Here is a 72,089-nt window from a genome sequence, read left to right on the forward strand (position 1 = left end):
CCGCGGTTGCAACCAGTAGCTGCGAGACGGAAACCATGAATAGAGGGACTGAGCTTCAGTTTTGGATTGTCTGTGGCTCAAAAGCAAGCCAGTGGCAAAACAAAAGCAGGGAAGTCTCATTGCCATCGCTATTGAGCAAAAACGGCGTCCATGCTTGCTGAACAGCGGTGGTGTAGCGGCGGTTTCTGGTGGTGCCAACCCGTGTTTTAGACTTCCTTGACGCATTTTGAGGCTCTGAAAATGCATCGAAATGCTAAAGATTGAGTTTACTGCATATCACTAAGTATCTGAGCCTGTACTTGCATTGTAAAGTTTCGTTGAAGCGGGAGATCAAAGAAAGTGTTCGTTGTGGCGAAAATGCTTATCCATCGACTCCTATACACTGCTGATGGGGAGAGAGAAAGAAGTAAACGTTTATTTTGAAACAGTGTCTCGAGCGATGCCCGGTGTCACCCTGAGGTGGGAGGGCTCCTAAGTCCAGGAACCCTCTGGCTTCTTCTGCCCTCTTGACTCTGGCGACGAGTTGTTGTTGGTCTTCCAGGTCCTCGAGGTCAAGCTTCACCTCCCATGTTTCGGTTAGGTCTTCGTTCGTCCATCCTGCTTCATTATCAGGCGTGTGTTGTAGCAGATTACGTCTGGCAATATACTGGCATGCAAGAACGAAGTGTGCCAGGGTGTCCGGTACGAATGTTTCGTTGTAGCGGAAATTTCGTTGAAGCAGCATTCGTTGTAGCGGAGTTCGACTGTACTGCCCCTTTAGACAGAACGAAACAATCCAGCTGCGGCAGATGGCGATGGATGTCAACATCACGAGCAAAGTGGGGTTGAACGTAGAAGAGAAGTGGCCCAGTGTACTGAAAATGTTACTTGAAAAGATATGAGAATGGGCTTGTTGGTGGTGCTACATTGTGAAAATGTGAGACCTACATAAATACACGGACAAAGAGAGATGACAGAACGATGCGCTGACTTTGAACAGTAGTTAGTGTGCCTTTAGACAGAAGGAAACAGCCCGGGCGGCGCAGACCATAAATGACTGTCAATCTTATGAGCGAAGTGGGGTTGAACGTAGAACAAGAGTGGCCCAATGTAACTTGACGGGATGAAAGATCGGCCTTGTTGGTGGTGATACATCATGCATATGTGTGGGGCACGAAAACAGACACAGACTAAGAAGGGCAACGGGACAATGAACTGACTTCAAACAATAGTCTGTTCGTGTTAAGACAGAACGAAACAACCCGGTACGGCAAAAGACGACTGTCAACGTAACAAGCGAAGTAGGGATGAACGTAGAATAGAAGTGGCCCAGTGTACTATGTATAGTGACTTGAGAGGCCTGTTGGTGGTGATACATCATGAAAATGTGTAGCGCACAAAAATTACAACAGGATGATGCGTTGAGCTCGAACGTGTGCCACATGTTTTCCTGATGTATGGCCATTAACAAGACCACTTTTAAATTTAGTTAAGCTACATTTCTAGCACACATGGCCGCTCCTGTTCTACGCTCAACCTCACTTCCCTCGATAAATTGACAGCCATCGCCATCAGCAACGCCTGGATTCCTTCTGTCTAAAAGCGCACCAACTACTGTTTGTGGTGAGCACATCGTCCCGTCTTTTTTCTTAGTCTGTGCCTTTTCTGTGTGCTACAAGTTTTCATGTTACTTTTTATGCTTATAAAAGTTGGGCGTTCGAAACTGATGTTGGTTTCTGCCATAGTATTGCCGTGTACTAATAAATAACCGTTACTTATCGAACGAGTCTGCACAGTTTGTGGTTGGATTTATTCAACCGACTGCAATGCGTGTGCTTATTTTTTTTATGCCTTCAACAGTTGGTGCCAACAGAATAGCATATGTTGATTACACTTTTGTGCATGATGTTGCTTTCAGCTTTGCAGTTCTCTTCGTCCTTGAAGTTGTAGCTGCATGCTTGCTAAAGCGTAACACAGTAACAAATCTTAAGAATTGATGACGCACAGCTCTATTTTTTTCAACTATTCCTTTTGGGGATGCTTTAATTTTCATGAGAAATTTGAATACTTATTACAAGCCATGGCAGTATAACCATACACCAAGAGTGCTAAATTATTGCTTCAAGCATTTGGTGGCAACCTTGCAAGCGACCCCTTGTAAAGGGTCGGCCATGACGGCACTAGGCTTACTCAAAAGATATCACACTACAGCTGTTAGAAAAAGCTTGCATGCTGCTTGGGCATGAACACTAGACGACGTCGCACAGATTTTTCAAGCAAGAGTATTGAATAAAATTCAGCACTACTAAATATTTTTCCAATTCGCAGCTGCTTGTTTGTCATGTTTTGGAGACCTACAGCTTCTCAAAATTGTCATTTTGTTTATAGTGTAGTACTGCTTATAACACAGATAATTGTGCTTCCGGCAAATAACACTATAAGAGCGTCTATGCTGCAATGGTTATTCAGTGAAAAAGTTTATATGGTTTTCTTGCAAATAATGTAACCTATCTGTAATGAGAACAGGTATTATTAAGAGTTTTTCTCTATCATGAGAACGAGCCAGTATGCCGCTGCACCTGATCCACTAGATGCAATCAATGCATTATGTTGCATCTATGATGCCACAGGCACCCAATTATTCACAATACTTTTCTAAAATGGTCATGCTTGCTAAACCAAAATACTTGTGATAACACGCCCAAGTTTGCATGTAAGGCTTCCTGGAAGTAAAACTGCAATAAATTATCTTTGGTCGGCTCCTTTACACTTCCACATATGAACAGAACTCAAATATACTACAAATTGCTGGCAGCTCTATAAGAAAGTAGTACAGCAAAACTTACCCAACAAACCTGTACAATTACCGAGGTGACAAAGCTACAGTCATTGTCGCGGCAGCCACAAATATTTTGTAACCTCTGAACAGCAGCACAACTTGGGGCCACTAACACCACCAGTGACCAAGTCGACACTAACAAGCTAGGGGAAGCTCCGCGCTTACTACCCTTAATTGTTCCAGCAACCACGGTTGAATCTCACCCAGTATTTCAGCACTTATGACAGGGCGATGCTAAACCGTTCAGGCACTCACACTGCAGAGCGTGAAGTCCCCTCTAAGGATCGTCCCTTTCATTCTCCTTGAGGAAACAGCAGCACAGTACACCGGTAACGTACTCCTGGCCAAGGTTTTCATCTTCCCAGAGAGCTTGGGGGTCCTTGGTCTCCACTGAAGAGCACTGCAGCTTCTGGCTTTCCGCTTGAAGTCGACCAGCACAAGGTCATAGATGAGTTGTTAGAATGGTAAATAATAATATACAAACTCATTAGGCAGAATAAAGTACTCTAACTTTCCAGAGACACATTTAGGCACCCTTTTTTAAATGTTATGGCCTTTCATTTGCAACCTCTATTTGAGTTTTTTTGTGTGTGTGAGGCTGAACTTGACTTTTAGGGTGCTGTTTCACTATGTGAGTGCACGTTAAAACAGCTCATCCATCACAACTGCAAACACACAGGGAAGCAACATTAGCTGGATGCTTTGGACAGCTTCTTTAATGAAATGGCTTATGTGGACCTGGACAGTGTTACTATACTGAAAAGTTTGCAAAGATGCACTAGCCAGAACGTGCCAGTACATCCTGGTGCAAATAAGAAGACTGCATTTGGTTGTGCATGCTTTTCATAATTTGGGTGGGATTATATTCTCAAATTGCGTTTAAAGCTCCAAAAACAGCGTGACATGAAGCCTAACAAAAAAGTCTTGGTGCTGTGTGATTGAGTCATTTTGTTTGCTGTACATGAAATTACAATTTTCTGTGCACGATAATTGATGCTCAATATTGCTCTGTATTATATTATTACCTATCCCCACTCTATTTTGTGCTTTTTACAACATAAAGAAGCTCATGCTGACAAGCAACTTTGCCTTTATGACTAGTGCAACTTATCAAGATGCAACACATGTCTCCAGAATGCACGCATGTGTACTAAACTGCAGTGCCCAAACAGATTATGCTGCATTTTTCCCAGAGCAGCAACAGATTGGAATGGCCTTTCCCACACCATTGCAGCCATTACTAATCCATCAAACTTCTTGGACAAAGTAACAAACTTTCTTACCGAGTGAAGTCACCTGGCTACACTGTATACTCAACCCTTATGTAATACCCCCTTGAGGGGTCTTCAAGGAAATAAAGTGATGTGATGTACCGCTGTTGTGCTCACTGCCTACACATTGCAGCCCTAAAATTATGAAAGCGTTTCACTGTGGAGTCAGTGTTATTTTCCGTGATTGGACACTGATCAGTTGACTTTCTATTGAACTAAAACAAGGACAACCACAAAAATGGTTGTCAGTGCCTTTAATTGTTTATAGCTTTGAAGCATGTAAATATATTAAAATGAGGGTCCTATATAACACAATGCGGTCTGCTTGATTAATAAAAGTGGGGACCCATGCCACAAAACACACACACAGCTCGAGAGAAATATTTCAAGTGAACCTAGTGTAGTGTTGAACATGCTTGGCGATTTCTGCCTTTAAGCCTTACTCATTGCCTATTTTCCATTCCACTAAGACCTGTGACTTCCAACCCACGTAATGCTGCATGAAAAGGCAATAGAACACTGCCTAGTTCAAAGCTAACAAAGTGCATTCACATCATGTAGGCATTCTTCATGGACGAGGCAGAGTGACTGATTGTGCAAAACATTTCATACTTGCATGCACTCCAAGTGCCAACACTGATGCATTTTGCCTGCTTCAGATTATGAGGCATCATTTGTAAAAAAAACAATATAAAATCTAGAAGTCATATGGGATGACAGGTGGCGTGCACCCCTTCTGCACACACACGCACGCACACACGCACACACACACACACACTTAAGAAAATGAACTGACTCACACAGTCACGACGAATGAGATTCAGTGTTTCAGAGAAACAAGTAGGCTGACAAAGGTAGGGTAAGCTACTGATGCTTTTTTTGACCACCTATTGATGAGATGAGTTAAAAAGGCTGAAGCTACTTGTTCGCACGTAGTAAATAGGCCACGATGTTTTGTTGGAATGAAAGAAAAATGTGTCCATCTACTTTGACCATGCTTTTGGAGCCATGTAATTGTACACAGCCTGTAATATTAGGTATATTTTTTGTGCATTATTCAAGCACATTACATACTGCATTCATGTCTGCCATAGCATGTTTTAGAAACACATTAGCTCATACCTGCCAAGCTCAAGGAATCTAAATTTGGGAGCTCCGGAAAAAGGGAACAGGGGAGGAGGGAAGTATTCACCTTGTTTTCACTCGTTCATCCCTCGTAGTAGTGCGTAATATGTCTTATGCTTTGACCTGCAAGGTGGTGCCGGTGGGAGATTTCTCCTGTGCGTTGTTGAACAATAAAAAATTTGCAGCAGGCGCGTTAACTAAAAGCCGAATTCTCCTGTCTCTCATTCCACATTAGCAGCCATTGGCATGTACATTGAGCACTATCCGACAAGAAAGGGTTGCTACGTTATACTTCTGGGCATAACCTCCTTGGTTTTAGAAAGGTTTAGCGAGCGTTGGGCCGCAGTGCCATGAATACAGTGAACTAGTATATACTATGAACTTGAGGTGGTTAAAGGTGGGTAGTAGATAGGAAGCGCAAGCCGTAAGGAAGTGTGCGTGTGCCACCTCTTGTTTAGTCCTTGGAATGTCTGCTGGATGGCGGTGCTTCTATATACGAAATATATGATGAAATTATGAGAGATTGTGGTACTTGAAGTGTTGACTAGATGGACGAACGGACACACAGACAGATGCATGGATGGAGACACGGATGGCTGCACGAACGGATGAAAGCATGGACGAATGCACGGATGCACAAACAGATGAACGCACGGACGGTCACATGGACGGACGAAAGCAAGAATGAATGGACGAACGGATGCTTCACCCCACTCTTCATCATTCACCCCGCGAAATGCTGCCATGTTTTTTCTTTTTCTGTTTGCAAAAAAAAGAAACCCTCCCGAAATGAGGGAGTGGGGTCCCAAGCAGCCCCATAAGCGTAAACGTTTAAAGAAACGCAGGCAGTGTCTCCATGTGCAGCACAATATTGGTGGTACAGACTCAAGGGTGGGCGAAAATTTACGGACACCTCAAATTTTATAGAATGAAATAACTAACAAAATCGGTTCTCAAACCACGATACGCCCACAAAATACCTATTTGCAAATGCGGATATGGCGCCACTGGCTTCCGTAAAAGTGCATTTCAAAGCGCACGCCATCGCATCGGAGCGACCACTTTTTCCCGCACGGTGGTTGCGAAAAACACCAGTTCCACTTTCAATATACATGATCTGGCCGTGAACCCTCCTTTGAAATATGTCGTTTGTTATCTATAATCGCATTGGCTCAATTTTGTCCGCAGCTTTTGCGGAAAGCAGCGTCGCTTTGACTGGGTGAGCATTGGATGTGCGTGCATTTTTGGAGTTCTGTCAGTTACGTCATTACCATGCATAATCGTTTCAAGAACAACCACGTTCTGAAAGTGGTTATCGTTTGGTGTGCTGGAAGCAGCAAACTCCTGCATATTCCAGCTATAACTCAATGGTTTCGGTATGAAAGTTATGGTTACCCGTCGCATTTCGGTAAATTGTCCGAAACATGCAAATTTTTGCCCCTTCGACATAGTGGGATTCGAAGGAGTACGTCACGAATTCGTAGCAGCCTTTTTCGCATCACCGAGATATTACTCTACACCACATAAATGGCTTCGAAATTGGTTCAGATGGATAGCATGTTCGATTTTAGTAAAGTTTATGAAATACCACATAGAAATCTTGTTTCCAGGAGATTTTTCGGACAAATGTACAACCGTGCAAAATGGTCAAAATCCTGAAATATCCCGGGTAATCCGAGAAACTTGGCAGATAAGTTAGCTGTACAGCCAACAAAGGTTTAAGAGCATTTATATTTCATCTAAAATCAACTTATAACACCGGGTAGGCAAAGCATTAGACTAAAAGAAATAGGCATATACAATAGCTACACCAAAACTGTTCTAAACGTTTTTTCAGCAATACAGGGCAAAGTGACATCAGTTTGTTTGAAAAACCCCTCTCAATATAACATGCAAATAAGACACATGCACGGACTACTTTACACTGCTTGTAATGTTGTGACCACCGGATGACGTCGACCCACCTCTCAGAAACATCAAACACGCAAAGAGCAACAACTCAGCTTGCTCCTGTTGTAATGAAAGCGAAAGATTCATGATGAATCTGTTGTCTTTCATTATGACAAATTCATTTTGAATGGTTTAGTTACAGACGTATGAGCAGTTCAGTATACTTTACAAAGGTTTGGGATTGCTGGTATTGGACCACCAAACTGAGTTCATTTTTTTTAATTGTTGATATGTATACTCTGTCCCAAAAGCTCGTGGCAGCAAGGTGGGAAGTAGGAGGTGTTGGCAAGCTATGTTCTTGCCGCCCAGCAAAGCATAAAATTGTAAGTATTTGCTTAAAGGGTTGCTAACGCCCCCCCCCCCCCTTGGTAGTTTCTTTAACATTTCAAGTAAACACATGCTTCGGGTTCAGAATCTCATAATCCCAATCAAAAATGTCAAAAGCTACAGTACTACAAGCAGCAGGCGCCCTGAAAGTTCCTAGAAACAATCCCTTCTCCTGTCCGGGACTCCTGACTTGTTCAGCCTCGTACTATTCATCGTAATGTCCACATTTTCACCTGCCCATCACCTACAATACCTGTTTGTCCGCTCACCACACTCTACCTCCTCGCACGAGAAGGATGCATACTTGGCCAGGAGGAGAGACAAGCTGACGAACAAAGTATAGACGGAAAGAGCGAAACCAGCAAAGCCTCTTTTGTACCACCAAACGCATTAAAAAATCTGATGATTACATATGCGCACAACTGCGCTGCAACACGACTAAACGTCGCCCTTTGGGTGGTTTATGGGCCATTTTAAGAGGCAAGCTTGAGACATTTGCATTTGTTTACCACATGATATGTCGCAATGATATGCGACATGTTATTGCTGTTTCAAATGTAGATCATGTGCCTTTATTGTATATGTAACCACCGACAACCATCGTTACGAAGCAGCACGGCACATTCCATGCAGCCAGGACTGCCCCCTTTGATCCGAAGTCATGCTTGCTACTAGACCAGTATCATCGCAGCCAAAAATAAAGGGTGAAGTCAGTTATAGCCATGAGCCGCTTTACACTGAGAACAAAGCATCAGGTGTGTTTTGTCATAATTGAGATAAGTTGTTTGTTTATTCACACTTGTAAGGCTTCGTTTCCAAGAATTTGGAGTTAAAGAAACAATGCAAAGTAGTCACAAGTCACATTGCTGCTGAAACATCGCCATACAAATATAAAGCAAATAAAACTTCAAATTTAAGAATGACAAGCCACACAGTGCACGACGATGTGATTGATTTGCGAAGGAAAGCACTTGCTTCAAGCATTGCCGCCATGTTTTAGTCTTCTCTGCATTGCAACCAGCTTGCTTAACTCACCCAACATGAGTGCAGAGATGCCATGAAAAGACCGAGTAGATGAATTCATCTTCAGGGCTTTCCGCCTCTCTTACTGGCAAAGCAGCTCTGCAGCCTCCACACTGCTGCAACCAATTGAAGAGATGAGCATAGTTGGCCTAATATTTAGTAGTCACTGACATACATGCAAACACACAAGCATTTTATAGGGAGGTTGCACCAACAGTGGTTGCAAAATTGGCGGCCGAATTGCTGCCACAAATAGTTGAACTGACAATGGAGAAAGCGCGTGTTGAAGGAAAGGTTAGAGTGGAAAAAAAAGTGGTGGCACCATTGTCAAGATGCCGAAGGTACACCCTGCAAGCATGAAAAGACACAGAAACCATCACAGCAATGTCAATGTGGATGGCTCTCGTCCATGGACATAGGTCAGCAAAACTCACTCATGAGTTGACTCATTTGAACTCAAATTGAGCCTTGAGTTTGATTAGACTCATATGCAGCCTTGAGGCTTGAGAGTCTTAAATATTTCAACACAGGATGCTTTTCTTTTTGTACTATGATGGCAGTATCCCACGTTCTAAAACTAAGAAATCATTCGGACTGGAGCCTGGCCAAAGCACAGCAAACTTACTGGAAGAAGTTGATTACAATTCCCAATACAATGTTGATAGAACCCTACGACAGCTTGAAAAAGAAGCAAGGCAAGGAAAGCGACATGCTTCAAAGCTCAAAAAAAAAACTTTTGCACAGATTACCAAGCTTGAAGCAACTAAATGAAATAGTTCACTGGTTTTTTTGTCAAAAAGTACTCTTACGCCTATTTCTTGAACTTTAAACTTTATTCTCCTAAAGCTATGTGTTTTACTACTTAGGTACCATTATTTGCCATGTATTTCAAAATAACCAGTTGATTTTTTTCTATTCAGCCTAACTGCATAAAATATTTTGCCAAAACTGAAACTAGGCAATTGACAGTTTAAATGCTACAAATTTTGATAAAATGATTTAAATGCAAGTTAACCCAGAATGTAGAATCTTGTGGTAAAAAAATTGACGAAGAAAAAGTAAGCTTAATAAGGTGTTTAAATCTGGTGTAGCTGAGAGAGTGCAAATTGTGGAAGAAAATCATTACTGTACTATGGAGATAATATTATCAGTTTTTTAGAAATATCCATGGGGTGAATAGATCTCAACCTGTGCAGCGTCTTGTAGATGTAGCAACTTATTTACTTTGGGCAACTAGTACTGCCCACACCTGCGCAGTGGAGTAGCTATATATGCTTCCTACGAGACAAAAGATATCATACAGTAACTCGACCCTGCAGTGCACCATCATTGTAGAAGCAAGCGCCTCTGCCGAGCACACTTTCTCAATTGCCACGTTGACTGGCTATGACAAAAGTATGGCTAGCTTCAACACCATCGTTTGTGTAATCTCCCTTTAGGCAACCAGTATTTAAAAGAAATAGAACTCAAACAACAATGAATGTTGGTCTCATGATATATGGTGTTTTTTGGCGCAAGGGCCATTTGTTGGCCAAAGAGCGCCATTTCATCTTACTAAAAATATGGACAATGATTGTGATAAGCGGCTGTATAAGGGCCATAAAATTCCTCGCGATAAGGCGGGTAAGAACATACAAGTAATAAAATGATGACCATGCCGTGAAAGATGTGTGTGGTGTGAATGATGACAAAAGTTGGTGATAATAAAGACGATGGTGGATATGTATGGCATTAGCACAAGTGCCTCACTCGTTCATACCCTTGCGTCCAAGGGCCGTGAGGCAAGTGCTTTCTTGTGTAACCTCCGCAGCAAAAACCTCTCTACAGAGGTCGTGCTACTGAATGCCCGGGTATATGATATGAAAATTATGAATTTCTTTTAAAAACGCTAACAATGATTTATGACTAAAAAGCTGTTCCCTACCGACGAACATTGCAGGATGTAAAGGTATATGCTGTCGGTAGGGTAATGGAAAATGTCGTTTGCTTAGAGTTTCTAAGTGTTTGCACTGGATTAACATGTGAAGGACTGTCAATGCTTCACCACATCTGTCACACAATGGTGGATCGCCACCAGACAAAAGATATCTGTGTGTCGTGTATGTGTGTCCTATCCTGAGTCTCGTTAGTATTAGCTCTGTATGACGCGATTTCGATACGGGCAGCCAATGACCAAGGTGTGGCTTAATAACGTGTAGTTTGTTTTGTGTGTGTGTATCCCACTTGCTCTGCCAGTATACCCTGAGGTTTCGTTTGAGAGACGGCTTAAGATCAAGCGCCGGGATTGATATGGGTGTAGGGGCAGTGCTTTTGTGGACGAATGCAGCGAGCTGATCCGCCCTCACGTTGCCTTGAATCTCACGGTGCCCTGGCACCCAGCACACTACAAGATGTTGGTTGAGTGTGTATAGTGTGCATAAAATGGAGTAAAGTGAAACGAGGGCAGGGTTTTTTTGTTTTTTAAGACTGTGCAGAGCCGTTACCACACTGAGGGAGTCTGCAAAAATTACTGCTTTTTGTATTTGTAATTTTTTGATGTGTTTAGCTGCCACAAGTATCGCGTAAGCTTCCGCTGTGAAGATACTTGTGCCTGGATGTAGAGGGCCAGCATCCAAAAAGGAAGGGCCAACAGCAGCGTAGGACACAGAGGAGTTAGACTTAGAGGCATTTGTGAAGAACTCAGGACGTGTGTATTTGTGTTGAAGTTCAAAGAAGTATGTTCCAATATGGGCAATAGGCGCATGTTTAGTAATTTCGAGGAAAGACACATCGCAATCTATAGTCTGTAACTGCCACGGTGGAAGGTATGCTACAGGAGCCATTAAATTGTGTTTGAGTGACACTCCAGTGTCCTCAGCTAGACCCTTCAGGCGAACTGAGAAGGGCTGCCTCATTGAAGGCCTGTTTTGAAACAGAATGTAGCTCGACAAATCATTAATAGTAGAGTATGAGGGGTGCCTCTTGTCTGCTTTCACCTTAAGAAAATATACAAAGGACATGTAAGTTCTTTGCAGATGAAGTGACCACTCATTTGACTCAACGTGAAGGCTTTCGACGGGGCTGGTGCGAAAAGCACCCATAGAAAGGCGGATGCCTAAATGGTGCACGGGATCCAGCATCTTCAAAGCGCTTTGAGTCGCAGACTGATAAACAATGGCTCCATATTCTAAGTGGGTGCGAATGAGGCTTCTATACAGATTCAAAAGGCATTTCCTGTCACTACCCCACGTAGTACGTGACAACACTTTTATAACATTCATGGCTTTTAAACATTTTGTTTTCAAATACTTTATGTGTGGTACGAAGGTCAACTTGTTGTCCAAGATTAAGCCTAGAAATTTATGCTCCGCATTCACAGACAGATGTTGGCCGTTCAGTTCAATGTCGGGTTCTGAGTGCATGCCTCTCTTTCAGGAGAACAAGACACACGTGCTTTTTCCTGGGTTCAGCCGGAATTCGTTTTCCTCTGCCCATTTGGAGACCTTGTTTAAACCTAACTAAACCTGCCACTCACACATTGCTAGGTTGCATGACTTAAGGCCAAGCTGGACTTCATCGAAAGATGTGGAATAGAACATGTTGCGGGGGATAGACAGGTGCAAGGAATTCATTTTAATAATAAAAAGGGTACAACTAAGTACACCACCTTGCGGTACTCCCGTTTCTTGCACAAATGTTTGCGAGAGAATACTGCCCACACGGACACGGAATTTCTGATTGGACAAGTAACTCTCGATTATGGAAAGCATTCTACCGCGCACACCCAGGTGAGACAAGACTCTTAATATGCCAAAACGCCATGTTGTGTCGTAGGCCTTCTCGATATCGAGAAACACTGAGAGGAAGTATTGTTTGTGGATGAAAGCGTCTCGGATCTGTGCCTCGATACGCACCAGATGGTCGGTGGTGAATCTACCCTCCCGAAACCCACGCTGAAATGGGTCGAGCAGATTGTGTGTTTCAAGAAAATGTAAAAGTCGGCGGTTTATCACTTTTTCAAAAAGTTTGCAAAGGCAGCTGGTTAGTGCAATGGGCCTATAACTTGAAACTAAGGAATGGTCCTTGCCCTGTTTCAAAATTGGGATAACAATAGCCTCTTTCCAGGAAGCAGGGATGGTGCCTAATAGCCAGATAGCATTGTATAGAGAGAGTAAAGTTTTTCGCGTTTCAAGCGTCAGGTTTTTCAACATTTCATTTGTGACACGGTCGTAGCCTGGAGCGGAATCATTGCAAGAGTTTAGTGATGTTTGTAGCTCAGCTAAGTTGAAAGGTTGGTTGTATTCCTCGTAATTTGTGCACTTGGATTCTAGTTTCTGCTTTTCTATCTTTGCTTTGTGTCTTTGGAAAGCTTCAGTGTAGTGTGACGAGCTAGACACCTGCTCGTAGTGTGCACCGAGGAAGTTCGCTTGATCTTCCAGGCTATCACCCTGTGTGTTTACGAGTGGGAGTGAGTGTACTTGTCGTCCTGCTACCCTACGAACCATGTTCCAGACTTCAGCCTCTTGTGTATATGAATTTATTCCTGACAAAAACTTGTACCAGCTTTCTTTTCTGGCCTGCCGACGCATTCTCCTGCCTCGAGATTTTATTTTCTTAAAGCTCTCAAGGTTTTCCGCTGTCGGCGAGTTCCGCAGCAACCTCAATGCCCTGTTCTGTTCCTTTCGCGCATTCTGACACTCAGTGTTCCACCACGGATCGTGTCGTTTGCCGGGCAGTCCAGATGTTTGTGGAATGCACTTGGTTGCTGCGTCAGTAAGAAAAGCCGTGAAGTACTGCACAGCTTCATCTAGGCCTAACCCGCATATGTCAGTCCAATTTAGGTGAGTAAGCTTTTGAAATTGTTCCCAGTTGGCTTTGTTTACCAGCCATTTGGAAACATGTGGAGGACATTCATTTATTATTAGTGTACTAGAAACTAAAGGAAAATGGTCACTTCCGTATGTATTATTTATGACTTTCCACTGAAGTAATGGTACAAGTGAAGGAGATGCGATACTGAGGTCTATGGAAGACTAAGTTTTGTTGGCAAGGTTATAGTATGTTGCCTCTTTCCTATTCAACAGACAAGCACCCGAATAAATGAGGAATTGTTCAATGAGATGACCTCGGGCATCACAGCGAGAGTCACCCCACAGACCATTATGTGCGTTCAGGTTCCCAAGGACCAGATAAGGTTCAGGTAGTTCGTCTATTAAAGACTGCAACGGAAGTTTTTCGAGACGGTGGTGCGGAGGTATGTACAAAGAGCAGACAGTGACAAGTTTGTTTAGAATAACTGCTCGGACAGCCACCGCCTCGAGGGAAGTTTGAAGGGGTAATTGTTTGCATGCTATGCTTTGACTTACTATAACCGCTACACCACCGGATGGTAGCATGGCATCATCTCTATCCTTTCGGAAGATTATGTAGTTACGTAAAAAGTTTGTGTTAGTTCGTTTTAAGTGTCTCTTGTACACACAGCACTCTTGGATTGTGTTCATGGAGGAGTTCTTGTAAGTCATCGAGGTTTCAAAGAAGGCCTCGGATGTTCCACTGTATTATTTCTGTCTGCATATTTAAACAAGAAAGATGCTGCTGTGTGTACAAAGAGCATCCTGTGTTGGAGTGAGCTCGTTAATTCAGGTGAAAGGACGGTCGTCCGGCCCCGTTATTACTTTTTTTTATTTTTTTGGCGCGCTCCAAAGAGGTGCGCCGCTCTTTTGGTACCAAGGGTACCGTTGTATCCATTGCCTCCTCAGAGGCACTGGTTGCCCGCACATGCGAGCTGGTGGTTCGGGTTTTAGGCCTCGCCTGGTGAGGAGAGGCCTTGAGACCAGAGGACCCTGGAGTCTCCGGCCTCGATTCGCTAGGAGGCGGAGTAGACTAAACTACTGCCGCCTTGGGGGCAGGTGCCACAGCAGTCGGCTTGCTCTGCACTGGCCGAAGGAGTGACGAGGGCTGGTGCGGCGTTGCCCCCTGACGCACCGCATCAGCATATGTAGCGCCATAAAATGGCGACACTCTTCGTCTTGCTTCCTTGAATGTGATATTTTCTTTATTTTCAATGTGATGATTTCCTTTTATTTTTTCTAAAATGAGCAAGACCGTGAGTATGCGGCATGATTTCCGCTACAGTTCACACAGTGTGATGGTTCTTCGCAATTGTCAGAATTGTGGCCTGACACTCCACATTGTGCACAAGTTTCGTGACCACGACAGCTTTGTGAGCCGTGGCCATAATTCTGGCATTTAAAACAACGACGTGGGTTAGATATGTATGGTCTGATCGACGTCTTAGTGTACCCTGTTTGAATACTTTCTGGCAGATTACTGGAAGCGAACGTGAGTATTAAGTGTTTTGTTGGTGTTAGCTTGTTGTCTCTTCTAATGGTGATCCTTTGTACATTGGTCGAATTCTGACTCTTCCACCCCTCCAGAAGTTCCTCTTCAGTCAAGCCGAGCAAACCAGCATCAGATACTACTCCACGGCTTGTGTTCATGGATCTGTGTGGCGTTACAGTTATGGGAGTGTCACCAAAAGTTGAAAGATTCTGTAGCTTTGCAAACTGTTCTTTTTCGCGAACTTCAAGGAGGAGGTCTCCGCTGGCCATTTTGGTAACTTTGTACCCGGCTCCTAGAGTTTCTGTGAGACATCTGGCTACTACAAAGGGGGATACAGTTCTGGCTTGCTTGCTGCTTATCTCACTATGTATAACATGAAAATGGGGGAAGTTTTCAGTTGATCGGTTGAAAAATCCTAAGTTTTCGGTGCGTACGCGCTTTAAGGCGGTACGATCACTTAATAATGGAAATGCTCTATGCATGCCAGTTTAATTTTCTTCAGAAGCGTTGGCGGCCACCCACCACGGAGCCCAACGAGGGGACGCTACAAGTTTTTCGGGTGCTAAAACCTGCAGACGCCAGCCGTACAATGCTACTATAACCCAATGCGCCTAGACCAAGGTAGGCTATTTGCACAGGGTTAATTCTAGCCGCCAGGAAGATTGGAAGTAAGCAGAAGAGAGGAAAAGACAGGACAGATAAAAAGTAAGAGATAAAGACGAAGATGTAGGGAGAGAGAGATAGGAAAAGGCGACTGCCGATTTCCCCTGGGTGGGTCAGCCCAGGGGTGCCGTCTACGTGAAGCCGGGGCCAAAGGGGTGTGTTGCCTCTGCCGGGCGGCCTTAAAGGTCCAATCACACAGCGTTGGCTCAACTCCCAGGATCCCCTTTTCCCCGGACACGGCAAAGCCACGCACGGCTAGGCGTGGGAGGGAGTAAAAACTCCCCCGTTAGCTCGGGTCCGTGGTGTCGCTACACACCAAACGCCTACTTGCGCAGGCGCTCCTGCGGGGAATAAATGTTGGTCTCAATGTGATGTGTTACTGCAAGTGTGGTGAAGAATTGAAATGTATTTTAACACCACCCAAAAAGGTGGAAAGTAAGCGTGCAGCAGCCTTTTGTTAGGTTTCAATGCAATAGCACAGTTGGCTTTGCTGGAAAACCTGTCGATATATGCACCATTCTTTATATGTACTATGAGCATCAAATAAAACTCACACGGCAAACATTGACAATGGTATAGTGCATGCATACCATCCAAAAATCGTGGACAGGCGTGCATATGCGCAGTGCTACTGAATGCGCGCACCTGTCAATAGTGATCCGTTGACGTTGCAGAGTATCACATTGCAAATGCCGGCTGCTGCTACGGTTTCATTGGACGCAAATAGTACATGTACGATATTCTGCCACAAGTAAAACACACACACACACACAAATGAGACACGAACACGATGACATGGGTGGCCATGTCCTCTTCATGTCTCTCGTGTGTGTGTTGCTTATAGGGCAGAACGTCATGCAGTACCAACTAGGTCAAGAATAAATGTGTCTGAAGTACATTTCCAAAAGTACAGTTGTGAACAACACAAGAACTAACACCGAATACAAGTTTATTCCACGATTACTTGCAATGTATCGCTATAAATCTGAATTACTGAAGACCACGAGATACCGTTTCAATTGAGTATTTAGTGTTATGAACGCTACTACGCTTGCCAATCGCACAGAGGCTAAAATAGTAGTTAAGTGGGCTAGGTGGTATAGATGAAAAAAAAACGGCAACAAAAATTGCAGGAAGAATGACGGTGGAGAAAGGGACACTAAAAAAAGTCGCTATTTTCAGAGTATTACGGACCAACGCCTCCTCTATTTTTTCAGTGCCCGGGCGAAGGGGTGGATTTCAATGAGAAGCGGCCGTCGGTGCTATGGCAGTGTTTCACGGCCAGGCACTGCAACTGGAGTAGGGATGCCGCCACGTCATCTCTCATGCAGACGAATGCCAGGGCTGCATTCGAAGCTGCTATACAGCTCGGTTTTCGGCTGTATTCGCATTGTTTAAGGTGCTATAGAAATTTGTACACGAGAATAGTGAAGCACTTATTGTTCTGGACACCCAGCTCATTTCAAGGCATGTGTCATTCGCTACTTCTTGATCTATGTTCTCGCGCGTCGTCTGCTAGGCCGAGACCAGAGAGCTGATGCCAGTTATCCGCGGAAAATTGTTTTGTCACCGTGGCGTTCACTTCACGGAGAGTTGCTTTTTTGACTAACTGCCAGTCGATTTTTGAGAGAAGCTTTTGTCAGGAGCTAATATTAAAAGATCGGGTGCCTAATGTTCCCCGATTCTTGCTACTCTCCTGTGGCGAAGCACATTAAGCGCAAGCCTCGAGGTCATGCACTAAATAGCAGAAAATGTCACTAGACTGCTTCTCGGGGTATAGGTGATCATCCGTTCCCTTCACGAAGCATTACATGTACCACCGAGATAAAGCAAGTGTCACAAAATGAGGAACTATGGCAGGTGATTTCACAATTTTACAGCTCAAACGATAAAATCATCGTGAAATAAAGAAGAACAGCTCCATATGCACCGCAACTTCTGCGATCATTGCCTACGTTTCGAACAGGCGCTGTTAAAGTCTGAAGTCTAATACGGACTCTCAACTTGAGCCAAGGTGACAAGCATGAAAAACGCGGCCTCTGGTCAATTGCTTGAGCTTGTCTGTGCTTTCGTGGGCAAATTGTTGTAGCCTTAATATCCGGCTGCTCAGCTTTGTTTCTTTCTTCTTCCCTCTGGCCTCTTAATTTGGTAGCGAGCAGAGCAGAGGCCGAATGCCTGTGTGGTGCATATGGGCTCCCATTGAGTTACGGGGCATAATGTGATCGTTGCACACGGCAGTGATCGTCAGGCAGTGTTTTTACTGATAGACTCATTTGTTCCCTGTTTGGATACAGCGCACTCCCATTTAGTGATACCGATTGCCATGTTGCCAAACATGTCGGGTAGTCTTCAGCCGCCACTACTTATATTCTATAAAATACTCGGGTTGTAAATGATGGCTGCATATTAGAGTGTAGTGCGAAGATTTATTAGGAGACCAATCGTTCTGCCTCATTTTTGCAAGCACGCTCCCCGAACACCAGCGGAAGCTGCAATTTCACGGAGCTACAGCCGTACAACACATTAAGGCTATAGCTCTAAATGCCCCATCAAAAGCGAAAATTGATCGCCAGCGGCGTCCGGCGTCTTCCCGCATCGGCAGCGTGAACATAAGTGATGCAAGAAATCAACATTACATGAAAACGTCATCATATGACGTCACCATATCATAAATGTTTGTGACATACCGGAAGGTCACATACCTTGATGGCATCACATAACATCTTCGCTTGGTTGAAATAGGTTGATCATGAGGGCAGTTCATAACCAGCTAAGGGACAGAAAGCTAGCTTTGTCTCCAATCTTTGAGGGAGAAAAAAAAACCATGTTGGGTGCAGAAATATCCCAAAGGGAAGAAAATGAGGACAGTTTCTGCCTTTCAGCCATCTCAGGTGAATCCATAAGGGGACCGGCGAGCTTTATTTTAATTTTTTTGTAAATAATAATAAATGAAAAAAGACAATCTGATTTTTTTCCATCAGAAATGCAGAGTGGTACACAGTAGTATTATATAGTGAGACATGCCAATAATGTGGTTGCAATAGCTTGAAACAGAACATAAAACGCGAATGCCATAAAACTCGAACGCATATATCAAACCGGTAGCACGGCCTCACAGAGTCCGGTGAAAACAGTGCATCGCTATGTTTGTGTTACTTTTCATCCTCCCTGCATCCATGAAAGCCGTCAATAAGCATGACTGCAAATTAACTCGCATGAAAACACGAAATCGCGGGCTTCCTAATACGCACGGTCGCTCAGCACCAGCATCGTGTAGTCTACTCACGCAGCGCCAGCATGCGGCATCGACGAGCGGAGGTGGAGCGTGCTCTCGACGACCTGAAGAGTTTTAGCTCGGGCACTGAAAAAAAATTAAGGAGGCGCTGGCCGGACAGTCACCCTTAAGGAAGAAACCGAATCCATCTCGAAACTTCGGCCAGTATCTTATTTTTAATTTTAACATTAAAAACTGTGCCCAAAGTGGCTAGAGAGTTAGTTTATTTTGTTTGCATAGTAATGAACAGTACAATGTAAGAACAAGAGACAAAAGAAAAAACAATGTTGGACGAGCACAGACTGTAAACTGAAAAACTTATTGCACAAAAACTTCACTTAAAAATAACATTAGCTGCACACCTAGTGCGAATGAGGGTACGGATAGAAAAAACAGGTACCACAATTAACAAAGCTGTTTTTTAGCAGACCTTCCTGTGTACGAGGTATGTAGCTAATGTTATTTAGGCAGGGTTTTGTGCCATAGGTTTTTAAGATCGTAGTCTGTGCTCATCCCGCACTGCTATTATGTCTCTAATTTTTACTTCGTGCTGTCATAACCATGCTGTGTCGCTATGGCATTTGAAAGCTAATTGAAGTGTTTCCACTTGTATTGCAGACGACTGTACTGTTTCAAGAATTGGGCAAGAAAAGCATGTAGCTATAAGTACGCTAACATATTTGTTCTAGTGCAAACAAGACGAGAACAGAAGGATGATGTGAAAATGCGTGCTGGTCTTGTCATTACACATCTTCTGTATGTCCATGCTTTGTGCAAACACGCTCACATGCCTGATGAGCTAGTCATATTAGAAATACTCGTGCATCATACCTATCCTTGCATCAGCAGCAACAGAGCAATGTGATAATCGCACCACTGCACACAGCAGCGTAATATATTCTACTATGTACTGGCAGCACATTAATGTATAAAATGCGAAACTCTAGCATAATATGAAGTCTCACATGGTGCACACAAGTGCACAGACAGACGTATAATATGGATGCTGGCATACATGTTATTCGCTTCCCGTTACTGAGAAGCAGAGACGACGTGCATGAACATGTTTCCCAACACAGGGCAAACACATGATTAAGTTTAACTAGCTCAAGACAGCATTGAAGTGCACAATAACCACTAACCACTTCAGCATGAATGTAGGTTCCTATCACCACTTGGGTGGTTTTCTAGGTGAATTGAGTCAAGCTACAAAATACTTCATCCCTGAAGGCCAGCAATACGCTGCCCAGCCGCAAATGGCACTCCAAGCTTTGTTTTATCAACAACGAAGCAAGCACCGCTAGCGTCCTGCTTACTACAACGCACATAGGGAAAAAATGGATCACTACACGCACGCATGCTCTCAGTTTTCGGGAATTCGCTTCCGTAAGGCCGTGCCGATGCGCCATGGCTCCGCAAGTATCAGCATAGTCAAAGCGAGTCAGTAACGCGCACAACGTTCATCGCTGGCAAGAGTGCGTAAGGCTGCCCCTTCACGACGGCTTGTCCGAGTGCGGTAACACGAGCCTTGCGCTGAGTTGCACACTTCACATGATAACTTCTTCCACTTACCTCAACTTTCTTTCACACTGCCGTGAAGGATGACGCCACCGCGACGGTCCTTGGAGCGCCACGCATTTCGTTGATTCCTTGAACGACTCGAACTTCATCGCCACTCCAAGAAACACGTGAATTGCGCGCACGTTTTGCACATCGCACAAACGAAGAACTGTGCTTCCTTGAGCAAATTTATTGCTTTTACCTTCAATCTTCCACAAGACGTAATGGCAACATACTACCACATGCTTATGAAAACAACGTAATGTCACATCAGTGTCATAATATGTGCTGCGCGGGCGCGAAACAGAAACTAAAAAAAAACGACAATAGTGTGCCGTGCGGTGGCGAAGAGGATGTGATGTGTGCGTGTATGTGCCGGGCGGTGCCTACGAGGAAGACGACAGCTCGTGAGGCGCGGCCTCGAGCGTGGGTGACCCGTGCCTTCGGCAGTGCGCGAGGTACGTCGTTCGAGGCAGGACTACCTCGTTGGGCGTCTGGCCCATAGGTACGACCCAGGCCACGTCGCGACACTCGTACTAGCCGAGTGGACAGCTCAGCCTCCGCTAGACGACCGGTCTAGGAGAGCTGGCGCCTGGTTCCTGAACCTGTCCTTGTCCCGCTGGTCGTGGAGAGCTGGCGCCGGGTGCCTGAACCTGCCCTTGCGCCGCTGTTCCAGGAGGGCTGGCGTGGGTTTCCGAGGCGGACTGCAGGTGCTCAAGGGCACAACTCCCTCCCGCCGGAACACGTGGGTCGTCGGCTCCAGTTCGTCGACAGTGGCGCTGAGCCACTGGAGTTCGACGCGGCGACCCTGCGTCTCCCGACTTCGTCACTGCAGGTGACGACGCCGCCCAACGTCGACTTCGCCACTGAATGGTGCCGACGGGGCATCAACGACGGCCCAGGCTACTACCCCGACGACCTGAACTGTAGGCCGAACGTTCTACTTATTCATTTAGTTTAGCCGCGTGTTTTTGTGTTAGGAACTTCGTAATGTGTGGGTTGTCCATGTGTGAAGGGTACAATAGAAGTTGGACGTGTGTTTGTGCACTGGCGTGCTGTCTGATTCTTTCTGGAGCGGTCCTGCCCCAATAACATCACAATCAGGCTTTGGCTGTGGATGGATTTGACTTAAAATGTTGATTGAAAAAAAAACATTGCCGAGTAGACACAAAAACGCATAACAGAATACTGGTTTATTCAAAGAACAAGTTCAATAACCTAAACTACCTAATTTTCTTACATTATTTTTTTTCTTCTAGCATACGACGGGCTTTCAATACATGCTTCTACCGCTTTTACCACGGACGTAGTAATGCCAGTAATGCGGCTTCACGTTAGGTACTTGTCACCTACAGAAGTTCTGCGTTCTCAACTAATCAGAAGATATCTATAAAGCAGTAATGCTTTTACATAGTGCAGTATGTTGTCATTCAAGGCAATCTGTTTCATTGCGTTGAAGGAAAGGGAAGCCGCCATGATCAGCTGATTTCGCCGGTAGCGTCGTTCTCCGCGCTGGCTTCATGACCGAGCGAGACAATTACTGACTGAGTGCAATGCAGCTAGATGCCGGGGTTTACCAAGGGTCACTCAAGTTACGCGTGATAGCCGACCTAACTGCAAGCGAGCCTCGATAAGCCAGCTGCTATTGCTCAAGCTTGTGTGTAAGGGTAAAAATTCCTGTTTTGAGAAGCATTTGATCGGCAATGATCACAAAAAGATACCAGAATAGTGTGCGGCGTAGATACGGTCACAAATTATATGTCCGCAATAAGAGGTACGATCGTACTTCCCTTAACGTGCCTACGCTATCTTCCAGTGTTAGCGTTGAAGGAGCACTGACAAGTAATTTACTCATGCCAAGACTTTTGCGTTAGCGAGTAGAAGCTATAGACCCCGTAACAGCGATTCGCGACCTGAAACGCAAATGAGGGATAAATACCTATCACTTTTATTGATTTATATTACTGGGATCTAGCTCTATTTAAATACGGCATTCCACGATCTTTAGCGCTGGGAGCACCAGCAGTGGCGCTGCCTCACGGTCACCTAAAAAATTTCAACAAAGAAGTGCTTTATGCACCACAATAGACAAGGATGAATCAAGTGGCGCAATGGCTCCATTTTTCACAACAAGAGTGGGAAAGGGCTGAGAAAAGGGTTCCTAGGAGTGCATCAACAGGCCCAGATGGCATTCCAATTATGCTGATAATGACACTCGGTCCGAAGTCTAAGCAGGCTTTGAGAGAGGCAGTGAGCAAAATAATAATCGATTGAGAAGTTCCCTATGGACGGAAACGTAGCAGGATGAGCATACTCTATGAAGGAAAGGGGGACAAAGCTAACATAAACAACTACCGTCCCATAAGAGTGACATCAGTGGTCTACAGGCTGGCGATGCAGATTATAAAGGAAAGACTGCACGCATGGATAGAGGATGAGGGGATGCTGGGGGAACTGCAGAATGGGTTTCGGAAACACAGGAGGTTGGAAGACAATCTGTTCTCACTGATGCAGTGCAGCGAAATAGCAGAAAAAGAACACAGGCCCCTGTGGCTAACATTTTTGGATATCAAGGGAGCGTACGATAGCGTGGTTCAAGAGGAATTGTGGAGAATACTGCACACACTAGGCGTAGAAAATGTAGTCACTAATCTTTTAAAGGATATCTATAAAGGTAACAAGGTAATTATAAAGTGGGAAAAACAGGTATCCAAGCCTGCAGAGGTAAAATGGCGGCTTAGGCAGGGGTGTCCCCTGTCACCCTTATTATTCATGATATGCCTACAAGAATTAGAGGCCAAATTAGAGGTAAGTGGACTGGGCTTCAACCTCTCTTTCGTCAAACAAGGAAAACTCATTGAGCAGGCACTACCAGCATTGATGTACGCAGATTATATAGTGCTCATGGCCGACAACAAGGAAGATTTGCAGAGATTGGTGGACATCTGCGGTAATGAGGGAGATAAATACAAATATCTCGGCGTATGGATAAGCAATGGGGCCGAGTACCTAAGGGAACACGAAACATACGTGACGACTAAAGGTAACAGGAATGGAGCAGTAATGAAAAACGGGGCACTGTGGATTTACAATAGGTATGATGTTGTGAGAGGAATATAGAAAGGGGTCATGGTTCCTGGTCTGACGTTCGGCAATGCGGTCTTGTGCATGAAATCAGAAGTTCAAACAAGATTAGAAATTAAGCAATGTGGAATAGGTAGGCTTGTTTTAGGAGCTCACGGGAATACACCAAATTAGGGAGTACAAGGTTATAAGGGATGGACATGATTTGAGGGCAGGGAAGCTAGCAGCAAGATAAAATTTGAGAAGCAATTGAGAGAAATGGGGGAGGAGCGTTGGGCTAGGAAGGTATTCAGTTACTTGTACATGAAGAATGTCGATACAAAATGAAGGCAGCGAACAAGAAAATTGACTGGTAAATACTTAGAAAAGAGCAGGGGGCCAAACCAAAAAGAATTATTGGTTAAGAAGGTGAAAAAGCTGAGACCGATATGTGGAGAATCGGCATGATTAAGAAGTCTGCACAAGAGATCTATCGAACTTTTAAGCAGGAAATTGCCAAAAAAAGGATCTATGATAATACTCGGGGTAGTTCACTACTGTTTGAGGCCAGGACAGGACTATTGCGAACAAAGACATATCAGGCCAAATACGAAGGGGTAGACGCGGTATGAAGTGCGTGGTGAGAGGAAGAAGAAACTGCCGAACACTTGATAATGTTCTGTAAAGAGCTTCACCCTATTGTTAAGGATGATGGCGCAGAGTTTTTCAAAGCACTGGGATTTAGGGACAGGGAGGGCAAAATAGACTTTAAGCGGGTAGAATTAACTAAAATGAGGTTTTCTGGTTGGTGGTTAAAGTCAAGCCACGAGTGAAAATGAACCCTTCACTGCAAAGTACGAATCCTCAACGTCACTGTTTAAGAAAAAAAATAATAAATCTAGTTTTTGTTTCATTAAGTATTACGGCTTGCTGGCGCTGGCCACCGCCCGATCTGAAGGGTACAGCCATATACGTCCGTCCGTCCGTCCGTCCGTCCGTCCATCCATCCATCAATCCATCCATCCAGGTCATGCCACAGCTGACCACTTCTTCGCAGAAAAGAGTGACGTCAGACTCAGCTTCTCCGCAAACATTTCGTCTGCTAGGCGGACAAACTCAGTCATGCCTTGTCACCTGCATTGCTGTCATCGCCGTACAAAGTGTCGACTCGGGTTCAATACGAGTCTGGAGCTTGGAATCTTGCGATTCGCGACGTCGCGAATTATTTTTACTTCGACCAACCTTTTGCAGAACAGTGATTTCGAAATGGACGCCGTCCCAAGCAGCACTGCAGAGGTGCCAGAGGATGCACGCTTCAGCTACAGTGTACTAGAAGAGGACAGTGGAATGAACGATGCGGCTGCGCCGTATCTCGGCTGATTGTCTAGCGGGCGACAGTAGCGTCGACGCTGGAGTCGCATGGTACTGAAGATCTAAAAAGCGTCTGCAATGGGAGCGCGCGCGAGTAGCCCGGGAAAGCGTATATTTGCTTGTTTTTAGCGTGTTTAATGCCTTTCAGAGCCTTTATCTGTGTATGCACACCTGCAATGGTGAACGTGTAAATATGCAGACACGATGAAATTGCGTCGAGACATGCACTGTTTGAAGAGCGTGCCGACAAAAAAAAAACATGTGGTACAATCGGAATTCGCACGGATCCGCCTAGCTTTTCACTCAAGCAGCACTTTGCGCTGCGCTACATCATAAGTGGCTACTGGAGAACTACAAAGATGGAAGTATCAAAACCGTGAATAAATCATGAGCTCACTTAGTCGGCAGTTTCAATATCCAAAGCACTCTTCCTCATATAAGTCCACATGCGTTCGATTGTTTTATGAGAACCCGATTATAAGTAATGTTGTCACAACAGTTGTATCGCTGACGACTTAGTTTTATCATGCCAGTTTTTTGTGAGATAGTAACTAATGCTTTCTGAAAAGCTTTCTTGTTTTAATTGCGTGCTTTCGCACTCACTTTGCTATTTTTATACAAGCTCCAGGAAGCCGAGCCAGGGAGCTGAGCTGAAGGAACGCCTGTACCTCCTTGTCAAGAACTCAACGTGAAAAGGGTCATCTTACACAGATTAAAGAGTGTCAGTTGTATAGGATACATAGCCCGTCTGTCGATCTGCCTAAAATCACTGTAACCAGTTCTCATTTTGTATAGACAGCTTGAATTTTACTGCTTTCCTAATATTATATTGGCGCAACGCCTTTGCAAGCGAAAAAGCTTATGACGATATTCAGTATTAGAGGCGTAGGTCTTTCATTTTGTGTCTAAAGTGTAGGCAGGCGGTGGTGCATTTTGTTTTGAGAATTATAACTTGTATATATACACAGTAAACACACACACACACACATACACACAAACACACACACACACGCACGCACACACACACACACACACACATTTATATATATATATATATATATATATATATATATATATATATACGAGATCTAACAGACAGTAATGCCAAGGAATGTACAGGGAAATTAAAGTATTACAACCAATTGAATGTAAATAAGAAGAAAGGAAAGTGGATAAAAAAATAACCAGCCACGGCTGGTTATTTTTTAGTTTCCATCCATCGGGGACTTCACCATCGATTATTATTTAGCTCTTTTTCTCTATCAAAGTCTGCTTACACTTCGGACCCAATGTTTTTATCAGCATAATTGAAATGCCATCTGGGCTTGTTGATGTACTACTAGGAACCCTCTTCTCAGTCGTTTGCCAGTCTCGTTGTGAAACTGAAGTCCAGAATCAAAGGCTCCATCATCGGGACCCAGTATCAGAGAGAACTGAAAGCAGCAGCCTCTGGGGGAAGGTTGCAAGCCATCGAATAGCCAAAAATCCCCCACTGCTGCCGAAACACGTGAGAGACGACGATGATGACTCCGCCGAGAAAACTGTGACACCCGACCTCGCTGTGACGATTGATGACGTTGAAGCGACGGCCTTAGCCGACACGGGTGAAGTCTTTTCCATAATGAGTGAACGATTGGTAGACAAGCTCAAGGAAATCAGGATGGAATGAACGGGTACCTATATTCGAAATGCTGGAGGCTAGATAATGACACCCACGGGAAAATATACAGCAAAACTCATGATATAGAATGTGGCTTTTGTAGGCACATTTCTAATCCTGCCGGAGTGCTGCAAACATATGATATTGGGAACAGACTTCTTAAGAGTGTACGATGCGGTGGTCAACATACGTGATGGTGTGATCACATTTGCCGCTGACAATCCTGTGACCCATGATTCACACCAAGAGCCCAGGGAGTTACGTGTGGTCGACGACGACGTCCGCGTGCCACCACTGTCATGCAGTCTTGTTTCCGTGTGTTGCAGCGTGCACTGTAATGAAGGCGCCATGGCCAAACGCATCACTGCCCTTCTTTTTCGCCAAGGCATTGCCATCGCTCGTGGCAGCATCAGCTTAGTGGATGGGTGTGCAGAGTTGCTTCTGACCAACTTCACGAATGAGCGCTGGTACATCGCTACAGGTACGGCTGTGGCATTCCTAGGGGAGCTCGACTACTCTCACGACTGTCTTCTTATGCAAGGGGAAGCCACAGCCCAATCGCCTCCGCATACACCATCAGTCAATGTCAGTTCGAGTCAAACACCGACTGAAAGATGCCGTCGTATGGAGCTGCTCAGCCAGTTCAAGGACTGCTTCTCATCGACAAAACGAGTGAGTCAAGCGCCTCTGACTAAGCGTCGCATCAATGCGGAAGACACAGCAAAGCCGATCTGACAACCCATATCACGTCGCTCAGAAAGCACGTGAGGTAACCCAGCAGCAAGTAAAGAAGATGCTAGATGATGATGTAATACAACCACCAAAGAATCCTTGGGCATCGCCAGTAGTACTCGTGAAAAAGTAAGATGGCAGCTTGCGTTTCTGAATAGATTATCGTAAGCTGAACCACGTTACAAAAAAGACGTTTATCCGTTACCACGGATCGATGACTCTTTGGACAGGCTACGACAAGCGTGCTACTTTTCGTCAATGAACCTTAAAAGTGGATACCGGCAATTAGAAGTAGATGAGCGCGACCGAAAAAAATCGCCTTCGTAACGTCAGACAGGCTTTATGAATTCAAAGTCCTTATTTCGGTCTATGCTCAGCCCCAGCCACGTTTCAGAGACTAATGGATACCATTCTGCCCAGCCTGAAATGGAAAACATGCCTTGTGTACCTTGACGACGTGATTGTTTTTTCGGCCACGTTTGAAGAACATCTAGAGCGGCTACTGTTAGTCCTTCAAGCCATACGGTCCACTGGACTCACACTAAAACCGAAAAAATGCCACTTCGGCTTCGAAGAACTCCTGTTCCTGGGACACGTGGTCAGTCGCAAAGGTGTGAGGCCTGACCCAGACAAAACTGCAGCCGTTGTGAAGTTTGCAAGACCTGTTGATAAGCAAGCGGTCAGGCATTTTCACCTTCTGTGCGCCTACTACCGCGTTGATTTATAGCAGACTTTGCAGACATCGCCTATCCACTCACCCGCCTTACAAGGGAGACGTTGCGTTTGTATGGGGTGAAGAGCAAAAAGCTTCGTTCAACGAGCTACGTCAGCGTCTACAAACTCCACCCATCCTCGCTCACTTCGACGAGGATGCACCAACAGCCATCCATACCAACGCCAGCAATATGGGCCTAGGTGCTGTTTTTGTCCAATGCCAAGATGGTGTGGAGAGAGTAGCTGCCTACGCTAGCAGAACGTTGACACGCGATGAGTCCAACTACTCAACAACGGAGGAGTGTCTGGCTGTCGTTTGGGCTGTTGCGAAGTTCCGCCCGTACTTATACGGCCGCGCTTTCCAAGTCGTAAGTGACCATCACTCTCTTTGTTGGTTGACCAACATGAAAGACCCATCTGGACGTTTAGCACTATAGAGCATACGGCTCGAAGAGTACGACATGGCCGTAGTTAACAAGTTTCGAAGGCAACACTTAGACGCCGACTGTTTGTCAATGTCACCGATTGAATCACCGGCTACAAAGAATGATGAATTCATAAACTTTTTTAGAAGTTGTTGATGCGGCTATCATTTCTCGGCAACAGCTAGATGATCGGGAGCTCAACTCGCTCAAAGAATTCTTGAACGGACGAGCCGCGAATGCACCATGAGTGTTTTCGAAGAACTTATCGTCATTCTGTTTACGGGACGAAATTCTGTACAAAAAGAATTTCTCATTAACTTGTAGTAGTTATTTGCTGGTAGTTCCTGAAGCTCTCCGCAGCGAAATTTTACAAGCCTGCCATGACGAAGCCACTGCGGGCCACCTCTGTTTCACAAAAAACACTGACACACGTCAAAGAAAAATATTACTGGCCAAGAATCGCAGAAGAGGTAAAAAATTACGTCCGAACATGCATTGACTGTCAGCGCTAAAGATAGGTGTGAAAACTGGAATTCGGAGGGAAAAGGACCAGTCTACAACAGGGCAGAATACACCGATGCCACTATTTTCATCTCGCTGTGAAGCGTGCGTCGCTATGATGACATGTGTTTCTATTCCTAGCAGGTAGTCCTGTAGAGTAGCTCTTAACAAATTACTCGGCAGGTGTTTAGCACTATCAGACAAAATGTCATCAAAGAGTATTTGGAGAGAACTTGTCCAGCTACGAACTAGCAGAACCTCCCTATTTGGCACGGACAGTGGGTTGAGAAGAGACATCAATCTCTTAATTCTCCGATCCCACGCGCTCATCCTCATCTTCGTTCATATATATACATCATTTCCCTGGCTGATAAAAAAACTATCGCTTGCGTAGCACGTAGTCCCTGAGCTTAGATGGAGTTTTTTTCCCTCGTTGGCTCTTCCGTGATAGCTGGCGCGACATTTCGTTCTGCAGTGAAGATGGTTCGTTGGTTAGGGCTGCTGTCCCTTGCCCTCGCGTAGGTGCATAGTCGTCGTATAGTTCATTCCAAGGTGCGCTACCTTGAAAAAGTTCGTCCGATGAGGACATATTCTAATTTAGTATTCCAGGCCGACTGCTTATCAGCTTTTCCGCGGCTTCTGGGTCTTCCAAAAGAAATGAGGCTGGCCCTCGTTGCCTAATAATTTTCTTCGGTTCCAAAAAGTGCGAGGATATTTCCCATGAACACATGGCTTTCTCAAACGAGCGTAGTTGCCGACTTCAAAGTGTCTGGTCCGAGCTCCACGACGGCAGTCAGTCTATAGCTTGGAAGAAGTTTGTTCTTGTTGAACACGCTGACGCAGCCGTATCACCGACTCTGCTGGAGTTTCGTAAAATGAAGAATCCGGTAATCCAACAATGCTTAAGCGTGTTTGTGGCAATCATCCGTGCAGGAGAACGGCAGGTGCCACTACCATTGTGGCATGAGGTGCACAGCGGTAAACGACCAAATAGTCCGTCACGACGACAGTGATATCATGCCGCTCGTATACTGCCATCTGGACAACAGACTTGAGGACCCTGTTGAACCTTTCTACAAGACCATTTGCTTGCAGGTGGTAGACAGAAGAAAAGCAATGGCGTATACCACGTTTCCGAATGAACTCCTCCAATTCAGCTCAGCTGAATCGTAGTGCGTGATCCGAAACCATTTAATTCAGGCAGCCATAGCGAGCAAACATTTGTAACAAGAAGTTCTTGACCATCGCCGCAGAAATTTGTTTCGAAAGAAAAAAATACTTGTGCTGTGATAATCAATAAGCGTCACCGCATAACGGAAACTGATGGTAGCTCGCTCAAAGGGGCCAATGATATCAATTTTGTATATTTATTCATTTTCAGAGTTCCTGCAACGCTATAGTGGCATTATTGCAGGGGGGTCTACACACAAAGTTCAATGTGGTTACTAACATTTCTGTGATAGGGACGCTTTAAACATTCTGGAAAATAAAACAACCTATAATATATACAGCATGCAATCAAAATATATTTTAGTTTAATATGACACGTGGCATACAGGTACTAAATGTGAATAGGCATGTCACAATGTCAAAACGATGAAAAAAGGCGCTGTTGTCCCGCAAGTTTACAATATCTTCGGGAAGTTCGCTCCGGTATCTAATTGTTTTTTAAAAAGAAGGAGTTAGCAAAAGTGGTTCTGAGTGCGTATTATCGTATTTTATTTTTGTGTTGGCATCTCGTGGAACGATATGTTGGTGCTAGTAGGTATTCCGATTTTCAATTCCTGTTAGGCTATAGTATATACTGTGCAGAAGTTTTAGTCGAAGTTTCCTTCTTCTAGATTGTAGAGATGCCCAGCCTGATGTCGCCTTTATATCTGATTTACTAGCAAATGGGTCGTAATCTTTTTTAACAAAATGGCTGCCTGGTTTTGAATGGTACCTATTGTCTATGCAAGATACTTTTGAGTCGGGTCATAGATAACACAATCGTGTTGAAGTATAGACCTTACATGCAGGAAGTACAGAGTTTCCTTTACCTCTTTTCTTGCACAATAAAAGTTTCTGCGAATAAGAAGCAACATTTTACTAGCCTTTAGGATCATTTGGTCTATGGTCCTGTTCTAATGAAATGATTCTGTTAAATAAATTCCTAAACATTTACACTCAGGTACTTTTTACCTGGCTTTTTATCAATACTGTATGTGTGCTCGATTTCTGAAATCAATATCAATTTTCTCCTAAGGCTTCTCAGGGAAAGTTGCTGGCTCCATAGGGGTTGCAGTTGCAGTAGGCCGTGAAAATTTGTCACATGACTGGCAAACAAGACATGTTTTAACCAGTTCTTCTACATAGTCACCCATTCGAGGCCACCATTACATCTCTAGCAGTCTAATTTTCGTACGACTGATCCCCAGATGCGATTTATGTGCGGCTTCCATCAAACGACGAGTAAGGCTACTTGGAACTACGATCCTTTCACCACGGTAAAGCAAGTTATGCACAATGAGTAGTTCGGCACGCACATGAAAATATGGCATTAGCATTTCCAGAGATTTTTTTCATGCCAAGATGACGAAACGAAGTCTATGACTTTTGTGATTATCCTCTCAGATGCACTCACTGCTTGTAATTCTGCCGGGATTAACATTGGAGAAAGCAGGCAAACAAATTGACCGTCCCTTACCTGACCGGTTTCTCGCGGGTAAAGTCAGTCGAAAGTGCATCAGCCACCACATTATAATTTCCCTTGCGGTACTCAACAGTTTAGTAGTAGCACAGCAGTCGCGCTGACCAACGTGAAATACGCAATGGTCGATGCCCAACACCCTTTGTAGAAAACAAGGTAACAAGGGATGTAGGGTCAGCTCGCAGAACGAAGGGGCGACACCAAAGGTACACGTGCCCATGTTCACAAGCCCAAACACATGCTAAGGCTTTACGTTAACGTGCAGAATATTCCCGTTCTTGTGGGCTCAATGTCCGGGAAGCAAAAGCAACCGTCTGTAGTTCCCGTGCTCTCTTGTTGTAGCCCAGCGCTTAGGCCATGTCCAGAGGCATCGGTCGTGACGATGACGGGAAGGTTCGGATCAAAATAATCACCCACTTTTCACCCACTTTTCTTTCTTCTTATATACATTCCATTGGTTCTAATAACTTCCGCTATACGTTCCTTGGCATTACTGTCTGTTAGATCTCATTAATATTGTGTCAAAACAAGGAGAAAGGAGCCCTTAGGTATACGCTTCTTTCCCTTATTCAGTAACCAGGGTCTCCTACTGGCAGACTTGGTGTCATTAGGTTGTATACGAGAGACTATTGATCAGCTGCCCACTCGTAATAAGTTCACGTGCTACGTGACGCCACACATGCGCATAAAAGAGTTTTTCACACTCGTCGCATGGCTTATAGATGGCGCTGACTGACACTCTTACTTCTAAATTCACATATATACTCAAACAAGTGGATGGAGGGAGGGCCGCTGAGATAGCTCAGTGGTTAGAGCATCGAACGCTTTATTCGAAGGTCGTAGGTTTGATTCGTGCTCACGGCTGGTTATTTTTTACCCACTTTTCTTTCTTCTTATTTACATTCTATTGGTTCTAATAACTTCCCCTATACGTTCCTTGGCACTAATTTCTGTTAGATCTCATTAATATTGTGTCATAACACGGAAAAACGAGCCCTTAGGTATACACTTCTTTCTATATATATATATATATATATATATATATATATATATATATATATATATATATATATATATATATATAGTGAAAAAAAGCAATAAGAAAGAAAAAAGACTCTGGCACGTGGAACCAAACTTGGGTCCTCTCACTCATGAGTGCTAGGCGTTAACCACTGAGCCATCGAGGAGCAAGGCCGTCAAACGGCAAGCTATATATAACTACCACCTACCGCTGCTCACGGGCATTTAGAAGAGAACTATTATGTTTTGAGCATTGCCAGCAAGATGGTGCAATGAGCACGCGCCACCAGATCACGCAGCGGCGCACGCTCAGATCTCCCACGCATACTTTGCCTCACTTAGTGGAGGAGAGTGACGCTTCCTCTCGCGCCCTTATCTCGTGGTAGGAAGGAGGCGAGCATCATACGTCTTGGCTGGCCTCAGGCTTTACCTGGAACGATTCAATTGTATTTACTGGACACGCAAAGGTCACTGCAATCATCCGAGTCTCCGTTTGCGAAAAGCGCGCGTTTTTCAGACACAGTGAAGTAACAACAAAGATGTTTATTGTCGTGAATCTGTACCTGTAAGTACATTTCATGGGTTATTTGTGCGTGAAAAACGCGGGGAACGTTCCGATCTGCTTTCCGTTTTGTAAGTGACCTTCCAATTTGTTGCGATCGCATTCACTGCTTCGCCTTTGCGACAAAGTTATGACTTGTTTTTCTAATATTGGAAGGTTTAGCCCCACAAGTAGAAGGCGCACTTCACACGCAATTCAGTACGTTATTACGACACCTAAGTTCTAGAGGCACTGGCACACTAGTGTGTCCGCCAGTAACCTCCCAGCAAAATTGTGGTCCGCGGACTCTTCGTGTGCCGTGACGTGGTGGCGTTATACGAAGTTTTTCGGTGCTTTAAGAGCTGAAAGGTTTTTTAAAGTATCGCTTCTGAAGTGGCTAGGTGCGCTTAGGCTGCGTGTTTCAACTACAGCTCCACCTCTTCTGAATAGCTTGTCGACTTCTTCACTGCTGTAGTACCCGCTAATATGGTATTTAGAGTTTTTACCTACTTTTAGGATACTTCCCTGCCTGGCGAAGAAGTCAAGTTTTTCGGGCAGCCCTCAGAAACTGCACTGAGGGAAATGTGTAGCAGTAAAATTACTTCACAGAAAACTTAGTGCGAGAATTGCGACAGTTACGCAGTACTTTCAAATTTATCTTCGTTGTTTTGTAAATAAGTTTCACAATTATCACGGGCATGTCTCCAGAGCAATAAAGTTCTCCAGGTTTGCAAGGAAGGCTACGCCGACCATCCCTGTCTTGTTGTAGCGAGTACTTCACCCTGTATTTGCTACAACTGAAAGCATCACAAAAGTTTGTTACCAGGCACTAGCATTCAGGGACGCTGCTGGTGTAGGCACGCCTTTTTTCAGTGCTCCCGTAGTGAAGCGGGTGATGGGACTCCAAGCCCACTAACCGCTCCCATGGTTTAGCGGGTGATGCGACTGGTATTAGTGAAAACGTGAATATAGTGTAGAAGTTAAGGGTAATGCTCTACTCCAATAATCTCTACATAATTAGCAATTTTGGTTTCTAGGATCGCTGCATTTACTCGTGTCTAGAATGGTAACTTTTTGGCGGAACTCTACGAAAAATGAAAAAGTTTTAGCGACTTTTCGCTCGTCGTTTGGCTAATTACGCTCGAAAGTCAGTGGCAACCCCAGTGGCGTACCAACTTTTTTGCAATTGAGGGGGGCTACCACCTATTGCACTCATCCGCCGGTAAATATATATATCTCATTAATTGTGTAAAATGCGGAAAAACGAGCTTTTAGTGTACACCTAATTGTTGCCATATATATAAATATATATATATATATATATATATATATATATATATATATATATATATATATATATATATATATATATATATATATATATATATATATATAGTAGGCATTCATTCAGCACATCTACTATCTTTACACATATTCATCATCAAGAGTGGTCGTCATCTTCATCTGCTGTGGGGACTTGGCTTGTCTGAGTTCTGTGCCTTGGGCGTGGTCGCTTTATTGTGTCTTCTGGGCCTAATAAAGGTTGCCTTCACCGTTACATCACAAGTGGTGGAGTAGCTCTACGATCTTCCGTCCTCTCCCAGCCCGATCTGCCTCCTGGAGCTCCGCTCAGGTCGTCGTTTGTGCCAGGTGTCCGGTATCATGCCTCAGGACGAGCCAACCGGCGCTTCTGCGCCTACCTTAACGGCCCCGGCTACTGTGGCCTATCCATCGTGGATTATCACCGTGCGCCAGCGTGAGCCGCCCACGTTCGCCGGACTTTGAGGTGAAGATGTGGATGATTGGTTGGGCCAGTTCAATCGAGCGAGTTCCACTAACAACTGGGATGATCCTACCTAGCTTCGCCATGTTTCTTTCTATCAGACAGGCATAGCGAAAACAGGGTTTTTCAATCATGAAACGGACATTACGGACTGGACACGTTTCAAGCAACAGCTTCGCCAAATTTTCGGCGCCCCGGTGGTTCGTTCAGCTCTCACGAAGAAGACACTGGATGCTCGAAAGCAATAATGCGGTGAGTCCTACACATCGTACATAGAGGACGTGCTTGCTCTCTGTCACCGTTTCAGCACGTCTATGTCTGAATCAGAGAGAGTTCAACATCTATTGAAAGGGATTGGCACGGTCGCGTTCAATGCCTTGGTTATTCAAAACCCGACTATAGTCGCTGACGTTGTTGCCACGTACCAACGCCTAGAGGAACTTGAATCCCAACGGTTACCGCCAGACAGCGCTGAAAACACCACCCCGACTGATGCCTCATTGCGTGCCATGATTCGGGCGAATATACGGGAAGAGCTGTAATCTTTCGGCCTCTCAATGACACTGACTCCACCTCCCCCCTCCAACACTGTTTTGCGGGACGTTATCAAAGAGGAGTTGGCGTCCATGACCAGGCCAGCGTATGTAGACTCTCCAGTACCTCGACTCCAGCCGACATACGCACAAGTCCTCGCTGGCTCCCCACCCGTCGTACAACCGATGCCCGCACACTCGACGCCTGTCCCGCTGGCTTCGTTGACTCCGAGTGCGCCTAGCCAGCCCTTTCACCCGCCATGGCGGCCACCTCGTCCGATCTGTTATTACTGCGGCTATCGGGGCCACATTGCACGCGTCTGTCGGAAGCGTTAGCAGGACGAGCGTCGTGGACTCAACACCTATGGACAGGATGATGGGACAAGCTGGTACGCTTCCCAACGTCGCCCTTATGATCCGCCGCTACGTCGCTCACCGTCTCCAACTGCGACATCTGAGCCAACCAGTTCTTACCGCTCTACTAGACGCCGCTCCCCCTCACCCCTCCGCCGTTCCACGTCTCCATTGCGATCTGTCTCGCAATTCACCAATAAACGCCCGGAAAACTAACCTCTGCAGCTTTCGGAGGAAAAACTGCATCGAACAAAAAGACAGAAATGCCTCCAGTGCGTCCATATAATACGATATCTGTTTTAATAGAAGGTGTGTACGTGGACACGTTAATAGACACTGGTGCTTGTTTGTCTGTGATTGATCGTTCTTTGTGCTCACGTCTGCAAAAAGTCACCACCCCTTATGATGGACCTACACTGTACGCTGCTCAAGAGGACGCCATTAGACCTACCGCTATGTGCACCGCTCGTGTTTTCATAGCTGGTCTTCTTCTATTTTTGTGTGATTCGCTGTGCTGAGTTCGTGTGCCCACCAGCTTATATTAGGCTGGGATTTTCTGTCTACGGCGAACGTTTCCATCTGCTGTCGAGAAAATGTTGTTCATATCATGGAAACTGACTATGCCCTGTATGTGGATGACAAGCCCGTTCGCTTGCTCGCTGCTGAAGATACCGAGCTACCACCTGGTCATCAGCGGATAGTTGCCATCACTTCTAATGTGATCGACTCTGGTGACGTTTTTGTCCAACCATCTGCACGCTGTCTCGCAAGAGGTACAGCCCTTGCTTCAGGTCTAGTGCGGTTCCACAATGGCTCCAGACTTCTCTACGCTACAAACCAGACTTCTGAGAAAATTCTCATTCCTAAAGGCACCACAATGGCTTGCGTTTCTGAATCTCAACCTGTCTTTGTTGTCCCGCTTATGCCAGCGTGTTCTGACCTTCCTTCTATTGGACGTTCATGAAGCGTTTCTGTTTTTGCTGCGACTATTCGTCCAGAACTGACCTCTTCACAGACAGATAAGTTGCTTGCCTTGCTACAAAAGCATAGGAGATTGTTTGATGCCCATTCCTCATCTCTAGGACAGATGTCCATTATTAGCCATCGTATCCAGACCGATGGCACTTCCATCGTACGCTGTCGACCATATCGCGTCTCTTCATCAGAGCGTGAGATCATTGAACAAAATGTAGCCGATATGCTGCAACGGAACATTATACGTCCCTCCACGAGCCCTTGGTCATCCCCTGTTGTTTTAGTGAGGAAAAAAATGGCTCCGTGCGATTTTGCGTAGACTGCAGAGCACTTAATAAGATTAACCACAAAGATTTTACCCCATGCCGCGCATATACGATGCTTTGGATTCACTGCAAGGTGCTGAGTACTTCTCAAGCCTAGACCTGCGTTCAGGTTACTGGCAAATACCCAAGCACGAGGATGACAAAGAAAAGACAGCGTTTTCAACGCCAGATGGGCTGTACGAATTCAACGTCATGCCATTCGGCCTTTGCAATGCTCCAGCAACATTCGAGCGGATGATCAACACAGTTTTACGAGGCTTGAAGTGGAAGACTTGCTTGTGCTATTTATACAATATCGTTATTTTCTCGTCAACCTTCCCTCAGCACTTGCAACGACTGAACGAAGTTCTTACGTGCCGTGCAAACGCAGACCTTCAGCTGAACACCTAGAAGCGCCCTTTTGCGAGCAAGACGATTAAAGTGTTAGGCCACATCGTAAGCAAGGACGGTATTCGTCCCGATCCTGGCAAGATTTCCGCTGTCGAACGCTTCCCGCGTCCTGAAAAAGCCAAAGATTTGCGCAGTTTTCTCGGCCTCGCTTCTTATTTTCGCCGATTCATTCGAGACTTTGTCAATAGCTTCAACATTGCACAAATTGCTCGGATCAGGTGTCGCTTTTGTGTGGTCTCCTGAATGTGAAGCGGCGTTTGCCCAACTGAAGTGTGCACTCACATACGAACCAGTTCTCTGCCATTTCGACCAAACTGCGCCTACGCTCCTGCATACAGCGAGACAGCGAGACAGCGAGACAAATCTTCTACAGCGAGACAAATCTTCACGCGAGAAAGTCGTCGCATACAGGAGCCGTGCACTGACACCTGCCGAAAAGAATTACACCATCACCGAACAGGAGTGCCTAGCGGTCGTATGGTCGATACAAAAGTTTCGACCTCATCTCCACGGCCACCACTTTACTGTGGTTATGGACCATCACGCCTTGTGCTGGCTCTCGACAATCAAGAACTTGTCCGGCCGCCTTGGTCGCTGGATTCTTCGCTTACAAGAATACGACTTCACGATCACATACAAGTCGGGAAACAAGCACCAAGACGCCGACGCACTTTCGCGTTGCCCGCTCTCTTCGGAGCAGCGTAACAAACTCGCCACTGCCGCACTCGAGAAGCCTTCGGCCGTCTCTCCCCTACATATTTCGTCATTAGCTACTGTGGACCCAACTTCTCCAAGCGAGTGTGGTTTGTTCTTATCTCACCAACGTGCTGACCCTTACTGTCGCTGCATCATGGACCGTCTTGACGGGACTTACCGGCCCCCTAACGCCCGTCTTCGCCGACAGCTGACGCAATTCAAGCTCAACAACCACATCCTGTACCGTCATATCTACCATCCTGATGGTCAACGCTGGGCGCCCGTTCTACCTCGCTCTCTTCGGGCTCAAGTCATCAAGACATATCACGACGACATGTCTGCTGGACACATGGGCTTCCAGAAAACGTATGACCGCATAAGATGTCACTACTACTGGCCGGGCTTGTTCACCTGTGTCGCGAAGTACGTTGCCTCAAGCGCCCTTTGTCAGCGTCGCAAGCTACCTACATCAACTAGAAGTGGACAATTACAACCGCTCCTGTGTCCCCTGCAACCATTCGAGGTAGTTGGCATTGACCTGTATGGTCCGCTTCCTATGAGTGTCACGGGCAATTGATGGATAGTTAGAGCTGTCGACCACCTTACCCGCTACGCCGAAACAGCTCCCGTGCCTTCTGCATCAGCTGCGGAAGTGGCCGACTTCATCCTTCGAGCAATAATCCTTCCACACGGAGCTCCTCGTGTAATACTGAGCGACTGTGGAAGAGTATTTCTTTCAGAACTCGTCGAAGAAGTGCTCAAGGCATCCGGCACTATACACAAAACAAGCTCCAGTTACCATCCTCAGATGAACGGCCTGACTGAGCGCTTTCATCGTACACTGTCAGACATGATAGCGATGTATATCGAACCCGACCACAGAAACTTGGACACCATTTTGCCATTTGTCACTTTTGCGTATAATACCTCTGTACAGCGCACAACTGGTTACTCGCCATTCTACCTCGTCCACGGTCGCTTCCCCTCTTCTTTCCTCGATGTTTCGTTCTTCTCTGCGCCTGTCAAACCATGTTCATCTTCAAGTGAAGAATACGTGTCTCCTCTACTTAATTGCCGCCAGCTGGCTCGCGTCAACACTGGAGCCAAGCAACAGGATCGCAAGCTTGAATATGATGCCTCTCATCGTGCCGTGTCTTTCAGCCCTGGCGACGAAGTCCTCCTTCTTACACCCATTCGCACTCCTGGACTGTGCGAGAAGTTTCAATTACGTTTTATTGGCCCCTACACTGTCTTGGAACAAACGTCTCCTGTCAATTATCGCGTGGCACCCGTTCTTCTTCCAACGGACCACCGCTACAGGGCAGCAGAAATAGTCCACGTATTCCGCATGAAGCCTTTCATACGGCCTTCATCTTCGCTTTAAACTACGTCCAAGAATTGTGGTCAGGATGACCACTTTCACGTGGGGGGGAAGTCAGTGTAGGCATTCATTAAGCACATCTGCTATCTTTACACATATTCATCATCATGAGTGGTCATCATCTTCATCTGCTGTGGGGACTTGGCTTGTCTGAGTTCTGTGTCTTGGGCGTGGTCGCTTCATCGTGTCTTCTGGGCCTAATAAAGGTTGCCTTCACCATTACATCACAATATATATATATATATATATATATATATATATATATATATATAGCGTATAAAATAGCGTATATAAGGACAATCAGTTTTAAGCAGTACACACTGGGACAACACATACATGTTTGTCATACATTATGCATGTGATAATATCCCATGCGACGCTTTTTATGCACTATCTAACACCTTTCTGCATGAATACAAATATGTTGGTGGCGGCATCCTCAACTGTAAATATTTTATCATTAGATTAAGTTTTTAATGACTAAAAACAGCTCACAAAACTTCAATTTTAATTGTGAAGCACTCCTTGAGAAACCAAAGGTATTTCGAGCACTTCTATCTACTTATTTTAGGTTCTCACTGATATCGAGTTCACTGCTTTATTCTTCACCGCATTGTGACCTGCCTCCATCTCTCTAAGTTGCAGTAATCGAGGATGATCAGATTTATCGGAGATTAAAGCGAAAACCTTTGTTGGCGCTTCCAGTACGGCAAAACTAAAATATTTACAATGATTAGTCGCACTGATGTGCTGACAGGAGCTTCGTCAGAGCAGTGGTGATGGTAACAAATTTGATGAAAGGAAATGATTTTCATGAAGTAGAAAATACTTTGACCAGTCCATAAAAAGTTTGTTCTCTCCCACATATAACTGCATCGGCCAGTCACAGCAGAATAAAAACATGAACAAGTGATGTAATGTAAGGGGCCCCTGTTCAGCGCTAGCCCACTTTGCAGTGCTACTGCACAGGGCAGAAAGCGTCGTGAGGATCCTTCAAGGAAATGGTCACTACTGAAATGTTGGAAAATTATCACTACGTTTTACTTTTGCTTCGCAATATGTTCTTTTTCTCATAACGATATAATTTGGTGATTACAGTGGCGAAGGGAAATTTAGCCCTAGTTGTTGTTTACCCCAGAGTGTAGCCGACGGTAACCACTGTCGAAATTGGGGGGGGGGGCTTACGCACCCCTTGACCCCCCCCCCCTGGCTGATACGCCTATGGGCAACGCTGCCACGCACCATGGCGGGAGGGGCCAAAGCAAAAGAGCAAACGTCGCTCCGTGTGTCAGTCACAAAACATTTTTGTGAAACAAAAGTATTCGATTTATTTTGCAACGATCATTTCCCTGGCATCGCGCTGAATAACATACTTGCGGCCGCAGCACACACTCTTCTCACTAACTATATGTGTCTATGAAGGCAGATGTTCGAAAGAATGCAAATAAAACTGCAGAAATTTATCAAATTAGTAGGAACAGTTTCTCGGCATGTTCTAGATTCTGTGTGCGTGTACATGCGTGTGTGTAAACAAGTTTAAAATGAATAAAATTTACCTTATCTATTTTCTCAGTTTGTTAGTCCATCGAATTTGGTCTTATAGATCGACCACACGTTCGGTAGCACACAGTCTTTGACTTTCTCGGGAAGGAAAAGGCCCACAGAGAAATGCCCTGGCGCACTTTAAGCGTAATAGCTTATGAAGAATGAATTGAAGAGAGAGAATAAAATGAGAGAAATGCAGGGAGGTCAACAGAAAATTGGGGCATCCGGTTTGCTACCCTGCGCTAAGGAATGGTAGAAGAAAGATGATCAGCATTTGCAATTCCGGAATCACAAGAAGAAAATTCATGTCGGTTCGGCCATCTCTCCTCTTCAACTACGTCGGAGCTCTTTGCGATTTTGCTAGCCATAAGCTCAATTAAAATGGATGGTAATTACAGACTCCCTGGCGGCATTTGCTTGTATGGAAAATGCCACTTCAAGACACATTGACGTGCGTATAGTATACGCTATACTAAAAGAGCTTTCAGAAGCTACGAAGTCAAATCATCCAGTTGCATTTCAGTGGGTTCCCAGTCACTGCGGAATCAAGGGAAACGAAATGGCGGATGAGTTGGCGAAAACCGCTCATCATTCTGCGCAAACGTGCCTCATTCCTGTATCTCAATATAATGTAACTAGAATTTTAGGAACAATGAAACGTGAATTATGCTTGTCTACCTGGTTGACAGACAAAACAAAGGAACCGATTCTACATGCTGCTGATCGTAATCTTTAATAAAAATTAGATCGTTGCCTCCCAAGACGCATCGACACCCTTATACATCGACTACGACTTGGAACTGCTTACACAAAGCACTTCCTGCTTAGTATTCAGCGCGCAACATCGTCAGCATGTTCACGCGGCCACGACGACGAGGATATCTATCACCTCTTGCTCGACTGTCGTAAACACGACACACACTGAAGGTGACTTGAACAGCAACTGCATGCGTAAGGTCCCGAGTGGTCGTTTGCGTTGGATACAATACTAGGCCCATCGCCATCTAGAACAAATCGCAAAGCACTGAAGGTGCTGCAAAGCTTCTTTGAAGAAACGAAGATTTCAGACAACTACTGAGCGGACTAGAGTAAAAGTGAGTGTGGCGACTACGTGTTTGTTCTGCCCATGGGGGAACTTTTGAACTCATCTGTGTAGGACTGTGTATACGTATATAGGCTATTTACAATCAAGTAGAAAGGGGTAGCCGTCACCAAGAAACAGTGACAAAAACTTCGTTTATTTTCTATTTCAATAAAGAAACAAAGAAAGCGAAGAGCGAAGTAGACACGCGAAAGCGTACACAACTTTCTCGCTTAGGGAAGCGCGGATTCGGTGTGGAAAAGAACAACACGACAGAAACCTAACCTAACGAAATCCGTGCTCCGGTAAAAAAGATGTCGAACAGACTAGCCCAACAGCTGACCATATACAGCTTTTGCTGGCAAAATGAGGCCGGCCTACCTGTTCGAGACGAGTTCAAGAGATCAAAAAAGAAAAATCACAGCATATCCACGGAGTGAATGAGCATGAGTGGGGCGAAGCTTCGAAAGGTTTTGTCGGCAAACCGTGAATAATCCATTGACTGCGTCCATCCACCCGTCCGTCCTTCCATTTGCCTGTCCGTCTGTATGTCGATCCGCCCGCTTGTCTGTCTGTCTCTTCGTTAGTTTGTCTGCCCACATGTCCATCTGTCTGTATGTTTGCCAGTCCGTCCATCCTTCTAGTGAACACACCAAGTACCACCATCTTGCATCTTGTCACCATATATCCATCGTATATTTGTACCGCCATCTAGCGAGTGTTCCAACGACTAAAATGGGAGATGGCTACTACATACAGTAAACGCCCGACCCACGACCCATGGAGCTTGGCCCCTAATAAAATGTGCCCACCTCCCCGAAGGGCATCGTTTGCAAATACGAATGCATTGCGTAGCATTCATAACGGTGTTTCGCACGTGAGAACCCAGTGTCAGAACAATAATGTTTTCTTTTTTTTCTTACATGATGCAGCCAATTGCGTCGTTCACCGTACGGGGCGTTTTTCTGTCTCGAGAAACACGGTGTGCGTTTCCAGCTCTGTTAGCTAGCGCGGTTAACGAAAACTATGAAGTGAAAAAAAATGAGGAGTGGTCTCAGCTCGGCGTTGGCATTTCACAGCAGCATCTAAGCACACATTTCCGGGTGTTGTTGAGAGGCGCCCAGCCAGTAAACGGTAGAGAGTGAGACCCGAGCAGACTGGAAACTGGGGTGCAGGGAGGAGAAAAAGTGAACGGCGAGAGTAGGAGCCGCGATTCACTGCACCTAACCTCTCCTACACTCCCTCACACCACATGCTCTAGTTACTAAGGGTGAGGGTAAGAACATGCGCCCGCAGCTGTTTCGATGAGAGAGGGTGGTGGACGGATCCTGACGGATGCCTGACATAGCCCGACTAAGAAATGAATTGGCATTTAAAACGCTTCTTGGGGGCTGCTGACAGTTTTTGTGCTTGTGAAAGTGATTACAGCCTAGATGTGAATTGATCTGACAAAATCTTTTCCCCCCATCTCGTTTTTTCTATCCGTCAACAAATAAAGAAAATATTAATGGCGACAAAAGTTTTGCACGCAAACTGCTGGCTTCCAAATTCTACCACCCATTAAAGTGAGAACTCACGTATAGCCGATTCCAAGAGCATCATTCCAGCCCTCTTTAGCAGCAAGTGTACAAGAGCTTCTCATACCTGCTATACTCGGCGATAATTTTTTGTGGCAATGAAGGGTATGCTACGAAACTAAATTGGGCGTGTGCCCCCGCTAAAGAATATAATCCCACAAATGCGTCTGTTTTTCACGAGGAGATGATAAAGAATAACTTTATTGTATACGGGATGATGCTCACAAAGAAACGTTGCACGAACGAAGGAGATGTTATTTGTTTTTGCTTTGGGAGTGTCATTTCGCGTTTTTGCACTTCTGAAAACGTCGCGTGTTTTCGGTGCACCTCACAGTCAAAATGGCGTCTTCGTCTTCGAAATGACGTCTTCGTCTTTGAAATGGCACCTTCGATGGAGGGCTCGCCGCCCTCAGATTATTCCGATGACTCGCCGAAGGAGGTCGCGTAGAATTTCACTTACAAATAGCTGTGTAAGCAGACGTAGCAAATTTTGTGCAGTGGTAATACTCGAACACGGCCGGCATTCAAAAAGCGACTCGAGCTGGACTTTTTCACGCCGGACTACATGTGCTGTAGCTCCACCCTTGTAGTTTTCTCTTTATTGCCACAGAAAGTTATCCCCGAATTGAGAGCTGTAACGTGCCTTCTATGCTTTAATCTGCCCTCACATTATTCGAGACTATACGACAAAGCGTTTCATGTTCATGATTATTTTTGGTGCATGTGGCGACAAACTTAGTAATTTATTTAACCTATTTCAGGTGCAAATGTCACTCACATAACAGACTTTACATTAGGCGTGAGTGTAAAACCACCATTCACCGAGCTAAAAGCGTTTCCAAACGAGTCAGACGCAAAGGATGTTCAAGAGAAGTTCGAAAGCGAGATGTGGGACCAAGCAAAGCCAGATGTTATAATAGTACTGAAGAAAAACTACACTGAATCTCTTATTAGAACATTAAAATAATTTATTTTCCTTGTTGTTTCGAAGCCACTTTGCAAAGCTGAGTATGTTGTTCAGGTTTGTGTGCCACTCCTGATATATCGTTGATCATCAGATGGAAATGCGAGAAGCATGCCGACCCCACGTGCCTTCACCCCTCTTCATGGCGCATGCATCGGCCCTCTGGCCAGGGTACAAAAAAAGCCTCTTGAATAAACATTCAGTCTTGTTCCAGGGTGGTCGAAATTTTCGGAGCACTCCATTATGGCGTCTCCTATAATCTTATGGGGTTTGGGGACGTTAAACCCAACAAATGAAATCTGTGCTGTTCCTACCATGAAGTGTTTTTTTCCTCGCACCTACGTACGATACCACACTCCTACAGAAACAGGAAGCATCACTTCAAAAAGAAACTTGGAAAGGGCTACGTGACCCATGTTGCCTTCAACGTGGCTCTACTGCATGCCACGGTTGCGTCAGAATAAGTTGCGCAATATATACAGAAATATTGGAAGCACCACTGAAGAAGGTTCTGATACGGTTTTTTTCGTACTTTCGTACTGTCGACGTGTGTGAAATAATATCACCTTGACATTTAAAACAGGTACTTATATTTCGTAATGTTTCAGTAAAGTTTCATGAAGTGTGTTGTGCTTTTATGCCCTAGGGAAGAGTATTCGACAATGAATTACTACCGATGTGAAAAATGTTCACTCAAAATCACAACCTCCAAATTTTGTCAACCATTTGTTCATGCGGCCGCCATATTTAGTGCAATAAAACTATGTGAAAATATCCATTAATTGAAGGCATTCTTTAGGCCAACTAACAATAAGCTATACAATTATGTGAATCACACTATATTTAACTCATATTACTGTGATTCAGTGGTACAGCCACACAGTCTGTCATGTCAACCAATATCTACATGAAAGTAAAACCACAGAGGGAAGAGGTCATCATGAAAGGAAGTACAGTCAATGATTTGCGCTTGCTCTCTCAAAGTTATTTGCCATGAAAACTACTCCCGCCTATAACTAAGACTGTCTGCGCAAAGCAAATCTAGACTTGACGGGTACCAATTGAAAGGGCGATTTGTTTGTTCCAAGGAGGTTTAAAGGAGGAGGAACTACCTTAATTAAAAAAAACTGCAAGATGTGGAAGAATTGTCTCTTTCTACTAGGTGGCAGCCATGTGTCCTTGCGCTCTGGTGGCATCCTCGGCTTTCCGGACGTCGAGTGGCACTTCAGGGTCTGCGCTTAGCAGTGTGGTCTCCCACTGCTCTCTACTGCTGTATTTTTTATACTGCCCCATCACTGAGGGGCAAGCCCACAGTATATGATTGAGATCCGCGCTTTGATTACCGAACTTACGCAAATCTGTGTATATCTCTGGGTAGATGTAGTGAAAAGTTACCGGGTTCGGGAAAGTGTTGGTTTGTAAGAGGCGCCATGCCGTCACCTGGTGCTTGTTGAGCGAGGTATGTCCCGGGGGGAATCGAATTCTTTCTAGCCTGCAGTGTTTTGTGATCGGTTCATAACTAATCATGTGGTCCCTCTCCGTTCTCACTTCGCTCTGCGCCTGTTAGGCCAGCCAGTTCTATAGACAGGTCGTGCGTAATCTCGTTCGCGGTGAGGGAAGAGCAGGTGTCCATTTATTATAAACTACCCAGTCGTCGCAAATGATAGCCAGAATTCTTAGCGCTTCCGGTGAGATCCTTCCCTCGGCATAGCTTTTAACAGTGGTTTTGGAATTGCTGATCACGACTTCGGCTTTTGCGAAGGCTAGTGCTAGTGCAACAACCGCCTCCTTCCCCTTTTCTGCCCTATCTGTACGTACACTGGCACTGACGTTGGAATTCCTTTGAATATTCGTAGCTACGATTACCATGTTTCGGCCATTCTTCTATTCTTCTGCATCTGCATAGACCACGTCCCGGGCTTTGCTGAACTTTTTATGTAGGCTTTTCGTCATTTGTATATTTTAAGCGTGTGATGCTCAAGATGCATATTTCTGGGTTACGGAGACACCACGATATGCCCCCTTGATTCCCGTGGAATGTCTTTTTTTACCTTATTTTGCACGTTGTACGTGACGCCAATTGTGTCCAAAATAAGCCCGCCCGTTGGGCTCCGAGTTAAACAATCCTACTGTGCCATCATGTGGTCCTCTATTAGCTCGGCGAGCATGTTATGTAGGTCTAGAGTCAAGAACTTGTCGTTCAACGTATTTAACCGTAGACTTATTGCTGTTTTATATGTTTTCCTAATGACAAAATCTATTTTGCTCTGTTCGGTTGCGTGTAGTTTAAGATATGGGGCGACGCACACGTCACGGCTGACAACAAAAGGCTGGACTAAACGAACTAAGTTGTGTTCCTTCATACCATAGTTTTATTTGGCCATTTGTTTGATCAGCTTGCTTGTTTGGTGGACGCTGTTCTCTAATAGCCTAATAGTTTCTCCATTGTGCCCATTTTCAGATATATGGAGGCCGAGATCTCGTAGGCTTGCTACCGTGGGTGGTTTACTTACCCCTGCAAAAATCGTGATGTCTGGCCTTTCCTGTAAGCTTTTGCGTCTCCTACATGTGGGCCTATAAATTAGCAATTCCGACTTTTCAGGACATTTTAGCCCCTTACCTTTAACATATCTCTCTCTACAGTGTCACCGGCCTCTTGCAATATGTTTTCACTTTCGCCGACACTACCATTCGTCACCCAGAGGGTGATGTAGTCTGCGTATACGCTATGTCAAGGCCCTTGATCTGGTCAAGTTTTGTGGTTAGGCCAATCATCGCCACATTAAATTACAGGAGAGACAGCACTGAACCCTGTGGCGTCCCCTTTATGCCCAATTCTCTTCGGACCTTGCCTCTCCGACTGCAATTCTTGCAGTGCGGTTGGATAGGAAGTCTCTCACATTAGCGTAGGTGCGCTTTCATATCCCCATTCTCTGAAGATTCTGTAATATGGCTCTGAATGTGATGGTACTCAAGGCCTTAGTGAGATCAAGGCCAAGGATGGCGTTTAATTCTAAAAATCTGGTCCCCACGTCGAGTATTTGATGCTTAATCTGTAGCATGATGTCATGCATTGATAATTTAGGTCTGAAACCAATCATGGTATGTGGGAAGAGTCCGTTCTCTTCTATATAGGTAGTGAGACGTGCAGAGATGACGTGCTCCATGAGTTTGCCTATACATGAAGTCAGTGAAATTAATATAAGGTTATCTAACTGTGCTTTCTTTCCCGGTTTCGGAATCTTAATGACCGAAGCATTTTTCCATTGATTGAACACGTATTCCATTGAACACGTATTCATGTACTCAGTGAGGGCCAAGATTCTGAGCGTCTGATTAGTTATTTTATCAGGTCCCGGAGCAGACATCGGGTTCAGTCGAACGAGCTCAAATCTAAACTCGGCCTCCGTTATATCAGCATCTAATATAAGGTTGTCCTGCCCCTTGTAACCAAGAAGTGGTTCTTTTGTTGCGTCTGCGAAGTACTTTTTGCGTAGCTCGTGGAAGAGCTCCTTCTCTGTCCCTGCATAGTTATGTGCTACTTGTTGCAGCTTATGCCTCTGTGCAGTGTTTGTACTTTGTGGGTCTAGGAGACTTCGAAGAATGTTCCAAGTCATTGACATTTTCATTTCTCTATCCATCAAGTTACACGTGGCTTCTCACTGTTGTTGGGTCAGCCGATTCACATGGAGCTCTATCTTCTTGTTTACTGCAGCTGTTTTGTCTCTTCAACTACGATTGTATTTTTGTCTTTTTCAGAGCTTTTGGATGCTAGTCCTTGCCTCCCACAGATGCAACAGTTTGCTGTTCATCTCTGCCATTCCCGCTTATTCGGAAAAAATTTTAATGGCTTTCTTGACACTATGTTTTTCTGCCTATTTTTCTATATTTACTATAGTACCATCCGAATCCTCCTCTCGAATTCAGCGGAAATAGTCCTTTTCTACAAGCGCCAGTGTTCTGCCTTTCTTTTTTTGAGGGCCTGCATGCACCGTTGTAAGTACAATATAATAATCGCTGCTGAAATTCTGCTGCATGTTCACCCATCGCAAGTCTGCTCCGTTCTTCGTAAAGTTTGGTCCGGTGTTGTGTCATTACTAACGCTATTGCCAATTCTTGTAGGCTCCTCTGGATTCGTTAACAGCGTAAGGCCCTTGTGTTGAGCGTCTGTCCATGAGTTGTGTCCCTTTATTTTCTCGACAGTGTATCCCTAAGCCGCGTGCGGTGCGTTAAAGACGCCGACTATGACAACAGCTAGCCTCAACGCTACGCTCAAGCCCTACTGAAAATTTTCGTATGTGCGGCTCCGCACATACGCCATTATTGGAATACGGAAAGCCATATGATACGGAAAGTTCCGCAGATAAGGAAAGCCAAGGATGCGGAAAGGTCCGCAGATAAGGAAAGCCGCATGATGCGGAAAGGTCCGCAGATAAGGAACGCCGCATGATGCGGAAAGCTCCAAAGATAAGGAAAGGCGTACTAATTATGCGGAAATGAAATGACCGTCCGAATCTAGTGCAAAGCAATATAATGTGTAAATTGAATAGACGTCCACATTTTGAGTACATGCAATACTGTGTAGGAATCACAATATTTCTTAAAGATGCATGATGGGGGATTGAATCATCGGCATCTTTCCAATGGTCGTGATGCGGAAGCAAAATTAGCTTTGAAGAAAATACGTTACAAAGCTACTAAATTAACATGCTAGCAATCATAAATGGTGGTAACTTTGCAACACATTAATGCAGTGTTCTATGCAAGACCTAAAGAACTTGCAATAGAGAAGCATTAATATACACATCAGCCCTGCTACAATCAATGTATTTTTTATTTGTCTGTATGCTCCAGCTGTGAATAGCGACATTGCAGTGTTGATGGTACGCAAATGAGGTGACTGCACCGTAATTTTACGAGCTCCACCTAAGCCACAGGACGGAGGTACAAAACACAATGTAACAGCAGTTTTGGAACGAAATCTTTAAACATAAATAATAATCATAGCACTGTGAAAGTGTGGCACTGTGTTTATTTCATAAACACCTTGTGGAGATCGGCGAAATGCTGCTTGAGGCTCCGGCCCCACTGTAAATTTGGGAAGTCACTGCCATAGAACGTATGTGTACTTCATAGGCACCTGAAAATGTAAATAATTGGCACATATAATGTCAGAGACACATGTTTGCACCTTAGTTCACATGCACAAGAAATATAACACACAGAATGAAACTGAAAATGTAAGGCACACAATCCTTCATGGTATGCATATGTGAATATTAGAAGAAAGAAGTGTATAAACTAGTTCTGCCACATGAAATAAAACAGCATGCTTATCAGAGTGAAAATAACTAGGTTGTTGTCACGATTATCAATGGTAGAGATAATCTATTGATATTTCCTTATAAACTTATGATTTAAATGCTTCCTGCACACTGAAACTTTAGGAACTGCCAGTGAAAGCTCTCAATGTACATTTATTAGTGCGTACATGTAGATTTGCTGCCTTTAAACTATACAGTTTGTGCACAAAATTGGCATCTTGAACAATTTTGAGACGTAAAACTATGCAACTTATTAAGGTTAAAATCACCAAGAGAGCAAGCATGATCAGGCAGGTGCCATTAAAAATCTGTGCAAGCCAGACTACTATAACCAAACTGCACAGGAATAAGGGGAGCAAGAGTAACAAAAATTCAGCAGCTGACTAGCAGGTCCTGGCATCAAATCCCGGCTGCAGCGGCTGCATTTCCGATGGAGGCAGAAATGCTGTAGGCACGTGTGCTCAGATTTGGGTGCACTTTAAAGAACCCCAAGTGGTCAACATTTCTATAGCCTTTCACTACGGCGTCTCTCATAATCATATAGTGGTTTTGGGTCGTGAAACCCCACATATCAATCAAGAATAACAGAAATAAACTGCCAACAGAAAAGTTTTGTGCATGCGCGATCTGGAAGTGCTTACACCTTACTACATAGAGCATGCTCATTCCATTTTAAATACCGATATTGAAAATAACTGCTCTATTAGCAATGTAAAAGGTGAGGTAGAACTGAACGACTCTATAAAAAGCGACCCTATTATGACATCACGTTTTCTTATAACTAAATTGACTAAGACTCTGAAATATCATTATGCAAGAAAAAATCTTCAAAAGAACAATCAAGTTGGAAGTCATAATTTTTAATATGGATACTATGACTATAACCAAGAAATTGACCTCAACATGGCTAATGTTAGTTTTTAAGGCCTATGTTCATTAGACAATGAACTATACCTCAAAAAGCACAGCGTTCAGGCAAAGCACCACACAAAAAAAGAAAGCAGACCTTTTTGTTATTACCTACAATGCTTTTAAAATGGTATTTTTATCTCTACTTGTCGCTTTTTATCTAAGTAACTGGTGTGAAACAATTTAGCTGAAAATGCCCTGTGCCTCCAAAACCTGTTGGCTGAATCTGAATTTTTAAAAAATGGTGAAGCTTGCACTAAATTAGGCTCCAGAAGCCTTGGAACAGCGAGACTGCATGACTCTTAGGACTACTTTGGTTACTTGTGTTTTGTTTCTGGGCCTAGGCATGAATACAAGGGCTTAATTGAATTGCTGCTAACAAAAAAATGCTTTTGAAATTGCCCGAGCGTCAAAGGATGCTCAGACATTTGTTGTTTTTCCCACTGGGCCATTCTACACCAAACATCCAAACCATACTGCCTGGCGAGCATCAAAGATATTTAGTTTAAAAAATGGTGGTAATTTACTTTTTTGAAAACAGTTATTTGTTGAAATATCTTGAAGAGAAAAATTTTTGGTCACGTGGGTATCTTCAGAATTTCGCAGAATGTTGTGGGGGTGTTGTTTGTAAGAAAAAATTAAAAGTACCACTTTTTCTTGCCATATCAAATTTGATCTACATATTAAAACAAAAGGTGCTTCTTTAATGTATTTGAAGCCGAATAACATTAGTGCAATTTTCGCGCAACATAGGCTTTGAAGAATTCAGCCAAACTGTTTATCATTTGCATTTCTTGTTTGGCAATACTGCACTTTGTATGAATATTTGAGCCATAAATACTCATTTCACAGAAGGCATAATTCACAAAAAAAAACTAAAGTTAGATCCAGATTACAAATATCACTATATAATCGTTTTTGTCCCCATTGAGATGCAAGTTGCACTGTGTGTTTGTATAATTGAAAACTACTTTTCTATGTAGGTTGAAAGGAAATAAACAGTTCTTGTTATATGGCAAGTGTTATCATTACAATTTTTGTTTCAATGAAGAAAATGATTTTTGAAGTCTCCTATTGAGGGCCATGGGGAACTTGGGAATGGAAGCTGTCGTATATAAAACGCGAAAACAGCCATCATTAGGAAACTTCAAAAATTATTTTCTTCTTTAAAACAAAAAGTGTAATCACATAACTTGCCATATAAAGAGAACTGCTTCTTGCTTTTGATGTGGCAAAGAAAATGTCACTAATGTTACTGAGCTTCATGCACTACACACAATCACCTTTACTTAATACCTAGCCCAAATTTGGTGTAGAAGAGGCAGTATCTTTGAAATACTTTTTTTACAAACAACACCCAGGCGACATCCTGGAGAGTCCAGAAGGCACCATGGTGGCCTAATATTTCGTTCTCTGCGATATATTTTAGCCTTTTGCTGTTTTCATTACAGAAAACGAGCACAACATATTTTTTGTCAAAACGCATTTAGGATGGTTGACAAAATGGCTGGAATGTTCGATGTGGGATTGCCTTGCTGCCAGTATTTAATCTTCCGAAGCCCAAGCTATCACCTCTCTGTTACTGCCATCCTTAAATACAATGCCTACATAGGAAAGAAAAACAAAGGTAAGGTCTGACAAAGTTCACAAGGCAAGATATTTTCATGTTGGATAAATTCATTACCATAAACAGCAGCAAAATAACATTCATTTTGAGTATTTCAAGACACAAGCTATATACCAGTATAATAAGAGCCATGCGCAAACTTTTCATTTGATCATGTGTGGTGATGGACAAGAAGCACTTATTGCAAGACTGATCAGCCTGTAATTAAACTGAATAAAGTACAATGCACTGTTCCATCCAACACCACATAGGCATCTTTTCTATAGCAAAGCCATGTGTCATTGATTCATGCACTAGATGGGTCAATGCAAATGTAAAAAAAGGTAAAAAAGAAAAGAAGGAAAAAAAGAAGAAAAGGGGGTTGCAAAGTAGGAGCAGTGTAGCACACAACTTTTACTTTGCATCCCCCTTTTCTTTCCTCTTTTTTCTTTCTTCTACCTTTTTTTTTGCTTCCCTTACTCTCAACCTCCCACAGGAAAACACTTTGTATCATCGCAACCTAGCTTGAAAGGAAGCGAAGGCTGCACTCTTCTGCGTTATAGGTTTTTTTTTTGTTTTCAGACAAACATTACCAACAGGCACACACGCCTACACCAAAAGACGAGTCATTACTAACCCCATTTAAACTAACACGCCAAGGATGACAAAGCGACTTCTAAAAATTAGGTCCTCCTATCGCAACATCCGCCAGCCTGTCTGAGGCAATTACACTGTTCACCCTGATTATCCCACTAGATGCTTCCATCTGTCGACTCGCATCTTCATTTTGGATAACACTGAGACGAGCTTACGTTGATAAATACGCACGAAAGTTTAGTGATGTATCATGCATCTGATTAAGCAACTGTGTTTAAAAATTATTGATAAGTTGCTTCCAGGCTTTTTATACTACAATACGGTGCTCGAAGTAGCGTGAAACTGCGTAATGTCTTCTATGCACATGAATCAGATTGACAACGTAATGCACAACAAGCTTAAGAATATTGCGAGAAACATGATATTGACAAAATGATCAGCCACCCTAATTTTTCGCTGTACATGTTTAAATTGTTCATGTTCACACAAACGAGGTGCTTATGATTACAAGCCGAAAAAACCTACAAGTAGGGCCTTGGGGCCTTCTGTAAATAGACGTGTAGCATTTTTTCTGTGGAGGGCTTTACACCCATAAGTGAGGAACAAAACTCCTGTATAATGAAGAATGTTGGTAGCCATAAGTTATAGAAAAAACTAATGCAGCTAATCTTCGTCGACACACTTGTACATTTACAGAAATGACGAAGCTTCTGTCATTTGTGGCAGTAACTCCAAAAGGACCCGTGCGAAAATTGGCACTACTTGGCTAGACAAATGTCCAAACATGCCTGCCCGACTCCCTCTAGCCATCACGACTGAATCTGACACATGATTTCTTGACTGCTGGCTGGAAAAGACCAAAACCACTGAAGAACTCACAATACACAGCGTGAAGTTCCTCTGGAGTAGTCAACTTCGTCTTCCGCGATGAAAGAGCAGCACAGTGTACTGATAAGGCACTCGTTGCAATGGTTTTCAATGCCACACAGTGACTTTGCTGTTCCTGTCGAAGAGAGCTTGGGGAGCTTGGAAGTGCTTGCTTTTTTCTGGGGGCGGCTGCCGCTCCTCGTTTTCTGCTCAAGGTCAACCTGCACAAAGTGTTAGACGAGGCTTTAAGAGTTGTTTATAATGATATACAAATTTTTACTGAACACGCATTTCCTCGTGGCACACTGAGGAACTTCTTATAAAATTTAAGGCCTCGCACCTGAAAATAGTTACAATCGATCCGAAGATGCACTTGACTCTAAAGGAGTAAGTTTGTTATGTAGTGCATATAAATAAAGGTCATTCAGCACAACCACAACTACAGTTGCACACGAAAACAACATTAGCTGGACGCGGTGGGCCGCTTTCATGGCATAGCTTAAGCTGACACTGATCGTCCAACGATACTAAAGATATGCAAAGATTGCCTGGCACGAATATATTATTCTACTCATGAGCAATGCACAAACTTCAACATCATTACCAACCCATTCAGCTAAAAATTTTGATTAGGATTTCTTCATTAAAGAGACTGACAAGTCACCAGAATGTGTGATTGGAGGTGGAAATGAAAATCCGTGAATTGGACTGCATTCTTTTTGAAACTTGAGTGGCATTTCCTTTTAAAATTTCACTTCAAAGCCTAAAGATCAGTATGTCATGCAACCTGTATGTTTACTGCAAATAGTTTGATGCTTTAACATGCAAAAAGATTAGTGTTCAAAGTTACAGCATATATCCATATTACCTGTGCCAACATTATTCTGTGCTGCCTACGCAGAGGAGTCAAACCTCAAAAAGCATCACAGCCATCGTGGCAAACAGTGCGAATTATGTGCATTTCACACGCACGTGAAATGCATGCTTTCGCAGCAAACTGCAATGCACAAACATTTAAAGCTCTTATGCTGACCTCCCGCTGTTTGCAGCCTGTGTTGTGTTACACTTCATAGCAGTCAGAGACCCGAGAATTCTGAAAATGTTTCCAGCACTTTCTGTATTACCATTAAATGTACTCATGAAAGCCATATGTCAAACAAAAAGAAACAAGTCCCGAAAATTCTCTTTCACTGAATGATTATACGCTCAGACCAGTAAGCTTTCTATTGCAGAAAAAAAACAGCTACTATAAAAATTGATATTCGGTCCCATTAACTGCTTCATGCTTTAAGCCATGTTATTCTGTTAAATGGGTGTCCTGTTTTACACGATCTGGTCTGCATGAACTCTTGAACCGGGCACCATATAGGTTGAAAGACACACACAGAGTTTGAGACAAACCTAGTTTCCCGTGGAGCATCTTTTTGCACTATAACAACACATCTCAATCTAGTTAGTTGGTGAGAACGAGGTGAAATAGCTCGCACTTGAAAAAGATGGGCAGAAGGAATGACTCCTGCACCCTGTGCTTCCTGTACATTCTTGTTGAGGGTGCAGTTTTCACCTTATCCTTATGCAATTTCGCATTTATAACATTGCTCGCTGCATATTCTTTGTGGCATTAAAGTGTGTGATACCGTCATGTGTAGCCCATGTAATTTATAAAAATAGAATTCAAGACAGCTCGCTTCAAAAATAACAAAGTGCATCCAGCACCGTGTTCTGTAGCTATTCTTTATGCAAGTGGCAGAATGAATTATTCTTCAAATCATATCTTACTTGTAATCACTACAAGAGCTAACTCGTACACTGGCACATTCTGTTTGCATTTCAAAATATGACGTACCTTTTTAGCAAACACCAGAAAATCTGCAAGAAGACTAGAAGTGTTGTAATTGTGAAGAAAGAAAAGTAGAAGGAAAAAAAGATAACTTGCCCTGAACAGGGACCGAGCCAACGACCTTCGAATATTGTGTCCGATGCTCTATTAACTGAGCTACCATGGCGGCTATCCCCCTTCCACTTTGTACAATATATATGTGCATTTAATCATAGAGGAGTCAGTCAGTGCTGCCTGTTACCATTATGGCGAATGTGGGACACCCTTTTTTTGCCTACTGGCGGCACGCAGCACGCCCTATTATTACATTAGCTAACAGCTGACCAATTATCCCTCATATACAACCTCATGACACCAAGCCTGCCATAACAAGTTCTTCACTACGAATGAAGCAAAGAAGGGCTCGTTTTTCTTTGTTAGAAACAATATTATTGAGAACTGACAATGCTGCCAGAAAAAGCACTAGGGATAATTATGGAAGTATTTGTAATGTAATTGAGAAGAAAGTAACGTGAAAAAAAAGTAACTTGTCGTGTGCAATAACCGAATCTTGAAAGCTTTGAATAATGCATCTGATGCCCTACTACTAACTACGACAGTTATCTACCCATCCGATTATGAGATATATATGTGCATCAGGCGCACGAGCGTTAATCAGGCTGCCAGCTTGTAATAACATCACATGCTACGTGATGCCAATAGAAAAGAAAAAGTGTCCCAAACTAGCCATCATGGCAACAAGCAGGGCTGACTGTCTCTTCGACGATTAGGTACGCATATATACCTTGCCAAACGAAAAGAGCAATAGCTGTTGTGGTACGTAGCACAGTTGGTAGAGCACCGCACGCTTTATTCGTAGGTGGTAGGTTCAGTCCCTCGCCATGGCAAGTTATCTTTTCTTCCACTTTTCTTTCTTTACAATTACATTATGATTACTTCCAATATCCCTATACTTCTTTGGCAGCATCATGCATCTCCTAGTTCTCAAAAAATCTGCTAGTCACAAGAGGTGGCAATGGTTCGCCCTCCCACCTAAATGCACGTACACGAACACACGCACAACTGATCAAAAGAACAAGTCACACACCGCTAAGATTACTGAGATTGACTGTTTTAGATTCATGAGTAAAGGAAAGAACTATAAATTTAAGGGTTCGTTGTCATTGCTGAACACATTTTAATGAGAACTAACAGACAATAATGCCAAACAAACTATAGGGGATGTTATCAAAAATAACTTTAACAAAAATGTGAAAAGAAAAGTGAACTAAAATGTAACTTGGCGACAAGTTACTAATGGGTTCACGTTTTTTGACAATTGAAGTGACCTTACTTTTTATAACATCCCTATATTTTCCTGGGTAATGTTGTTGGGCAATTCTCATTATAAAAGTGGTGAGTAGGCCAACAAAAAGGAAGGATATAGCATTGATACTTCTTTTGAACACCAAATAGTTTGAGGAACCTAAAAGAGCGGAAGCTCCTTTGAGTAGATCAGAATATTTAGTTGGAGCGAAAAAAACGTACACACATTTTTACCAGGCTTTCTAACACAGTTTGAGACATAAAAGTGTATGCTGCCAGTAATGTTAAGTACCATTATTTTTGCCACACTATGCACTGTAGCAGGTGTAGTTAGAGTGGTGATTGTGAAGCATTGATCCAGCACACCACCAACTGCGTTCACATCTATGGTCGCGTATTTTAAAAATAAACCTGCTGTATAGTAAAAAAATTAGAGCATTTATGATTCTATCCAAATCAAGTTATACTGACCAGGTAAGCAAACCATTTGCATAAAATCAAAAGGCATAAACTGATTCACGTATTATAACTATGTAAACAATTTCAGCAACACAGGGCAAAGTGACAACAGTTCTATTAAAACCCCTCTCATCATAACATGCATGAAAAGCACCACACCAGAATATTTTATAGTGCATGTAATATCGAGAATACTAGATTGTCTATTGACCATTTAGAAGAAGGGCATCTGCTTCACGTTCAAGAGGGAACCACTTAGTCTTTTCCTGAGCTTTTCCGTGAATATTTTTTGAAATTCAGTTATCATTAGGATTGATTTATAGGGAACAGATTTTGCTTACTCATTGAAACCTAGTTCTGTATGTAACTGCAATAAAGGGTGCCAAACCACCTCCAAATATTTCTTAACATTTCAAGCAAATGTGTGCAACGACTTCAGAATAGTGTCCTGATCAACAATGACAACTGCAGCAGCACAACTAGCTATGGGCGCCCGAAAAGTAGCTAGAAACAGTACCTTTTCCTCTTTGAACCTTTTGGAAGTGTTCAGCCCCTCAGTGCTCACCTTACAACAACATTTTTTTAAGTACGTATTTGTGTGCCCACTGCTCTTGCTCCTTGTACAGTGAGGAGGAGCACATGACAAGAAGAGACAAGAAAGAAGCATAGCGAAAAAATAGCGAAATAAGCGAGGACCTCTTTTGTATCATCCAATGTGTGTAACATTACTATTGCGACAACATATACAAAAATTATCACGGCTATGCATTGATTGTAGAATCATACACAGCTGCAACACCACGACTAAATTTCAACCTTGAGTTGGTTTAGGATCTCTTTAGAGTGGCAAGCTAAAGCTATCTGCATTTGTTCGACACATATTAAAATGCAGTGAAATGTGATATGGTAATCTCATTCAGAATTGATGTCATATGGCTTTATTGTATATATGGCCTCAAGTAACTCTGCTTGCAAAGCAATATGACACTGCCTAAACAGACGTCACCAACCACTCCAATCTGAACTTGCCTTTGCTACTTGCCCATTATCATGACAGCGAAAAATGAACAATTGAATCTGCTATAGATATGTGCAAGGTTGTGCTAAGGACCAAGTATGAAGGGTGTTTTGTCATTACTGATATCAGTTAATTGTTCAAGAACACTTGCTGTCAAACACAAATACATTGCTGTCGAAGCATCAAGACTCAACTATAAAGCAAAAAGAAATGTCTCTTTAAAATTTACAGGCCACAAGGTGCAAGATAAATATTTGATATACTTGGGATGTAAGGCACGCACAAGAGGTGATGCCATATTATATTTTTCGCTGTGTTGGAACCTGCATGCGTTACTCACCCAACACATCTGTAAAGATGCCGTGAAAACACCAAGCAGCTGATGCAGCATGGTTGAACACATGACCAGGGATTCCACCATTCATATTGGCTAAGCAGCCCTACAGCCTCCACAGTCCTGCAACCATTTGTAGGACAAATATAGTTCTGCTCAAAGTTCTTGGTTTACAGACACACATGCAAGAGGCATAACCACTCTATAGGAAGTTTGCATGGTAATACGCTGGGTAGCAAAACAGATGCCAATATCAAGTAAGTACCAAGCCTGCCGCTTTTATCTTTCCGTTCTTAAAAAGTAATCACTCCATGGTTAATAAATGTTCCCCAAATGTGAAGTGTTAGCAGTCCAGTGAAGAATTGCAATGTATTTCAAACACAATCCGATTAATGGCAAGTAAGCGTGCAATAGCGTTTTGTCAGCTGATCAAGAAAACAGCATGAAGTTTAGCTAAAACCCATGTTTTTTATAAACACCATTCGATTTGATATTTAAAGTTGTGAGCATTATGTGAAAGAACACGGACTCATGTTTAATCAATGATTACTTATAATGTACTGATAGGCATGCAACTAATTGAATATGAAACGATAATTTTTCCTAGAGCATTTAGAGTTATGAACACTATCGCACTTGCCAGCTGCATCTTGTCCTAAACAGCGGCAAGCTAGGCTAGTTTCTGTAGGTGAGCAGTAATGAACAGTGCAAAGTTACAAAAAAAAACACCCATAACAACAGTATGGGGAAGCAAAAACTGCCAACTGTATAACTTATTGCACAAAAGTTTGCCTGAATATGATTCAGACAACTCGTGTAAATGAAGGTCAAGTTGGAATTGAACAAGTTAAGAAATCAACAATGCCTGCTTTCTCTAACAGGACCCTCATTCACATAAAGTGTGCAGCGATAGGCCCCTACCGAGGTACGTCACAGCATGATGTCACTGGCACACGTAAAAGGTGTGGCTGGAAAAACGCTCCCGCTGGTGGCTCAGCCCGATACAGTCGTGTGGTGTTTGGGGCAAGTTTTAATTTTTCAAAGCTTACACTTTGCATTACAATGTTGACATTAGCTGTAGTATGTGTCAGCAAGCATCTAGCTGTGTGGTAAACTGTGTGGTAAAATATTTGCCACGCTGTCTGTTTATCTTGAAGAAGTGAACACACGTGGTGGCCTGTGCGAGGAACACCGGCATAGTCTTCAAAAATGTGCATTGTTGATTTCGGCGTGTAGAGTGCATTGAAAGCTATTGAGAATATCGGTTCAACTGAGAATATTGTGTGTGGTGTGTGCAGTGTGAATAACAATGTAACTTGTTTGCGAAGACGTTAGCACTCGTGGCAGCAACCGGTTGTTGAAAAAACTTGATTCGACAATTTAGTCAAGGTAAATATGAACTTGACGCGATCATCTACGAGTGGGTAGATCTCGGTGTTTTCGCTGTGTGCAGAAAAAAATTGCATGGTCACCGGGCTGGAAGATACCATTTGCTGAAGCTGCATGTATGCATCGCCCCGAAGAGTACGCAAGCCCAATAAAGGTATAACTCGTTTTATCGAAGGCCTCATATGTCTTCATGTAGTAAGCAGAGATTCTTGTTTCACATATACTCAGTACCTTTATCGGTCGATATTCATGAAGTGACAATGCACACTACAAGTTTGTGTGTTAGGTCCTAAGGGAGCAATTTAAATATGCAAATAAGTTGTAGGTGTCAGATGCAGCGATGTAACTGCACAAAAGATTACCTATATATTAGGCTAGAGGTTTAGAATCGCATACATCTCATTGGGCTATCAGGAACGTCACCAACAACTTCCTTTCCAACCAGTCCTTGCACCGAGGAAGGGAATGGCTGGCAAGGTGCTCGAAGTGACCTCACACTGTTTGCAAACATAGAGAGGTTTCTTACTTAGGCAATATTTTGTACAATACATTTTAGATGACAGACTGTACTCGTCCCACAATGATCATGCTGATGTCTTTTGTTCTTACTTTGTGCTGTGAATTACTAGGCATTTAGTCAACATGATCTTTAAAAGCTAATTTCAGTGTTCTCTCATATTGCTGACAACTGTGTTGTTGCATAAATTGGGGAAAAAAGCAACCCAGAAAGGCTATCACAATAAGTACACCAACATGGATATTCCCCTGCAAAAAAAAGTCGGCACTGGTCCTGTCATTACCAGTCTTCCTTCTCTCTTTGCCTTGTTTGTGCTGAAACAGCGAAACACCTGATGAGTTAGATGAGAAATATTAATGCATCAAAACTATAAGTGCTTGCATCAGCAACTACACAACAGTGTGATAACCACACCCCTGCCACACAGTAGCGAAACATATTTTGAACATGCTGGCAGTGTATTATTTTATAAAAAGCAACTCTGGCAGATTACAAAATCTCACATTGTGCATGCAAGTTTTCTTCAAAGTCAGGCGTACATTGTAGGTGCTGGTCGGTACATCATTAGTTACAAGCAAAGGCGTCTTGCAGGTACGCATACAGATTGCACGAACACCTCTCTCTCTACACTAGGCACACACAATATATCTTTTAACAAGCATACGCCACTGTTTAGAGGCATAATAACGCTCTACCGTGAACGTATGCTTATCAACTCCCTTAGGCGCTTGGCTAGGTGAATCGAGCAATTTTACAAATTGTATCGCCCACGAACGTGAAGAAAATGCTGCTTTGCATCAAATGGCACCGCCGGCTTCGTTTAATCAACAACGTAGCAAGGGCCGTGTGCGTCCTCCGCACTACATTGCACTTATGAAAAAATCTATCACCATACACATGCATGTTGCTGCAGTTGTCGCGAATTAGCTCCAGTAAGGCCGCGCCGATGCGCCATGGCTCTGCTGGCGTTAGCGTTGTCAAAGCGAGTCGGTAACCGCACTCGCAAAGGCACATAAGGCTGCCGTTTCACGACGCCTCGTTCGAGTGCGGCAACACACACTTGCACTGAGTGGCATACTTAGTCTACATAAAAAAGTGTTCCCCTTACCTTTAGTTTCTTTCACACTGTCCTGAGGGAAGCGACCACAGGCGTCAGCCGTCACCTCGGAGTCCTTCGTGTGCCCGCACAACCTGCCGATTCCTTGGGCGACTCGCGCTTGATCCGCACTCGCAAAAATGCGGGAATAGCGCGCAATCTTTGCACATCGCACGAACGAGGAACGGCGCTTCCTTGCGTAAATTTAACATTTCGTGCTCTTGTGTGTAGCAGTTCGAACACATGAGAGATGCACCGAAACGGCATGCCCACGGAAACAAAGAAGACAAGCAACATGTGGCTTTAACTGTGGATGGATTTGACTTGAATATGTGTGTGAGAAAAATAAAAAAAACATCTGTCGCTGCATTAAACTAAAAACAAAATACATGCTAACTGGCAAAATAACTTTAAAAGTGATAAACGGTTATTCAAGAAACAAGATACAAATTATGAATATTTTCGCAGGTCTTTCTTTTGTTTTGTTTTTTGTTCTAGCAGACGACAGCCTCCTACTGATTCTACGACAGACGTAGTGTGGTTTTACGATCGGTGCGTGTCGCCGACGCAAAGTTATATAGTAGTCGTATCAGAGGTATCAATTCTGAATAAATCATAGGATGACTACAAAGCAGTAACATTTTGACATAGTGCAGTACGCGATCTTTTAAGGCATGACATTTCTTTGCTCTGAAACGAATTGAAGCAAGCCGGCCGGTGCAATCAGCTGATGTCGCCGCTACGCAAGGCATGGTCGCGCGCATTAGCGTCGCGCCCCGCGCTCGATTTGTCATCGAGCGAGAGAGCTACTAAATTGAATATAGCTAGATGCAGGGGCTAATGGCGTATCACTCTAATTTTCTGTGGTGGCTGACTCAATCGCAGGAGAGCTTCGGGAAACAACCTTCAACTGCTCAAGTTTGTGTGTGAGCGTAAAAATACTTGTTTTCATCCGCGTTGGGGCGGCAATCTTTAGTTGAAAGACATGCGAAAAGCATGTGACGTATATACAATCACAAAACATATGCACACAGCAATAGATATGATCGCATATCGAACAAAAATATGCCAACACATAGCGTGTAAACAGCAAATTTGTATATATATCTTAAACCAGCTGTCACCGTTCGGCGCGTATGGCTTAGCAAGCTAACGCGCTAAGTTCACGTACGCGAGCACGCCTCAGTGATGCAGGTTTGAATCGCACTAATTTTTACTAATTTTTTTCATTGTTTTTATGTGCTGTTACCTTTTCTAATGCGATAGGTAATAAAACAAAATAAAAGCAATATTGCGTTCAAGTACGTATGTGGGACTGTGTTTTTTGCACAACAGTTATTAGTATTTTTCTTTTTTTCTTTTCATTACTACAATTTCATTTATTTCATAATATAACAAAATTAGGAACTAAGGGGAACATTGGGTCTGCTTGACTGTGAAGGGACCCAAGATGTGAGAAAACTCAAACCAAAAATTTATTTGAGAAAAAACTGAGCATTTCACAGCCGGACCAGCTTCTTCTTCAAGGGTAGGTTTTAGGTATGCGCGAGACTTGCTATGACTCAGCGCAAGCTGTGGCAGTTGAGGGAAGGCAAGAATTTATTTGAGAAAAAACTGAGCATTTCACAGCCGGACCAGCTTTTTCTTCAAGGGTAGGTCCTAGGTATGCGCGAGACTTGCTATGACTCAGCGCAAGCTGTGGCAGTTGAGGGAAGGCAAGAATTTATTTGAGAAAAAACTGAGCATTTCACAGCCGGACCAGCTTTTTCTTCAAGGGTAGGTCCTAGGTATGCACGTGACTTGCTATGACTCAGCGCAAGCTGTGGCAGTTGAGGGAAGGCAATATTAACCGAGAAGCAGTTATAGAATATATCTTGGTTGACGTTTTTTGATTCCTCCAAAATAAGGGCTTCACAATTGTGATCGAGCCAAACCAAGAATTGAGGGCACGAATTCAAGAGACAGAAAATGAATAATGTTGATTGTGTGAAAAATTGCCCTTAATAAAAGGAAGAGTTATGGAGCGCTACGTAGCTTTACTCGCCATAGGAATTATAGGTAAACGTATAGATAGTTTAAAATGGACAATGTTGCACACAGAGACATTGGTTAAATTTCTTTGCAGCACAGTTGAAGCATCCATGTAGAGCTGAAGCGTCAAGAGAAGCTCGTGTGTCTTCACTTTATTGCTCTTAACATTGCTTGTATGCGTCCATGCAGCCATGATATATTTTAAAGCATTTGTTTCATCTATATTCTTCTTATTCATTAAAGATGGCCCATAGGTTGTGTCTTATATAGCACTACGATTGAAGTGTAGTCTGCATGGTGGTCTGAAACAATGCTTTTCAAAACCTCAAAACGACCCAGCTCTATACACGACCATTCGAGCATCAATGGTAAGCACCATTATGTGACCGTACATATCAGTTGTGCTCTCATAATTATTTTTCTGACCACTCCCTCTACCCCTACCTACGCTGCAGGGCAGCAAATCATCAACCTAGTTTAGCTACATGCCTTTATTCTGTCTTCTTCCTCTCTTTTTTTCTGTTCAATTTCATTTTTCTGTGTAATTCACAGTGGCATTATTCATGTGCATGAAGATTCACTGCCTATCGTAAAGTAAAGCAGAGAGACAATTTTGCTTCATGCATCTGTATTTTAAATTTGCTCTCTTGATAACTTGCATGAAAGCTAATAACCAAGTAGCTCGATATGTGTGCGGTCGCACCACAAGATACCAGGTGTTCATCTGTTATTTCGCGTTCTGGAAAATCTGAATAGACCTGAGACATTCATTTTGCCGTTTATTTTTTTTGTCATGCCGCGCACGTACGCCGTGTTGCTTGTGGTTATTTTATCGGCTGTGCGTATACTGGTTAAGCGGGTCGTCTTGGCTCATGGTGATCATTTATTCTGCGTTATAAAATTTCTATGCTTCAGTTCTACATAGATGCTTCAACTGTGCTGCAAAGAAATTTAACCAATGTCTGTGTGTGCAACATTGTCCATTTTAAACTATCTATAAGTATATATAAAATTCCCACTGTGAGTTAAGCTATGTAGCACTCCATAAGTCTTCATTTTAATAAGGGCAATTTTTCAAACAATGAACATTATTCATTCTCTGTCTCATGACTTCGTGCCCGCAATTCTCGGTTTGGCTCGATCACAATTGTGCAGCCCTTATTTTGGAGGAATCAAAAAACATCAACCAAAATATATTTTGGAACTGTTTCTCGGTTATATTGCCTTCCCTCAACTGCCACAGCCTGAGATGAGTCATATAGCAAGTCTCGCGCATACCTAGGGCCTACCCTTGAAGAAGCCGGTCTGGCTGTTAAATGCTCAGTTCTTTCTCAAATAAACTTTTTGGTTTGAGTTTTCTCACTTCTCGAGTCCCTTCACAATCAAGCAGACCCAATGTTCCCCTTAGTCCTTAATTTTGTTATAATATGAAATAAATAAAGAAATGTAATAATGAAAATAAAAATACTAATAACTGTTGCGCAAAAAACACAGTCCCACATACGTACTTTAACGCAATATTGCTTTTATTTTGTTTTAGTACCCAACGCATTAGAAAAGATAGCAGTACATAAAAAACATTGAAAAAAAATTCAAACTTGGCGGGATTTGAACCTGCGACACTTAGTTGTGCTCGCGTATGTGAACGGAGTGCGTTAGCTTGCTAAGCCATACGTGCTGAACAGTGCGTGCGCGTTTGAATAATATATATAAATTTGCTGTTTACATGCTATGTGTAGGCATATTTATGTACGATATGCGATTGTATCTATTGTTGTGTGCATATGTTTTGTGATTGTATACACGTTACATGCTTTTCGCATGTCTTTCAACTATAGATTGCCGCCCCGTCGTGGATGAAAACAAGTATTTTTACACCCACACACAAGCTTGAGAGGTTGAAGGTTGTTTCCCGGGGCTCTCTTGCGATTGAATCGGCCACCACAGGAAATTAGAGTAATGCGCCATTAATCCCTGCATCTAGCTGTATTCCACTTGGTAGCTCTATCGCTTGATGACAAACCGAGCGCGGGGCGCGACGCTATTGCGCACGACCATGCCTCGCGTAGTGGCGACATCAGCTGATTGCGCCGGCCGGCTTGCTTCGATTTGCTTCAGAGCAAAGAAATTTCATACCTTAAATGATGGCGTACTGCACTATGTCAAAATGTTACTGCTTTGTAGTCATCCTATGATTCATTGAGAATTGATAACTCTGATATGACTACTATAGAGCTTTGCGTCGGTGACATGCACCGAACGTAAAACCGCACTACGTCTGTCGTAGAAACAGTAGGAGGCTGTCGTCTGCTAGAACAAAAACAAAACAAAGACCTGCCAAAATATTCATAAGTTGTAACTTGTTTTTTGAATAACCGTTTATCACTTTTAAAGTTATTTTGCCAGATAACTTACTTTTTTTTTCAGTTTATAGCAGCGACCGATGTTTTTTTTTCCTCACACAGATATCCAAGTCAAATCTATTCACAGCTAAAGCCACATGTTGTTTGTCTTCTTTGTTTCCGTGGGTACATTGTACTAGAAGGGGCAGTGAAGCGGGCGGCAGCTTCCACGTGACTCCGGCGGCGTCGCCAGCAGCGGCAGCGCTGCGATCGACCGACCTTGAAGAGGAGCACGCGAAACGTAGCATCCACTGCGATGCTCGCGTGTGCTTGACGTGCGCTGTAGCTGTGCTTAAGATGTTTGCGCGTAAGCACTTCGCTTATTTAGTATGTATTATCTGCTAAGGACCAGAAACTACACGACAGATTGGTTTTCCCACAGATGCAAACGCATTTTGGGAAAGTACTGGCGGCTTGAATAGAGCCACGCTCTCAAAAACACGGACACTTCCCATCGCACTTGAGCCCCATTAGAACATTTTTGAACCATTTTAACAATCAGGATTGAGTTTGTTTAGCCCATAGAATTTGAAAGCGCAAACGAATCTCTGATAGAGAGCGAGTAGATTCGGATCTTGGGTAATCGAAATAGGGATGGCATGTGAGAGGAGCATAAACGTAGCTAGTCGCCACAACTATGAAACGCGCTCCTTCTCTTGTAGCCCCTGTCAACAGCATAGTATGCAAGGCCTGAAAACATTTTTTTTTAATGATCGCGAAAATGAACGTCACGCAGAATCAGCGGTACTCGTTGCTGAAACAGCTATAATAAAACATTCGTGCACGAATTTGAACAGCCATATACGCTCACAGCAACAATTTATTTTGAAAAGGACACTGAAATTTACCAATAAGAATCGTGCCCCAAACGCAAGTCAAGCAAGCTGAAAAAGATGACTAGCACACCATTGATGCAGAAAGACAAGTGGGAACTTCCTTAAACTGGCAGAGCAGCCGATTGTATTTATAGTGACCGTTCACGCTGCGGCGAGCAGTTAAACGAGCTACAGCATTTCACAAAATGGACACAAGGTCATGGTCTCTGTAATCTGTGATTTAATAGTGACAATACATCACAGAATTTGAGAACACACACATGAGGCAGTAGGGCGCAGGGCATTTATATATGAAATTGTTTTTCACACTAATGCAATGAGAACATTACCCTGTAATAAATAGAAAAACAACTGAACTACTATACAAAAAGGAAGCCGCTTGCTTTGATTCAGCAAATCCTCACAGCTGGCAAGGTAAATTTCAGAAAATAAATAACAGCAGGCGAGGCAGGCAAAAGCATAATGCATGTTAAGAGAGTTGACATGCACCTAGTTTGGCCTGCCTAGTCTGAGGTGCTTGGCTGAATTACGTTTCCTCCGCAGATTTGACTTATTCTCGCCTTTCACAAAAAAGTGCAGTCGCATAGTAACGTAAAACCCAACCATGCGTGCTGTTAGGCTCTTGGCGTGAATTTCACAGCCAACCTGCAATGGGGAAGCATGATGAATCATGCGCAACACATTCATAACACTCTCGCTATGAAGTTTGCGTTCACTGAAGCAGTTTGTAAACACATCTTCAAGACGTGAGATGAACTTCAGAGGTTCAAGTGAAGGGTAATGCAGGCCACCCAGGTCGATGTGCTTGATGAATTCTGCTGCAGGCATGCGACGCCCATCTTGTGCTGAAAACAGAAGGCAGTCAGTACAAGCAGGGCAACTGCTCGGTAAGACGCACCTCATGGCAAAGTAGCCTGTAATGTTACATATCAGCCTCGAGTCGCTTCTTCTGACATTGTATGGATGTTCTGCAGAATTTCCTGACGTTGACTCGTTGGCAGGAGCTTGCTTGTTCAAGTACAAATTCACTGTGTCCATCAGTTTCTTCTTGCCTGTCAATTCATTGTCTTCGAGGCTGAGCAGGGAGCTGATTGTATCTGCAGTTGAATTTCCACCTGTTACGCTACGGGCAAGGTTATAAAACGACAGGCAGTTCACTGTGAGGAGAAACTGGTGCGGGGTCGGGTGTGTATTGCAGCCTGAAGACATCCTTACAATTCCCAAAAAGTTCTCAGCTTTGCCTTGGCTGAGTCGAGATGTCATCAGGTACGTGTATCCCGCTTTCTTGTGTAGGTAGTCTAGGAGCTCAAGAGCGTTGGTAAGGATTACGGTAGGCCCTTCTGCTGTGGATTGGCTGAGGAACTGCTTTTTGTCTGTGTGGTCCTCCCACTTGTTTAGGAACTCAAGCATTTTCTTTATGACTCCTACACTAGGAGAGTTTGGCTGGACGGCTTCTGCAGTATATCTGCCAGTCATAACAGCGATCAGAGATTTCATCCTTTTAAAAAACCTTTCCGTGGCATTGATGTTCCCAAAGCATCTCTGCAGCTGTGTACAATAAATGAAAAAGGCCCGAAGTAGACCGTCTCCAAATATCTGAAAAGCATAATTTGCCCTCATTTTCTCGAAATTATTGGGCATTAAGTGAACAGCAGTAATACTTGACTTCGCTTTCAGGGTGACAGAATCACTGTCAAGTTTGAACGTTTCTTTAACAAACTGCAGTAAAACTTGTCCCTCAGGTGTGTTAAATGTGGTGTTCAAAAGTCAATTGTGCACATTCTTTACAAGGTGCGGGAAATCAGAGAAAAAGTAAATAAAGCGGTTGCTGTCAACAGGATGCACAGCCTTGCAGACAACTTCCTTTGATGAAGCATGTATATTGAATTTTCTACACATCGCCCTGTTCCATGATGCCGCATCACAGGTCACGAAGTCTACAAACAAACCTGCTTTCCCCGCCAGCACTGTCGCCTCGAGCACAATCTTAGCTAAAAGGTCGCCTCTGACATTTTTGTGACTTGCAAATGTTCCAAGCACCTGTGTCCAGCTACCCACAAGTGGCACGAACATTACGACAAGCCCGTGATTGCATAGGAGTGAGTGCTGTTCTTTAGGAGTGTACTGCGCCAAATCCACAAAGCCTTCAACTTTGCCATCTGCACTTACTGACAGGTTTTCTGACAACTTCATCTCATCTACGAAAATACCTCCATGTCGATGGAAGCTGTCAAATTAAGCCACTTTTTTTTCAGCACGCTCAACATCTTTTCATTAAAACCATAGCCAGTTCTGTATTGAGCCGTGTATTTTCGGATGGTTGTCTCACTTGGCAGAGCAAGAATGTTTTGCTTTCTCATATATTGGTACAACTTCGGGCTTCTTATCTTAAGCAGAATACACTCCAGCATCCATTCTTTATCATACTGCATCCCGCAAGGGCTCTTCCGTTTTGCTGATTCGAAGCACTGTCTGACGGCAAGTTGTTGTTTTGGTGACAGCAAGTTTATCTTTGCTGCTAATACTTCTTCAGCAATCGCAGCAGATTCATCCTTCAACCTACGAACATCTTTTGCTAGGTTCCCCAGCCTCACCATGAGCCCCTTGTTCCTGCGGGCGCACACCTTCAGCTTTTTCACAGTACTACTGCAGGCCCTTGATGTCTTGTGTCATTTCCCGATCCGCGACTGCCTTGTGATGAGGGCCTTTCTCAAGTACTTACAGCTGAAGCAGGGCGTTCCGTCTTTCTTGGTGCTTCCGAGGCACTTGACACTAAAAACTGCTCCCGACTTCAACTCAATCTGGCGTTGCAAATTCACAGTAATGTTGGCTGTCAAAGAATCAGCTTGTGTTCCCGCACCCTTGCACATATGCAGTAGAGATGCTTGGTCCAATACAGCTTCTGCGTCCAGCATCGTAAAAACAGCAGCCTCTGCTACGGATTTCCCTTGAACAAAAGTTCTCGAGTGGATACCACCGTCGGCGTTCACAGTAAAAAACACGGCCTTTTCTACTTTTACTTCACCCGTGGAAGCATTCAATGAACAAGACGTCAAGCACGCACCGTCAACTTCTCGAAGTTCGTGAAATGTCCAGTACCTGTTGGGGAGTTTCACATCCCTCAAAGCGGCAATCGTTGCAAGGGCGTCGTCGTTCGCCGTGGGCTCGTTGAGAACATCAGATACGCTTGAAGGAGACCTGTTTCGCACGGCTGGCTCGTCCGTAGTTGACAGCCGTCGCCTTTTTCATGGCACAGCATCCTCTTCGGATCTCTTCCTTACGTTTCTCTCTGGAGGCAAGCGCTTGCTCAAGTGCGGGGCAACGTTAGGCAGGATGGTGGGAACAGCGTCGGGTGTTAGCGTTGGTGTCCCGCGAGGAATCCGCACCTCCGTGCCGTTGATGATGTGCACATAGTCCCTAACAATGAAACGCTGCTCAAAATGTAGCTCACACACTGCAGAGTCCGGTGTTAGTCTCTTGTCGCCTCTGTGCAAATAACGTTCCCAAACGCTTCTTCGCTCTGGGTCTGCGGGCGCTTTAAACAACGAAAGCTTCGCCGTTTGTTTCATTCGAGAGTACCCTGCGCTGCATCCAGGAGCGAAGCAATGGTTCAAGCGTTGTTTTTTATAAGCCATTCGAACGTTATAGCATGAGAGAAAAGCGGGAGAATCACTTCCAAACAAGCGCGTTCCAGCCAAGGAACCGGCAACGCCGGCAACACAAAGCAGCCGCCTTCAAGATTGGACGACTACAGCGCCGCCACTTCTTTCGCCAGTGGTGGCGTCTACCGGTCCTATGGGTCGCTCTCCCCGCCCGCTGCACTGCCCTTTCTAGTACACTGTACCGTGGGCATGCCATTTCGGTGCGTCTCTCATGTGTTCGCGCTGCTACACACGAGAGCACGAAATGTTAATTTTACGCAAGGAAGCGCCGTTCCTCGTTCGTGTGATGTGCTAAGATTGCGCCCTATTCCTGTGGTTCTTTGAGTGCGGATCAAGTGCGAGTCGTCCAAGGAATCGGCGGGTTGTGCGGGCGCACGAAGGACCCCGAGGTGACGTCTGACGCCTGTGGTCGCTTCCCTCAGGACAGTGTGAAAGAAACTAAAGGTAAGGGGGACACCTTTTTATGTAGACTAAGTATGCCACTCAGTGCAAGTGTGTGTTGCCGCACTCGAACGAGGCACGAAACGGCAACCTTACGCGCCTTTACAAGTGCGGTTGCCCATTCGCTTTGACAACGCTAACGCCAGCAGAGCCATGGCGCATCGGCGCGGCCTTACTGGAGCTAATTCGCGACAACTGCGGCAACATGCATGTGTATGGTGATAGATTTCTTCATAAGTGCAATGTAGTGCGGAGGACGCACACGGCGCTTGCTACGTTGTTGATTAAACGAAGCCGGCGGTGCCATTTGATGCAAAGCAGCATTTTCTTCACGTTCGCTGGCGATACAATTTGTAACTTAGCTCAATTCACCTAGCCAACCGCCTAAGTGGGTTGATAAGCAAACGTTCACAGCAGAGCGTTATTATACCCCTAAACAGTGGCGTATGCTTGTTAAAAGTTATAATGTGTGTGCCTAGTATAGAGAGAGAGGTGTTCGTGCAATCTGTATGTGTACCTGCAAGACGCCTTTGCTTGTAACTAATAGTGTACCGGCCAGCACCTACATTGTACCCCTGACTTTGAAAACTTGCATGCACAATGTGAGATTTTGTAATCTGCCCGAGTTGCTTTTTATAAAATAATACATTGCCAGCATGTTCAAAATATGTTTCGCTGCTGTGTGGCAGGGGTGCGGTTATCACGCTGTTGTGTAGTTGCTGATGCAAGCACTTATAGTTTTGATGCGTTAATATTTATCATCTAACTCATTAGGTGTTTGGCTGTTTCAGCACAAACAAGGC

Source organism: Rhipicephalus microplus, chromosome 7 (assembly GCF_043290135.1).
Source record: "Rhipicephalus microplus isolate Deutch F79 chromosome 7, USDA_Rmic, whole genome shotgun sequence".
Classification (NCBI taxonomy): Eukaryota; Metazoa; Arthropoda; class Arachnida; order Ixodida; family Ixodidae; genus Rhipicephalus; species Rhipicephalus microplus.